This window comes from Haemaphysalis longicornis, unplaced genomic scaffold (assembly GCF_048455015.1).
Source record: "Haemaphysalis longicornis isolate Haplotype H1 unplaced genomic scaffold, Haemaphysalis longicornis Haplotype H1 scaffold_8, whole genome shotgun sequence".
NCBI classification, from domain to species: domain Eukaryota; kingdom Metazoa; phylum Arthropoda; class Arachnida; order Ixodida; family Ixodidae; genus Haemaphysalis; species Haemaphysalis longicornis.
Genome location: NW_027526445.1, coordinates 165,887,185 through 165,955,268, shown reverse-complemented (window position 1 = coordinate 165,955,268; position 68,084 = coordinate 165,887,185). Strand labels below are relative to the sequence as shown.

General features: G+C 47.7%; 2 protein-coding genes across 2 annotated transcripts in view; one reads left to right on the top strand and one right to left on the bottom strand.

The window, feature by feature from the left end:
• The first annotated feature begins 11,643 nt into the window (after nucleotides 1-11,643).
• LOC144150058 (DNA mismatch repair protein Msh3-like) lies at nucleotides 11,644-55,691 on the top strand. The gene is made up of 18 exons (XM_077681857.1): nucleotides 11,644-12,209; nucleotides 12,324-12,432; nucleotides 15,853-16,087; nucleotides 18,683-18,783; nucleotides 25,387-25,553; nucleotides 26,996-27,208; nucleotides 28,875-29,069; nucleotides 31,655-31,787; nucleotides 32,283-32,470; nucleotides 37,446-37,614; nucleotides 39,222-39,286; nucleotides 39,679-39,795; nucleotides 40,231-40,338; nucleotides 43,075-43,189; nucleotides 45,322-45,476; nucleotides 47,481-47,667; nucleotides 52,793-52,904; nucleotides 54,958-55,691. The coding sequence occupies exons 1-18, from the start codon at nucleotides 11,893-11,895 to the stop codon at nucleotides 55,152-55,154; spliced, it is 2,883 nt and encodes a 960-aa protein (XP_077537983.1). The 5' UTR covers nucleotides 11,644-11,892; the 3' UTR covers nucleotides 55,155-55,691.
• A 4,202-nt stretch (nucleotides 55,692-59,893) lies between these two features.
• LOC144149489 (uncharacterized) overlaps nucleotides 59,894-68,084 on the bottom strand; it is a 13,235-nt gene continuing 5,044 nt past the window's right edge. Inside the window, exons 2-4 of the mRNA XM_077681079.1 lie at nucleotides 66,755-66,937; nucleotides 61,109-61,280; nucleotides 59,894-60,123 (exon numbers count right to left, since the gene is read on the bottom strand). Of these exons, the coding sequence (XP_077537205.1) occupies nucleotides 60,078-60,123; nucleotides 61,109-61,280; nucleotides 66,755-66,937 (401 nt within the window). The 3' untranslated portion in view covers nucleotides 59,894-60,077. The remainder of the gene's footprint in view (nucleotides 60,124-61,108; nucleotides 61,281-66,754; nucleotides 66,938-68,084) is intronic.

The following is a 68,084-nucleotide window of genomic DNA, read 5'->3' as shown; positions in this document are numbered from 1 at the left end:
GTATTCTACAGAATACCGTGCTGTAGTGGCGCCATGCTGTAGGTTAGTTCACCTGGCCTCCCCAGGACAACCTACAGCGTTCCGCCTCGGTACCGTGACTCAGCAGGAATGCGGAGACACGCTACAGCCGTAACCCGCGCCCTGCTCGTCACCAGCTTCATGTGTTCCTTCAGCGATCGCTCTCTGTCACGGACACTTCGCCAGTCCCCGTCGTCCTCCAGAAACAGCAGAAACAACTATGCCGTGAGTTCCCGTTTCGGCAGTATGGTTTCAGCAACTTTATCTATGCCCCTACGGACACGGTACATCGGGGTGCTGGAAATGCGGATTTTGGCTTTAGATCAACCATCGCTCAAGAAGTGAAACGCGTGCAAACGCCCGTGATCGGCCAGGGGGACCCCGCGGAGAAAATCAACCGCCACCCGGTTAGCTTTCGGCCTGTGAGCAGCTTCAGCCAGCCATCACGGAGGCCGCTGCCCGGACACGTACCTGTCTTGCATCACCCCCAGAGTACGTCAATGCAGCTGCGGTACTCGAAGGTTCGATCAAACGCAACGTGAGTCTCATTCTGTCCGACTTTATACAACTGGGCAGGCGTCGACGTAGGGGCGTAATTGGGCTGCCTCGACAAGGAACGAGAACTTAACTCAAGGGTAAAGGTGGTCTGGAGCCAACTCCACGTCAGACGTATGCAATATCCCATAAGCAAGACCATTTTAAAAGCACAGCAGAGCTGAATTTGCGCAAGACTTTGCACCGGGGCCTCGATTCTCTGCGCATTCAAGACCACCAGCGGCCGGACAGCATCGCAGAGGTGTCAGCCTTGACCGTTTGCACCCATACACGCGATCAATGGCGTAGCAGGGAATATATTTCGGGGGGTGTTATAAAATGAAAAAAAAAATGAAAAGAAAGGGAGGCTGCACAGGACAGCCAAACAATATATGTCATTTTTCTGCGTGCATAAATTTCGGAGATGTTTGATTCCTCCCATCCCATACCCGCGTACTACCGCCGCGGCACACACACACACACACACACAAAAAGACACTGCCTCCGCCTCACCACTCCTTATGCCTCACCGAAGCCACGTCATGACAGAAGCTCGTATGACCGGCGAGCCTTTTCATGAACAGTGAACTTCGTGTGAACGGGGAACATCTGCTGAACTGCTATTTCCCCTACCTTTCTGCCCATTTCCTTTTCACCTCGCTCCCCCCAGGGCATCTGGCCTCCCTACCCCAATAACGTTATTCTCTCTCTCTTTCCCAAACTTACACCACAAACGCCTTTTTTCCACCCAATACCCAAGCTACTGCCCGGCTTGCAAGCCCCACCCCCACGCTCTACCATTCAGTATGGGAGTGCCCGTGACCACGAGACGGGCTCACTCTTTCGGGAGGCTCCTCTGTCCAGCCAACATCATCTCCAAAAGGTGGTCCAGCCCTGCCTCGCAAGACCAGCAGCAGCTGATCGAGCGGGCCCGCCGCATAGCATCCGCCATTGGAGTCTTGAGGACCCCACTTATACAGGCTGATCTTCCACCACCAAATGAGTGCAATAAATGTTTTCACTACCATCACCTCTCCGCATGCCACGCGTCAGATTCCTGGGTAATCGAAATTAATCCGTTGCTTTCCACTATAGCGCGGATCACAGCCCATGAATAGTTTCAGGTGTAAAACCCCAGTTTAAATATTTTGAATTTGAGATCTGCCCTGTGTTACGATTCAGCGCGCCGCTACCGTTCCCACGCGTGCTGCAAGTTGCGGAGTGCTCCGGTGCTGTATGAGAAAGCCTGCTCGGACAGGTTACAGCTTGCCGGTGAACGGCCGGCGCGCGGGCGCCTCGCTGTCGGTGACTCAAGCCGTTGAAGCTACAAAACACGAAGCCAACGAATCTTCATGCAGGGTCTTGTCCCGAAAAGCGGACGCCGCAGTCGAGACCTCCTCTTCCCCCTCTCTCAGACTCAACTAGCGGCGCTACTGCTGGCCCTTCACGAACTCGGGAAAGGGCGTTGTGTGTGTCTGTACTATTTTCGGGCCGTGCGCACAAAAGCACTGCGAAAGACGCGTAGCCGTTACGGCTATTGTGTATAAAACTCGGCCTCTCGGGGGATAGTTCGTATTGCTTTTGCAGCAGCCAATCCATGCTGCCGCCCTGTCGACTATCGCTGTAACCTTGCCCGGAAGGGTACTGTTCCTGTATTGCTTCGGCTTACCTTTCGCCATGCACTAAACCAGTTAAGTTTGCCTTCGGCTTCTTATCGTGATCACCAAGGCAGCAACTTTTACTGGCCGCTCTCCACCACGCTACCACGCATGACGGAGGTGACTGAGCCCGGTTAGGGGACGCCTTCCCGAATGTAACACCGGGGACTCGACACTTCTCCTCCCCCCCACATACGGTAGAAGAAAGCCCTCCCTGGAATCCATAAGCCACTAACCGCTAGAGTTGCGCCTGCAACGGATTTCCTTTCGTCTCCACCCAGTCGCCTGATTAGATGGGTAAGACGTATTTAGTCTTCACCTCCAAACCATAGAACTACTTGTGCCTGCGTTGTCCACCGTGGTGGTCATGTGATGGTAAGAACTGTGATGGGAATAAATTTACAAAAGCGAGTCTAAAGCTTTATCATTGCGGGAGTAGCGCGGAAAGAAAGAAAAGGTCCATTGGCCTGTACAGATGAGCCGTCCACGGATCCCGTTGAAATCAACTTCGCGAGTATGCATAGTTACAGAACAAACGTCTGCTGTTAGCTGAGTCTATTGAAGTATTGTGAGTACAGCTGGTTTAAAGCGAGCACGGTCTTGAATGACACCCAAATAATGCGAAGAGCATGTGAAACTTAACCTACAGTGATATAATTTTTCAATGCAATGGCATAGCTCCCGTAGGGGTTTCCGTCCGAAGAAAGTCTCCGGAATAAGATGCGCGCCGATCTGAAAAGACCTCTACTTTCTTTTATAAAGCCAGTGATTGAATAAAGCGTTTCATGATTAAAGGCTTCCCCAAGAACAGACCCATCATTGAGTTTCATATTAATGGACCCATTTGCGCATAACAATAAGCTGCAGCCTGCAGTATTAGACGGACAAAACAGGCGCGTTTCACGAAGGCATTATCCCATGGGGACATTGCAGCGAAGCTAGATTCCGCAGATCATCTCCGTGGGCGTAGACTAACCTCTCTGACATGTTAGCAAACTTTTGAAACGAGAACTTTATGTTGGCGAAACCTCTTCAGACTCCGACTCTCAAGCCCCAATGCCCACATCAAGGCTCCCAGCGGGAAACTAAAACTGGTTATGCTTTCACGAGCAGGCTTGTTCGTGCAATACCTTAGCGCATGAAGTAACGAACGCCATCGCCCACAGCTGCGGTATCTCAACGCAGTAAGTCCACCTGCAAGTAACTCAACCTACCCCCAGCGTCGTCATAGCCAGCGTAGCCGACTCAATGACGGCGCTCGCCCTGAAGAATTCATCAAAACACTCCAGGTCTCCATCGAGATACTGGAATTCTCCCCCTACATGAGGCCCCTGCCCAACACACTCGGAGGAGTTATACATGGCTTGGAACCCTCTATCACCCCCGACAACCTCATGGCCAACCTGGCCGCCAACCGACCCAAACTGGTTGGTACACGCACGCTTCATGGGGAGTATTAGGTTAGCACTCCTCACCTTCGCTAAATCCCATGTCCCGTTCTACACAAATGTGGGCAGCATCCTCTGCGACATACTCCCTACCGACGAACTGTACAAATTCCCAGACATGCGGTCACCATATCGACATCTGCCCTCAACCCGCCACAACCAATTGTTCATCCCCCGTGTACTCCAAAGTCCACCACCCGACCACGAATGCTACCCACCTATAACATGTGCAGCCTACATACCCCACCCCGGCGGGCAAGGACTGCTCTAAGCGCTACAAGCCCAACACAACCCGCAAGCCAACGAACAGGTTAGCTAGTCCACTGTCGTAGCAGGAACTCCCCTCACTCTACCGACCCCACACCACCCAACACCCCAGGCACCATGGCACCGTCCCCTCATCTTCTCTCATGGCGGTAGTCTTGGACTTGCAGTGGCAACTAAAAACACTCAACCCATGCCTAGGTTATCTCGAAAACAAAGTCCCTCCCCCACCTACCGAATTCCCACAACCACCAATCTGCTCCGTCCCCCTCTCCAAAATAGATGATGCGACCCAAGCCCGACTCACCGCAATCGTCCTCCCATATGTCAAAAGAAAGTGCAACGATCCCATCAGAATCTCTCCCAACTAATCAAGGATGCCACCAGCTCCGTCATCAAGTTGCAGTCGGACTATTAAAGAACACCTTAGCCCTCGCCCTCCCATCACAAATAAAAAAAAATTGGTCGCGTATCTGCTCCTTTCATTGAAAATGTCGTCAAAAGACGATAGTCTTTATCGACTTTTGCCAAGTAAATGCCTCCCTTCGCTTTCCCGCTCACCTCTCATGTTGTTCCTGTTGCGTCGCACTCCTCCCACGGTAAATACGCCAAAGGTTTGCTTAAATCATTTTAAATTTCCCGCGTTCCACTGCTCCAAACCGGGTATCTCGATGCCAACGCTGCCGTACGGCGAAGACGCGTGTGAATCGAGGCGCCCTACTTCAACGTTTATAGAACCGCGTTTCCCTAGTCCACGTGCGTTTTAAGCAGAACGTGGAACCTATCTAGTGGAACCTTTCGTAACTCTTGCCACTTGCTTTCTTCAAATGCCGCCAGAAGCTATATGTCGCGGGCGACAGCAGGCGACGGTGGAGTGATATTGTTTTAAGTGCGAATGCACTTCTTAAGCGACCCTGAACCTGCGTCCACCGGCGATGTCCGCATAGCATACCCACGTGGGGGATTGGCCAGGAATCTCCTCGTCTTCCTTGGCAACGGGGGGAGATGGGCGCGCGCTGCCTGGCCGCTGACATGGCACATACCCACGTGGGGGATTGGCCAGGAATCGGGCGTGAGAAGGGCTAATGCACCCGCTTAAAGGAGTACTGACACGAAATTTCAAAGCTGAGATCCGCTCTAGCAATCAAGTACAACGACAACACAAATAGGTGTCTGTGAATAAATGCATCTTTCTTTCTTTGTAGTTGTGTGTGTGTGTGTGTGTGTGTGTGTGTGTGATCTCTCTTTCGCGAACATTACCGAACCGCGCAAATTCAACTCGTGCATTCGCACTTTCACATTCTTCCCCTCGGGGAAATGCGGGGAATTTTCTTCAGTTGATGAAGTATTTAATCTCGCCAAAATCAAACATGCACGATTTTTTATAAAGGAACGCTGCAAATATCACTTCTGTATTAATTTGTTGTCTTATATATGCGTAATGTCTTGTTGTTCTTCAACAATATTGACAAGTATGAACATTACACCAGACTTAGACGTGCGTGACTATGTAAGACTATTGCTCAGGCATTGTTTTACTTTGGCCGGGTGGCTGAATCGAGTCACGGACAGACAGACGGACAGACAGACATACAGATAGTCGATTACAACTCAAGAACGGCACCACCTCATGTAGTGTATCACTCCGCCAAAGCGCCGGACCCGTGACGTCAGTGCGCGCGCGTTTTGAAAGGGGTTTGCTATGAATGCGTGATATCGTCTGCCTTGTCTCATGCAGTTTGTTTGTCACTGTCACTGGAGTCATTTATAAGCATATTAAGTCCAAAAAATCACGGGAACGGCTCACGCCATGTTCAGAATATTCCCAGTAACGCCCTACTTGCGCCGCGCGGAGAAACATCAGGCTACGGTGATAAGGCACAGCGGCAACTTCCGGTGCCGTTCTTAAGTTGTCACCGAGTATATCGTCTTTAAAAGCACGACTACCCCAAGATGCCTAGACAAAGCCAACCCAACCGTCATTCGCTAACAATGCACCAGTGGAACTGTCGATCATTCTGCGGCAAGAAGGCCACGATTGAACAATAGCTACACACTGATCTATTGGACATAAGGGCCCTGCAAGAAGCAGATATTCCCAACCCGAAACTGCGAGGTTATGACACCTTCACACAACCTAATCGCAGCCGGGTGGCCATTCTCGTAGCAACGAACCTTATCACCCAAGCCATAGATCTCGGACCCCCCACCCCCTATAGAAGCAGTGTTTATTGAAATCATTCCAAGACGGCCCAATCAACCAAGCCTCTTCATAATGAATGTTTATAGCCCACCTACCCAATTCCTCAAGGGCATCGACACCCTTCTTCATCGCGCCACCACCAGAGCGGGTGCTAACTCTTCAATGTCCCACATAGCGCATGGAGCTACCCCGATCCAACCGAAAAGGAGTGCTCTTCAACAGTCAACGCAACAGCACCTCTTGTACCTATGTATAGCGGCCCTATACTTCCCCCGGAAGAACCGGCAACAGTGTCACTCGAGAGACCATTCCGGACCCGACATTCCCAAAGAACACATCGACTATTGACTGGCAGGTGTTAAAGACGACGCTGGGTAGCGACCGCTCCATTGTCAACATACGAATGCAGTTCATCGTAAAGAAAAGCAAAATAGACTCGGCACAAATCACGGATTGCCAAGCGTTCCGCCAAGACAGAACTTCACCATGCCCAACAACCGACCTGGATTAGTGGACAAAGGCTCCGAGAACCTCCGAGGCCACCACGCAAAGGGCGGCATTAGCGACTGAGACCCCTGTAGTCTACCATCACTTCTACCACATTCGGACACCCCGAGGAAGCTTTACAAAAAGATGGAGACGTCAAAAACATAAAAAAATCCCGCCATCTCCACGAAGTGAATGATGATGACAGGGGCGAAGCTAAAATGCTTATCGGTAAAACAGTGAAACATTCGCCCACTCATCATACAAAGACTCGACACGTCAAGCTTTCCACCACTCCGTTGGCAAGCCGGTCGACGACGTCGATGTTTGTGGTGATTATGTAGGGCTTGCTTGGGACGATGAGAATCTCCATGGGTAAGTTGGCGAATTCGGTGTGTGACATTTTAGCCACCTTGGCCGTCGCCTTCTGCAGAGCGTCTTGTGTCGCGTACCCCCGGTACGTGTCTTCAGCTCGCAAGCGACGAAGGACCACCTCTTCTTCTTCCTCTCCCCCTTGTTGGGTAGCAACGAACGCATTGAACGTTTTGACCACTTCGGCCAATCTTTGGTTGGCCAATCCCTAGAGGGATCCTGCCACAATCATCATTAATGTGCCGGATACAGCAGCAACGAGGGACTGGACAGGGCCCGAGCAAAAGGAGCTTCGCCCCTAATAGGAAACTCAAACAACGGATTGCAGACCTCACCCAACAACCCATTCATATGCCCAACAACTGTCTGTACCGAGAACTGGCATATATTTTGTGATTAACTTGGTGGCACCTTATCTATCTATCTTATCTATCAGTGGCACCTTATCGATCGTCCTGAACACAAGACCTCGGCCGACTCATGTACAACCACTGCAGGGACTCCCCAGCAGCTCATAACCTCAATTCAGGACAAATTATTTGGCACAAACCCATTAACCCAAGCTCATCGACTATCAGGGAGACCCAAACCCCAAATTAGACGCACCCTCCACCATGCAGAAAGCTCTAGCAAGCCCTGACAAAAAGCACTCGGAATACCGTTGCGGGCTGCGATAAAATAGAATAAAACCTCTTGCGAAACTTGAACGACGACCAGCTAGATGTCCTTAGACTCCTTATATCTTGTTACAACACTCATTGGCAACAGCGCACAATATTTCAGCAATGGTGCCACGCGGGCATTATCTTCTTACCAAAACCGCACAAACCTGTCTCAATAGATAATTTGAGCCACATCTCCCTAAGCACGTGCGTCGAGAAACTATTCGAACGCCTGGTTACCCGAAGAGTCAGGGATTTCTCGAAGAAACAGACGCCCTCCCTGACACCATGATTTCGCCCGTACTTGTCAACTCCGTACATTCACCTCCTAATCAAAGAGGAATTCAGACCACCTTAGCCGCACCCGCCCCAGCGCCATCCTCACATTAAACGTGCAAGGGGCTTCGATAATGTCACGTACGTGCACACGAGGCGATTCTAGCCAGGGTCCAAGAGTCTAAGGGCGGGGAAACAACATACATTACGTCAGGGCATTCCTCTCACATAGCATCAATTTTCCAATGCTCGCCCACCTCAGAATAAGATGAAGATCGTTGTGGCACATAGCTGTGCTTCGATATGTATAGAGCCAAAATACACATCGGCCCGCATACATCCGACATTATAAAGGTACCGGACAAAGGCACCCCACAGGGATCCGTTATATCCCCCTTACTTTGCCTTGAGACATTGCCTTGTCTGGCGTACCTAGCGACCCAACCGGACCCAACCGGAGAGTTTGTCTAGCGACCCAACCGGACAAACTCTCGCCATATCCCCCGTATGCGCTACCTCAACCACGGGTTTATCCAGAATTTCGATTTTGGGGAGGTGTCAAAATCGTCCTGGGGAGTGTTGGGGGCCTGTTGGGTGGGGGGGAGGGGGGTGCATAAATCCCTTGGCGGGGAGCCTGTGGTTGTAAAATCTTTTTTTTTTTTTTGGGGGGGGGGGGGGATGTCCAAATCCTTCGGGGGTGGGGGGTGTTAGGGGTTGTTGGGGAGGGTGTGTATAAGTCCCTGACCTCAACCACGATGGCCGAAGCACTGCCGCCATCGCACTGGCCATTCATTACCCACGTACCTACCCCCACGTACCTACCCCCGAAATCCCTGTCATCACGGATTCACAATCAGCCTGCCGTCCCTACGCCCTGCCAACAAATTTCGCGCCTCGCCTTGACTGTACTAAGCAAGTGAACTGATCTCCCCACCGCCCTCATCATGTGGACCCCTACCCACGTGTTTCTTCCAGGGAACGAGTCGGCACACGCCGCAGCCTGCGAGCTCACCCACCGGGCCTTCCCAGCGGCCTTCCCAACCCCCCTTCCCCAGCTACTCCCTCTATACCTAACTTACGCAGAGATTTTCCGCCATTAGAGAGCTTCCCGTCAAACCCTCCCATCCCCACCCGTCCCTCAACACATCAGAGGCGCGCATACGGAAAATACTTCAAACACATACCTATTGCACTATACCTACCTTCACGACATCTCTCGCACAATATATCCACACTACTGCCCCCACTACCTGTCCAACACCATCACCCACCTCTCATGGCTATGCTATATATGCCCCATACACCCCAACCCAACCCCCATCATTCTGTGGACAGATGGGAGTGCTTGCTGTGCAGCGGCCGGCTTGAAGACCAGATACTACTGATCAACAGAGCAAAGTCCGCGGGTGGCAGCCGTTGGTCAACCGAAATAGGTGGACCACCAATCCCTCCTCTCTTACTTTTCTTTCCCTTAACCCCCTTTTCTATTTAATGAACGCTTTACAATGGAACGAAATGAACGGAACATTATAGGCATACGTGCGCTTAAAAATCTATACTTAACTGTTACTATAGCAGTGTTCTTGAATTTGAAAATAGATGTGTGCTTGATTTTTGCGATAGAAAATGAAAGAAATACTCGTTGAAAACAATATTTTATCGGAAAATACAAAAGGACTCACACCCGAGCCTACACCCCGTAACGACATTACAAGTCCCAGAGATACGAAAGGTTCCAATAGATGGTGTGGGAGCAGTAGGAAGCGGGAAAAATTCAATTGACTTTATCAAACGTGTTTATCGGGGAAGGAGCGAACTGGGATGGGAAGAGCGGGATAAGTGGGCGGGGGAAAGAAGAGACAAAATTGACGTGGCAGGAGCGGGATGTGGTGCCATTCGACAATGCAAGGTCTATCCTGGCTCGGGAGGTGGAGGCGTCACATCCAGATGCCCAAGTCGCCAGTGGCTAAACCCCACGGGTCCTGCTCGGACGCAGCAGCAAGGACGCCCCGTCACTCCTACTCCGCATGCGGCTCAATTGCTGCAATGTCGGAGCCTGCCGGCACAGCCAGGACCGCCGAACATCGCCCAATCGACTGCCGAGAGCCCGAGACACTCGAACACCTGCTGTGCTCCTCCTCCCAGCACGACGCCCCAAGGACTGCACTGCGGGCAGCACTCTGACGTCTCTGACTCTGGCGGGCAGCACTCTGAGTCCCAAGCCACACGCTGGAAGACTTCCTGTTCCCCATGGGCCCGGACGCCGTCCGACGGGACTTGGGAGGTCTTCCAGCACCTGCTCGACTTCCTCGTGAAGTCGGGTCTCACGCAGCGGATGTAGCCTCCGGGCTACAGACATGGCGAACAAGACGTGACCGTCCCCATCACTCTTCATTTTTTTGTCCTTTTCTCTCTTCTCTCCTTCCTATGCTGTCACCCAACCCACAACCCCTCATCCTTGTATGACGGTGAACTCCGCGCTGAGCTCAATCCAGTCCTTCTCTCTTCATTTCCTTCTCGACCGAAACACTGCCCCCCACCCCTTCCCCGGCAGAAGAGTGTTGCCTCTAGACGACATTTGCAGCGAAGTCATCAGATACGCTACGCGTGCCGTTCACTCAGAGAGAGAGAGAGAGAGAGAGAGAGAGAGAGAGAGAGAGAGAGAGAGAGAGAGAGAGAGAGAGAGAGAGAGAGAGAGAGAGAGAGAGAACACTTTATTTAACCAAGGGTTAGCGCAGCTTGGTGGCCGAAGACCGTAGAGCTTGAGCGACTGTGGCTGCCCGACCCGTGAGTGACTTCTGGAGATCCAGGCTTGAGCATCCCAGCGCTGCTTCCCACTGGTCGAGGGAGGTGATGAGAGGGAAGGGGTCGTACTTGCAGGCCCACATATGGTGATGTAATGTGGCCCGTTCTCCGCAGTGCTGGCAGAGTGTTGTGGGGTACAGTGAGGGGTGAATGTGATGAAGTACGGCTAAACAGGGAAGGGATTCAGTTTGAAGCTGACGCCAAAGGCGTTCCTCTTCCACTGATAGAAATGGGTGGGCGGGAGGGTATTTGCGGCGGGAGCGGCGGTAATGTTCCGTGATTTCTCTGTACGTGAGTAAAGTATCACGGGTTGATCTGGCTCCATGAGAGGCAGTGCTGACATCACAGGCCCGGGAGACGAGAGCTCGGGCTGCGGTGTGTGCCACTTCATTTCCTCCAATACCCGTGTGGGCAGGGAACCAGATCAATTCTACAGGATCAGGAGATGGTTTTTGATTAAGAATTTGGTGGGCCTGAGGTGAGATCTGGCCTCTGGCATAGTTTAGAACGGCCGTTTTCGAATCTGAGAATATGAATCGGGGTGTTGGCCTATGTGTGAGTGCAAGTGCTATCGCCGCCTCTTCCGCCACTTGAGGGTGACGGGTTCGGATGGTGAGGGTCGTGAGTGGGGGAGAATCGGGTGAGTTGATGACTGCCAGGACAAAAGCGTCCACATGACGATACTCCGCTCCATCAACATACAGTGTTCCTGGATCGGGGATGCACGGCACCGGTCACTCGAAAGCCACAACAGCTATAAAAAAATGTCTTATTTTTTTAATCACTTGATTTTTTGTGCTGTGGGGCTACTTGCACAAAAGATTCGAAATTTACAGCATACTAAACCGACCTCATCAGGATAAATCCATCGAACTGAGGCTGGCTAGTGTCGCAAACACTGGCACCGCAGTTTCGGTTTTGTTTTCGACTCTAATGGCGGCGCCCATGGTCGACAGAAAAAGCACCGCGCGGAATCACTACAGTGTGTATCGTTTACAATGCACCAACTAACCCTGTTAACGTCGTATTCTAAGCCAGTAGCAAGTCACAAATCGAAGAATAAACAAGGGCGCAAGTTGTAACATTACCTCAACGAACGCGTGACAACCGATCTGCGGTACAAATAAGGGCACCGCGCTCGTTTGACAGGTCTCTCCACCAAAGACATGGTTCCCCCAGCGCAACTTCGCGCCATCATCAGACGTCGGGCAGCGTCGAGCTCTCTAAAAGGCGACAGCGATGCCAAGGTTCGGAAGAAGGATCTCAAGCAGTCAACGATTGAAACCTCGTTATCGGCAGCGGGAGGCAGCTCGCGCAAGAGAAAAGGCCTGTCGAGCGGCGACTTCGCCAACATCAGAAACAGACTTTGCTCGAGATTCGGGGCCACGTCGCATCAGCAGAGCCCCGGAACAACTGACGGCAACGACGAGGCGCCAGCTGACAAATGTGACGACAATACTGCGCAAACGACTAAGCCATCGAGGTATGTTCTGGACTCTTCCGAGCTTTCGAGCAGAGCACTTGGCGCTTTAAATTGGTTGTTGGACAGCTGACCGTCTGGAAAACTTTATTCTTGGTAACTTGTTTTGTTTTCTAGCTACACTCCGCTGGAGAAACAAGTGGTGGCACTAAAGCAACGACATCCCAATACGGTGCTCCTGGTCGAGTGCGGCTATCGTTTTCGATTCTTCGGGGAAGATGCAGAGGTGATGTTTTGTTTTTTACGTTTATCAAATTGTTTTGTTTAGGTTTTAATTCCACAGTGTCTTTGGTTGACCAATACTGAGCTTGAAATATGCGTGTGCTTTGACTTGTCATGTGCCCTCGGCCTTCTGGTACTTTGGGTTCATCGTTGCTTTCATGGATAACCTATGCATTTGAACGTCTTGCTTGGTTAAATCTACCCTGTCCATTTGTTTTTTTTCATCCCTCCGGGCTGAAAAATTAGGGGAACAGAACAATTGCGATCAATTGAAAAAGTAACTGAATACAGCAGTTCTGAGAATGGTGGGAACAGTTAATGAAGCAACGAAGAGGCAAAGCAGTTCCAATCAGCATTGGTCTTCAGTGGGGGTAAGTCGTTATGAAGATTGGCCTGGAAGCTGGACATAGTCCTGATGACTGATACAGGGTGATGTGTAAAAAAGTGACGCAGAAACCGAGTTGCTGGAGGTTGGAGGCTCCGTGAAAGATGCAGAGAAGGAATATATGTTCAGTGAAACATCACATGACTTAAGTGTGAGTTTTATTAGGCTGGCATTGATTGTTTTCAAATATTTTTGACCGAGTCAGACGTGTGAAACTATAGGCACGTTGCACCGCACAGAGGCCGCTGTGAGCGTGGCACTTTTCCTACTAAAGTTGTCTGCACCGCACGCTAGGGCATCGATAAAGGAGCGGCGATTTCTCGAGCAGTTATCACCACGGAGTAGTTATCACCCACTGCCTGCACCATGCAGTGCCAACAATTTGTGCGGTTGACACTGATAAACGGTGTAAAAAAAGACGGCCTTGATTAATGCATTGGTTCCCCCTGCCATTTGTATCATCTGCAATCTGACTGGTCGGCTACAATAGCAGTGGCTTACGTATTTCCGTCTGCGCCACTTAAGCTATTCGTTCTTCTCGGCCTTGTTATAATGACGTTACCTTAGATGCCTTCTTTGTGTGGGCGCTGGTGTGTGACTCGTGATAATCCCGCCTGTTGGAGCCTGGGACAGAGCGCCGCCGGCACTTACGTAATATGAAGGCTATGAACCGAGCCTGTGGTATGCGTGGCATCTTTCACAGCCGAAATGACCCCCCCCGAACCACCAGGATATAGAAAACGGCGCTGCTGCTTGCGAAGGAAGCATCAGCGCAACGTGCCTATTTTGAATTGCTGTGAACCGACACAGGGGTTCTAGGTTGATGATGTGTGCTCAAGTTTAGGTCTTTCCAATATCTTGTGAAGAAGTAGCTGGTGAGGACAGAGTGAAAGCTTGCCTTTATTAGTTTAGAAAAGATTAACATTATGTGGCAAATGTCGCTGTACCGCAAAAAGTTTCGAGAGATCTCAGCACCACGGTATTTATGTGACATAGCTGGGATTTGAAGAGTGGCCGGTAAATATGGACGTAACCGGGAGTCAAAAAGTTTACCAGAGATTCTTATTGGCTTACTTTCAGCAGCAGTTGGCATGTTCGTCCGGGTATCATGCTGAAGAAAGATGTTATACAATGCTCCGTCTCATGGGGGTCAACCCTTATCACGTTGGTTTTTACCCAGTGATAATAACACGCAAGAAAAATGCTGTCATGTAAGCACTGATGAATATATCATGAGGACAGTGTAACTGGTGTACATATTGCATTACAAACCAATAAAATGAGTACTACATGTGCATGGAAGGTGGTAGATCATCGTGGTTGGGGGACATTGAAACGTGCCCTGGCCACGATTTAGCGCTCCTGATTAGCCATGAGGGAAAAAAATTGGCCAATTTCTTTGTATGAAGGGCAGCTCCTACTTCTTTTTGGTTGAAAACAAAAACAGAAGCAACTGACACATGCAGAATCACCCTGCTGGGCAGTTCAGATAAATCAGTGCTTAAAATGCATTCTTCTTTTCAAGGTGAGTAGTAACCTAATCTTGTGCTGCCACCGCCTTTTGGTCGGTGTATGGAGCGACTGCCGTAGCCAACTGGTGCTTTAGGGTTCTAGCCCAAGACCTGGACAAACTCCTGTCTCAAAGTGGTTGAATTGGTTTTTGCCTAGCTTTGTAGCTTAGGTTGGTGTTGATATTTCACTTTAGCATGCAGCAACACAGGCATGTGTTGTGTTAGCACAACTTCTTGCTAGTCTATTTGGCGATGACTGATAATTAACAAAACTTCGGCTGGGCTAGTGGCTCGCAACTGATGCTTCCTGCTGGTCTAGCTGGCAACGACTGATGTTTTTACAGTGCTCCTGCTGGGCTAGTTGGTAACAAGCTGTGCTGTAGCAAAACTTCTTGCGGAGCTAGTTAGCAATGACTGATAATTTAACATATCCTCTGATAGGCTAGTTGCTGACGACTGATGCTTTAACAGAACCCCCTACTGATCTAGTTGGCAACGACTGATGCCCTAGCAAAGCTTCTATTAGGTTAGTTAGTGGTAGCAACCGTTGTTTTAACACAACTCCTTTCTGAGTTAGTAACTTACCCGCCATGGTGGTGCAGTGGCTGGGTCATTCCCAAGCAACCACCGGACGTCCGTCGGCCATCCGCTGTACGTCAATTCCGGCTCTAGTGGACGTCCGTTTCAGGGCCGATGGACGTACCATGTACGTCCGTTCGATGTCCCGTTTTAACACTTCCGTATGTCCAGTCGGACGTCCAAAATCGGCTGTATTTTGGATGTTCAGTAAAAATTTCCAGAATCACATAACGACAAGCTAATGTTCTTACAACGAATAGTACAGTACACCGCGCAAGGCTAACGCACTACCGGGCAGACGGCATACATGAACACAGTGAACGTGCTTCACATGTTTCATTAACGGCTCTCAATTCTTATATATCCTTCCACAAAGAGATAATCGTTGGAGTTGGTGAAGTGCTTCAAAAAAATTAAAAAATTAGGCTTCATATTAGAAATGTGCAGATGAAACTTGCAACGTAGAAGCCAGGGTGTTGATGTACAAAATCTTTTTAATTGAAAAGCACAGTAGCTTTTTCGTTATTGCTTTTATATCCAATTTATGCCATTATTTGATGCTTTATAGTAACGTTTTACGTCCGTTGGCGGATGTCATTCGGACTTGTATGTCCGTTTCTGGATGTCCACTGTACGTCCAAACATGGACGTACAGTGGCCTTCTAAACTGGGCCTTGGATGTCTGGCTGTATTTCGAACAACCCACGGACGTCTGTGGTTGCTTGGGTTGGGCTATACTGCGCCCAAGAATGCAGCTTTCATCCCAGTCGCATTGGCTGTTTCTTTGGTGAAAGCTAAAAGCAAAAATGCCCGTGTGTTGAGATTTCACGTCACGTTAATGAACCCCAGGTGGTCGGATTCAATTCGGGGAAGCCTTCCACTACGGCACGTTCAACCCCACAATCAGTCGAGTTAGTAAAATCCACCTGTGTTGTATGTCTCGGCACAGTTGGCCTCCCGGGAGCTGTCGATTATGTGCACGCGCGACCACAACTTCATGACAGCGAGCGTGCCGGTGCATCGGCTGGGCTTCCATGTGGAGCGACTCGTGTCACGGGGTCACAAGGTCGGCATAGTCCGGCAGACGGAATCGGCCGCACTCAAGTCGGTCAGTGCTTCGAAGTCCACGGTCTTCACCAGGGAGTTGACGGCGCTGTTCACAAAGTCAACCCTGCTTGGGGAAGGTAGGCACGGTCAGAGCACTGCATAATGTCGTGTGACTGCGAAGTACACGCTTTGTTAAAACTTTCTAGGCCATGCCAAAACTTTCTGGCCCACGAAGAATTTAAAGCGAGAGCTTTAATGTTCAAGTGTGATAGAGTTATTTTATATATTCGACAAAAAAGTTTTTTTTCACTAGCTTTCTGGCATAAAGCATTTCAGTTTCACTCAAGAGGTAAGATTGTATTAATAATTGTTTGTGGCCTATTAACTTTTGGCATTGCCGAGAAACTTTCGACAAAGACTGTACCTATTGTTTCTTGGCACATTCTAATGTGTCACTGTGTTGGAATTTTACATGAACTCGACAAAAGTTGTGGGCAGTTCATGACTTTGAAAGGTGGCGTATTTTTACATGTATAACCCGCACCAAAAATGCGAAAATTTTAGTGGCAAAGCAGGAGTGCGGATAATACGCGGTGTTTTTCCTTTGGTGCAGGTTTGCAGCAATGCGCATTGTGCCGTGAAGCTCCTACGCAGCAACACTGACTAATCCTTCCATGGCAGCAATTGCGCAAAACATACAAGGAAGAAAAAACAAGGACGAGCACACTCTAACAACTGAATTTTATTAGTGACTTCTGACCTTCGCCTTGCAGTCACTCTATTCGACTTGCTAAATATACACTCTTTCTGTCTACATAGTATGTGATGTGCTGCTTGAGAAGTAGCTTTAGTGCAGCTTTTCCTGTATCAAGTGTGCTGGCAATACGTGAGGAATTTTTTTTTTCTTTTCCGGTGGGGCTGAAAGGGGGGGTGAAGATTATATACAGGGGTGGGTTATACGTGCAAAAATATGGTAACTTCACTTAAACAGACCTTTAGCGGTGGGATGATAGATACAATTGCTATGTGGCTTTAAATTCAATTCTGTGCACTCTTGGAATGATGCAAACATGTCCATTCTGTATGTGACCTATTTAGTTCCATTACTGATCTTTCACATATAATGGAGATCGTAGAACTGTTTCAGTAACAAGGCAGCTGAAAAGAAGCAGGCTTTGAAAAATTATACGTTGTTACATAAAATTCTTAAAAAATTTCAGTATCAGTGAGTACATATTCACAAAAAAAAACTGGTTGCTTAACATTAACACTTTGCTTTGGTTGGAATAATGCACTAGTTTGGCAGAATTAAATCAGCCTTGTGGGTTACGTGAGTTATGGACATCATTTGGGCAAGGCTGTAAGTCCTGAAAACTGCGTAACCCAGTAAACCTGCACGAATGTTATCAAACAAACAAAATGTACAAGAACCTAGCGGAGTTAGAATTCTAATGAATGCTTCAAATTTAAAATTCCCTGATAAGTTCTTTTTCTCATTCTAAAAGTGACCGTAAAGACCCAATTCAAGTTCGTTTTGATCAAGAGTTTGCTTTATCCAAAGAGCAATTATGCCAGTTTTAACACAGACTTTGAACAGTTAGTCTAGATCATGGTTTCTCAAAGTGGGTTCCGCGGAACCTAGGGGTTCCGCGAGCCACTGATAAGTTTCCCTGGTTCCGCAGTCGCAAAGTCTTATATGGTAAACTTGAGGTGCGATCGATCTAAGGAACCTCCATTACTCACGCCCGAGTGTCAGTAAGCACATCTCGGCGCATAACAGAAACGTGCGAGCTGCACAATAAATCTCGCCAGCAGCTTGTAGCCAGCCAGACTCCGAAAATGGGCCACGTGGTTAAACTATTGCACTTGAATCTCGGCCTTATATATTACCCCCATGCGCATTTCTCTTGTTTGGAGATAGGTGCCGCTAGCGTACGCATTCGCGTAAAGTCGACGGGAAAAAAAACAATACCCTTGCTTGCTTTTGAATTTATTGCACGTTAATGTAGCATGAACGGAATGAAAAATGGTGGGAGGGGGGGGGGGGCGGAGGGGGGGTGTTCCTTGGCACTTAACGGAACTTAGCAGGGTTCCCTGGGACCAACATGCTTGAGAACCCCTGGTCTAGATAATAAGGGAAAACGGGTGAATCAGTTCCAAATCACCACCCACTTCTTTGCCCAGCCGCTTCTTTGCTCAGCCCTATCACGTGCCAGGCAACATAAGTGTATTTCTTCCATTATGTCGCTGTTGATGTTGTGTAAACCTGAATATGAAAGTTTTCAATTTCTCTTATTTGCTTATTAAAACGTTATTCAGGGCTAGTATAAACTTCAGTGAGTTACCGGAGGCTAGTTGTTTAAATAAAGCAAGGTTTTATTTTGTTTTCATGTTTTCTTTAAGCATTGTATTGTGTCATTGCAATTTGTATGCTGTTCTTGACGGGGGATAGTTGCAGTAAACCGTCATTATAGCGAAGTGTCGTTACAGGAAATTGCCTTTGTTTTAAGCAATACTTTGTTAAAAGCGGGCATGATGTGCCCTAAACATTGCAGTAGGGACAATGAAACACTTTAAATTGTGAGGTTTTGAATAGAGCGATTTCATTATGACAAGGGTTTTCTGTGTGTCTTACATGGCATCAAATCCAAAGGAACCGTGGTTACGGTGTGACCGTAAAGAGATGGAATGATGCTAAGAAGCACCTTTGTGTAACTTTCTTCATCCAACAGAGCTTTCAACCGGAAGTCAAGGTCCCATGAAAGGCGGCTACCTGGTTTCCATCAGCGAGACTGAATGTGCAACACCTGACCACATACTGGTTGGAGTCGTGGTGAGTGACATTCCTTGGTGGCCAACATTTGGGAACCACATCAGAGCTGCTAAAGAGTGCAGTAACATACAAAAGGGCTTGACTGCATGACTGCTGTTTTATAAACAACCATATACCGGCTTGTCCCGTAGTCTTGTCATGCCCTACCACTCGGTTATGTTTACAAGCTTCTGCCACCTTTCCCAGGTCTAGATGTTCTCTTGGTGTTCAAAACCTTGAAGCTCTTTCATTTGCTGTTGTGCCAATAGTGAAAAAAGGGTTCAGGCAGCTCAGCTCACAGTGGGGGAGAGGCTTTAATAAAGAACATTTCTGGACCTCTTTTTGATCTTGCTATTTCCTGCCTCTTTGCCTGATCGCATCGCCTGTGTTTGTGTTTGAAGCATAGTTCTTTTTTTTTGCTTCAACTTTATAGCAAGTGCAAAAGAATGAGAAGACAAAGAAGGGATACACAGACAGAAAGGATGGTAGACAGTTGAGTGTAGCACCCATCTTGTCTTAGCGCCTCTTCTTTGTGTTGTCAGGTACTGTTATCTCCAACTAGCCCAAAACTTCTGGGTTTAGTAGTCTACATTTGTTCACTATTGCATCTCATGGGTTTGCAAAACAATGTCCACCAAACCTACCAGTGGAAAGGAACCATTTTGAAGGGCAATATCGAATGCAAAAGTTTAAATTAGTTCCAAGCAACGCACCAAAAAACTGCTTCCTAAGTGCACACACCAGTGTCCGTGGTAGTATATTAGAAAATATGAAGATTAGAGTTTCGTGACAGTTAAATTTCGCCTCTCCATCTTCTTGGCGAACTGATGGAGGCGAAATAGTGATGTTCTTTTGATGCGCGAGCCGAGAGGACGATCTCGACTCGCTCCGATGACCGACGACCGATGCTTGGAGCGGGTGAGGGATGAGGACTGCCTTCCTTGCTAGATATTAGGTTTATTTACATTATTTACAAAGACTCCAACTTTACATCACGTCAGGGTGACGGCTACATTGTCACTCTGACAGCAGCAGCCTGTTCGGCCGAGATCTATACTAAGCTAGATCCCCTCTCGACCGACCCCCGAGAAAACCCAACACTCTGGTTTTGATAACAAAAACCCCGCCTCCAAAAAAAAAAAAAGGGCGTACAAGAAAGAGAGAAAAACCCTCCAAACAATTAATACAAACCATTGATTGGCCACAGGAATCAGCCAATCACACACATGTCCCCACCTGCGGTCACGTGACCGAACCCTCTCTCTTATGCACTCAAAGTGCGTTTCCTACGCACGCTGTTGCACCCGGCCAGAAAATACAGGACATCTGCGGCCTTAAGTGAACCATCCATTACGTTCAGCGAGCGGCATCTGCACAAACAACAGCCAAGCCGAGGGCCCGGAGCGGTCCTCGCGCGGCTGACCTCCCTCCGCGCGACGCCTCCCACGACGTCGGGCGTCCGCGCTCGCGGCGTGACAATGAGGGTTGCTAATTCCCTCCCAGACTAAAGGGGCGCCGCCGGCCACCTGAACAGACCACGGGGAGAGACGCCGCCAGCCGAGGCGACCATCGTCGAGGCGAACGACCCGCCGACGAAGAGCGCCCGCCGCCGGAGTCGAAGATTTTTCAAACTTACATCGCGCGCGCTTTCCACACTAAGAGATACGATCATCTGGCCGCCCGTCAGCTTGTTATGCCGAATGACCCTGCCACCCTCGACGCGACAGAGGCACTCAGGCTAATCGCCCCCATCCTTTGACACACAAAAGGACGGGCACAACAGCTCTCCGCGGCTCCGAACTTGGCGTCCGCGCGGCTACATGAAAGGGGCACGGGAAAGTAGCCACCAGCGGAGGCGACGCCAATACATGGGCCACCGGCGGCCTTCATTAATTACATGCGGAGCCCGAACTTAACACCTCCGCACTAAGAATGTTGTCCGTACACTAGCTGTACGTACAACATCAACTCTCCTGCAGGTTATGTCTTACGGCAGAGTCAGAACTAAAAAAAACACACTCAAGCCGTTACGCAAGTACAATACAACGCGGGTACAATACAGTACAACAAAAAAAATTAACCCGCTACACACCTACACAAACAGCACAACGCGCCGGCCAACTGCACCAAAAACGGATACAACACGGCATACTCAGTGCCTTGGCCTAGCCATGGCTTGCGCAACATCAAACAATAAACGAAAGCGCTCAGCTACAAGGCCCGTTAGAACAAACTCGCGGCACCCTCTACCATTAAAGGCAACAAACCCCACGAAGGGTATACATGTTCAAACTTGACAACTGAATGAATGACATCATCCATTCTTAGACGTTAAGCGCATGCAGGAACATTCTTTCAATCTAAGGAAAGAAAAAAAAAAAAACACCCGAACAAACCCAAACGTACCAAACGAGGCTACTCCTGTACCAATAACAAAACGTTAAAAGAAAGTTCTCTTCACGCACTCGCGGACGCCGGTTCTTTCGGGATGCGACACAGATTGTTCGTCCCTGTTGCGGTTCACCTGCTGTCCACATTCGATGTACTGAAAGTTCATTTTTCAGTACTTCAAACACTAGTTCGCACACAAGCGCCACAAGTGGGCCCTACTTGCACATTCCATGGCCCACCATGACCACATGCCAACGAGCGCAAATAATTAGAGACACTCGCCTTTGTGCCCAGAGGTAAACTCCCTCGCGCGCTGTAACAGCGGCTCGGCTGTACCCCTCAAGGAGACAGTTAAAACCGCCAAGCTGAGCTACTCGTAAATCACGCGCCTTACGACAGCTGAACACAACCAACACATGCACAAAAAAAACTAAGAACAAGGGGGAGAACTACAGTACAGGGACAACTAAGAATAACGCTCGTCGGAGCGAACCCTACACATACCAAACCAGCAGAAAAAAAAAACGCAAAACGCTAACCACTAAGTGTGCAGCAAACAACACTGAACCGTCCCTGTCTCGCACTGCACACTATTCAGCGCTAACGCCCCTTTCCGCGGCGGCACACACCGACCGTCGCACGGAAGCTGATTCCGTGTTGTGCGCCACCAGCTGATCCTACACGAACCCTGGTTCGGCTCGCGGTGTCCTGTGCTCCCGGGAGAGAAGGAACACCCTACTCGGCGGTAGCGCGTACGACGATGTCGCACCTGCGCCGCCGCACCTGCCGCCGCCTTCCGCGTTCTCGGGCGTGTCGGAATCGACCTACGCTCAAGACGCCGCGGACCCCCTGCGCATTCATGCTTCGCGCACGGAAGCTTCACAATTAGGCGCGCCGATCCGCTGCCCTCACCTGACGGCTGTGCTACCTCTGCACCTCCCTGCGCGGCCACGGCAACATTGCCCGCCGCCACAGAAAGAATCGCTGCAGCTAAGACATTTGTCTCACGCGATTCCAGGATCTCATCTGCAACAGTGGGAACGCCAACGTGTTGCCCAACAACTGGGGTGGCTTCGGCCACCTCCACGAAATTTCCACTCTCCTTCTCCCGTGGCGCTCGAAGCGCCCACGAGGGAACAAACACCGTGAAAAGATTGGCGTCCTCTTCGAGTTCGCCGATCCTGCGGAGCTTCGCTTTCTCGTAAGCGATCTCCGCCCTCCCTTGGGCTAGTTGAGCACTGAGCTCCTCAGCCGTCCACACGGACGGGCTATCCGTGCCCCGGCTACCCGCTAGCCTAGCTTTTTCCAAAGCGTGCTGGGCATTTTTGAGAGCTAATTCAGCTCTCAACTCCTCAATCTCGAGCACAATGGCACTAACCTTTCGGTCGGTGCCGCGACATCCCGTTAGCATAGTGGCCATGGTGAACCCGGAGAAAACAAATCAGGGCCCACCTGTGCTCGCTCCGGGTTCGGTCGGGTCGCAGTGTCGCTGATGCAGCAGCTAGTGGACCCGATGCGCCGCTCTCGCCGCTGGGATGGGGCCGTGCTCCTTGGGCCAGAGCCCGCTGAGGTGTCGCCCCGTTGAACCGCGGCTTACGCCGCCCTGGGCCGAAGCCCCCGAGGCCTCCCGCTGAGGTGTCGCCTCGTTGAACCGCGGCTTACGCCGCCCTGGGCCAGAGCCCACGAGGCCTCCCGCTGAGGTGTCGCCCCGTTGAACCGCGGCTTACGCCGCCCTGGGCCGAAGCCCCCGAGGCCTCCCGCTGAGGTGTCGCCTCGTTGAACCGCGGCTTACGCCGCCCTGGGCCGAAGCCCCCGAGGCCTCCCGCTGAGGTGTCGCCCCGTTGAACCGCGGCTTACGCCGCCCTGGGCCAGAGCCCACGAGGCCTCCCGCTGAGGTGTCGCCCCGTTGAACCGCGGCCTACGCCGCCCTGGGCCGAAGCCCCCGAGGCCTCCCGCTGAGGTGTCGCCCCGTTGCCGTTGAATCGCGGCTGCTGCCGCACTGAGCCGGAACTCACGAGGCCTCCCGCTGAGGTGTCGCCCCGTCGATGCTTGGAGTCTGGCTCGTCGTTAGTCGGAGCCGAACCTTGCGTTGAAGGAGTCTCTCCGCAACGCCCCACCAGCTCCAGCCGATGGTCGTGGTCATCCTGCCGACTGCGCCAGTTAAATTTCGCCTCTCCATCTTCTTGGCGAACTGATGGAGGCGAAATAGTGATGTTCTTTTGATGCGCGAGCCGAGAGGACGATCTCGACTCGCTCCGATGACCGACGACCGATGCTTGGAGCGGGTGAGGGATGAGGACTGCCTTCCTTGCTAGATATTAGGTTTATTTACATTATTTACAAAGACTCCAACTTTACATCACGTCAGGGTGACGGCTACATTGTCACTCTGACAGCAGCAGCCTGTTCGGCCGAGATCTATACTAAGCTAGATCCCCTCTCGACCGACCCCCGAGAAAACCCAACACTCTGGTTTTGATAACAAAAACCCCGCCTCCAAAAAAAAAAAAGGGCGTACAAGAAAGAGAGAAAAACCCTCCAAACAATTAATACAAACCATTGATTGGCCACAGGAATCAGCCAATCACACACATGTCCCCACCTGCGGTCACGTGACCGAACCCTCTCTCTTATGCACTCAAAGTGCGTTTCCTACGCACGCTGTTGCACCCGGCCAGAAAATACAGGACATCTGCGGCCTTAAGTGAACCATCCATTACGTTCAGCGAGCGGCATCTGCACAAACAACAGCCAAGCCGAGGGCCCGGAGCGGTCCTCGCGCGGCTGACCTCCCTCCGCGCGACGCCTCCCACGACGTCGGGCGTCCGCGCTCGCGGCGTGACAATGAGGGTTGCTAATTCCCTCCCAGACTAAAGGGGCGCCGCCGGCCACCTGAACAGACCACGGGGAGAGACGCCGCCAGCCGAGGCGACCATCGTCGAGGCGAACGACCCGCCGACGAAGAGCGCCCGCCGCCGGAGTCGAAGATTTTTCAAACTTACACCGCGCGCGCTTTCCACACTAAGAGATACGATCATCTGGCCGCCCGTCAGCTTGTTATGCCGAATGACCCTGCCACCCTCGACGCGACAGAGGCACTCAGGCTAATCGCCCCCATCCTTTGACACACAAAAGGACGGGCACAACAGCTCTCCGCGGCTCCGAACTTGGCGTCCGCGCGGCTACATGAAAGGGGCACGGGAAAGTAGCCACCAGCGGAGGCGACGCCAATACATGGGCCACCGGCGGCCTTCATTAATTACATGCGGAGCCCGAACTTAACAGTGACTGAAACTCTATTGTCTATTTTTCCTCCGAAAATGGCTAATTGTCTGTAATTAATTATCTTGGGAACCACTTGACCAACTCAAAAAATAATTGTATATTTGATGGAAGAAAAGGCAGCGAGAGGCTGATAAATTTCACAAAGTTTGCTTAAAATTGACAAAAAAATTGTTTTAAGACCTGCGTTCCCCTAAAGGCCTGAAGTGGCCTATTGTGTGAAAAACCGGCCTGGTTGTCAGGTACAGCAAATGGCTGCTGCTGTAAGCAGTAAAACACATTTGAGTTTACATGGGAATCGAATCCAGAGTAGGGGCCAAGCGCGTTACCTCCATGCTAATTAAGCTTATTAACAACTGCAGAACAAGAGTTCATTTAGTGCGTCCCATGTGATGTGCGAACGGGATGGTGCGTGAATGAACAGGGGCATGTGGTGTTCAGTGTCACCAGTCCCCCGGTGGAAGTGATTCGCACCAAAAGACGAAGCAAAGAAAGTGAAGAAAGCGACGCAGACACGAGGTAGCAGTAAAGAGGTCTATGATAAAAGTTGCCAGGAAAAGCAATACTGCTTTCCCCTTCAAAGCACGTTAGCAGGCTTGAGTGCCCCAAGGTATTTTAGGGGCAAAGCCCCTTAGGGGCTGGGGCTGTTGGCGTCTCCTGTCGTCGTTGTCGTCTTCGTAATCATCGTTTCATGTAGCCACGGTACTAAAACACCAGGAAACTCGTTTACGCCTCGCGCTGGAGCGCTTCATGCTTCAAAGACACCAGACTTGTACAGCAAGGCGGTATACCTGTACCCCCAACGGTTTCATCTCCATGGGCAAAAACGCCAAGGCGCCAAGAATACACGTATACACAGCATGCTTCGCCCCTCACCAGGTTTCACGTTAGTGGAGATGGCCGGGGATTTTTTCGCTTGCTGCTATGCCTGATGGTTTCAAATGCTCGCAGGCTGCCCAGCCCACAACGGGAGAGGTGCTTTACGACACGTTCGAGGAGAACGCGACGTCGTGCGAGTTGGAGCAGAGGCTTGAGAGTCTCCAGCCGGTCGAGATCGTGCTTTCGGAGAAGTGCCACCCCTTCATATTGAAGACAGTGAACAACTTTGAGGCCACGAGGTAATCCACAATTGGGTTTGACGCTACGGCTCGCTTTGTTATGTAGCTGGGCACATTACATTTCATTGCACTGTTGCTAAGACATAAAAGAGACACTGACCAGTCCAAAAAGCTCCTTCTTGGTGTTTCGGCTTCCAGCACAGAAACCTTGTTCAGTATGAATAAATCACCAGAAGTAATTTAGTAGATTGGGTGCAGATTTTCGTCGTTCGCAGCGATTACTCAAGCCCATCTAAGCGAATCACTCCTGGGGATGTAGGCTTCCGTGCTGGAAGCCGAAACGTCAAGAACGAGTTCTTTGGACTGGTCGGCGTCCCTTTTTTGTTTTAAATGTACCCTCCCGGCAAGATGGGATTCTGTAACACTCTTGACTTCTGTATGAGACTTGCGGGCCATTGAGACACAGGTACAGCACAAGTGATGAATTTCGGTGGCTCACGTTAAAGAGGCCAAAGAAAAGGGGGGCTGGGAAGACGGGGGGGTGCATCTGGTGCGGCTTTGCCAAAGATTGTGTCGGAAAATCAAAGCGCTTGTTTATACCTTAGTACTTTTGCCTAGTACGTGTCCTGAAGTGCAATTTGTGTTGTACAGCCCGGAGTTTTTTTCCATCATGTGCATATATATGTTGTCGCTAAACGCCCTTGATTTGAAGATTCGCTTTATAGACTATTTTCACACTTTAAAATAAGGAGAACACATAACTCAGGATAGAAATTTCTGCCCATGTTATTAAAAAATGCTTCCTTCATGTTTTATAGAATACGAATAAACATTTCTTACTGTCGGTTTTTTAACTATATTTGGCATGCGGGTTTTATTTAGTGCATGAAAAAATAAAATGTAATTCGAGAATGCTCTTGGGAAAAAAATCGGTTCAACATGCACAATCGTAACTTCTTCCTTACTTTTTTTTTAACAGCGGAGATGTTTAGCAAATCGTAATTTTTCGTGCCCGCAGTTAAAAATACCAAGAAATTGCCGAGTGCATGCACGTGAGCGCGAGCTTCGCGGCGACTGCCCAGCAGTTAACCAAACAAATTCCAAGCGTTCGTGTGTGCATGCTTGCGACGACCGCCCAGCATCCCCGGCGCACATTTGTCTAGCCAAGTGTAGCCACTTAGGAAGAGATTGGCCAATATTGGCCAGAAAAAATCTCCAGTGTTCGGCATAATTGTGGCAACACTTGCTTGAAACGAGAAAGACACGCCATAGCGTACGCCCCTCTAAGGTGATGTCCAATATTTATCACTTCCAAAGAATGAAGGAAGCTCACACATATACAGCAACAATGATTGAGGCCATTCTGGCAACAAAGAATTAGCAAATCGGCTGCAATTGTGGACTTAAACTGTTGTGATGGTCCTGAAGGTTGCGTACAGCTTCGCTACCTTCAAGTCTTATGCGTTAGTGTGAACTTCCTTCTTTTCTTTTTTCTGCTGCAGTCACGATGGTGTGCGTTTGGAGCGGCTCCCGGCCGATTACTTCCGGCTGTCCCCCAGTCTGGACGCCCTGACGGCGTTCTACACTGGCAAGGACAAAAGTTCTCCGGGCTTCGCACAGCTGGCAGCCTTGCCTCCGGTCATTGTGTGCTGCCTGGGGTCCCTGCTGGAGTTCCTCAAGTCGTTCAAGCTGGAAGAAATCCTCCGAGACATTAGGTGGGTGCTTGCCGCCACTTCTGCTGCAGAGTTGATCGCTTGAGCTGACTAGGGCATTCTGATGTGTGTCTGCAGCTGTGTAAACATGGGTATTTATAGTAGCGCTCTGCAAATATTTTGAAAGTTTCAAATGTTGCTATGAAAAGTATGATATTTGATTTGTGATTGAATCAAGTAGCTGTATTCAAAAACTTCAAATATTTTAGCTTGATTTCAAAGTTCGAATAGGCTAATATACACTGAGTGACATTCAGTTAGAACTTGTTGTTACGTATTCAGATACTTAGTATTCCCCTCTGTGTTAAGGACGGAAAATAGCACTGCACTAAAAATACACTGTAAAGGGCACATTTCAATGTGCTTGTTGCAAGGAACTAGGCATCAGCTATGTCGCACTTTGTGGTCCCATGACCGAGTATAGTGCTGTTGCATTGATTCATGTCTTTCGTTTGTTGGCTTTGTTATCAGGAAAATACTGTAGCCAAGCATTGTGTCAAATGCTGCAGCAAAGGGTGACCCTTAAACAGAACTTCAATGTGGCAAGCCAGATGTGTGCTTTAATGCAGCAAGTTTTTGTCAGGTACCACATGTTAGTTGCCAAGCATTATCGCAACTGTCTGCTCACATTTTTTTTTCTCCAAGTACCGTATCTTCGCGCGTATATCCCACCCCTGGATATAATCCGTACCCCCACTTTCATCCTGCCGGAAAAGAAAAAAAAATCCTCGCGTATTGCACACACATTTGATACCGGAAAGGCTGCACCAAAGCTACTGCTCAAGCAACACATCACATATTATGTAGAAAGAAAAGGCATATATTTAGCAAGTAGAATGCGCTGACTGCAAGGCCAAAGTCACAATACACTAATAAAATTCAGTTGTTAAAATGCACTCGTCCTTGTTTTTTCTTCCTTGTCCTTGTATGTTTTGCGCAATCACTGCCAAGGAAGGCATATTCAGTGCTACTGCGTAGGAGCTTCACGGCACAACGCGCATTGCTGTGAAGATGCACTAAAGGAAAAACCCCACATATTATCTGCACCCCTACTTTGCCACTGAAATTTTTGCATTTTTGGTGCGCGTTATAGCAAAAATACGGTATTAATTTGGCATAGTCGAAACAGCTCTAAGCTTTGTGCTGTTCGTGTCTTGCAATTCTTGCATTGTTAACAAACTAACATAATTTTCCCTCCAAGCCACTCAGTGGGGTGACTTTTCCACGATAGGTGACTGTGTCATTGCAGCTTTTCTGCCTGCTGTGAATTGCTGGAAACTGCGAGATGTCAGCTACTGCTGTCATTTGAATCTTAAGGCCCCATCTTGTTGCTCATTATCGTCATCAGATTCAATTAACTTAACTGAAGACCATCTCAGTCTGTTCTTTTCTTCCATCCTAGTGCACTGTGTGGGCAGAAGGAACTGCTTTTTATTGATTGATTGATGGATGGATGGATGGATGGATGGATGGATGGATGGATTGATTGATTGATTGATTGATTGATTGATTGATTGATTGATTGATTGATTGATTGATTGATTCATTCATTCATTCATTCATTCTCACAGTGCCACGAAGGCATTACGGGGGGGTACAAACCAAATAAAAAAGTATGGAAATATAGCAGGTATTTTAATTGTCACCTCGTGTGTTGTCTCCTCCGCAGCCAGTTCACCGCCATGTCCAGCGGCTGCCGCAAGATGGACTTCACGGCAGCCACCCTCCGGAGGCTGGACATCTTCCGGAACTCCATGGACGGAACGGTCAAGGGGAGCCTGCTTGGGCTTCTGGACCGCACGCTGACCCCTTTCGGACGTCGCCTGCTTTTCTCCTGGATAGGGCAGCCTCTGTCTGACTTGGAGTAAGTTGTCCGGTAGAGCCATGGGTGTTCTAAAGGCCAACTGCACTCAAAAATAGTCTGCCTAAAAAGAAAGCAAGATACAAAATACAACAGCTGAAATATGCACGTGGACGCCGCAAGTGGTCAGCGAAAATTGGCGATTTTTAAATTGAAATCAAGGAGAGCGCGGCCATTGCGATGACATTGCAGCCAGCAAGCGAGCGGCCAGACGGTCAGCAGCTCGAGAGCAAACCTGCGCGCAAGCTCAATGCACACATGGGGCAGCAAATGGGTGAGGCGTTCGCAGCAGAGCTCGACCGGTTCTCCAGCTGCATGGCTGGCCAGAGGAAGAAGCCCCCATCGGCTGGAGCATCACAGGCGCGTCATGGCTGTTTACGTGATCTGTCGGCAGGTGCAGTGTGGTTTACGGCGGAGCTTTTTTACACGCTTCTGACTGATTAACGACGCATTTCACGTGGCTACCACTGGTGTCTCAGCTGATTTGGTGGTACTTACTACACATTACAAATAAATTTCGTCGACGTGAAATTTGAGTGCAGTTGGCCTTTACGTGTTTTATATTGGCACAGTAGAACCTTGCTATAACGAACACTGGTATAGCGAATTATCGGCTATAGCGAGCTAGATGCGAAGTTTGATTGGTCTCACTTCATTTCAGTGACACTTATTCTTTTTAAGACGAAATCGTAACAGCGAGAGCCGCATGATATTCGCTATGACGAAGAAATATTTGGTTCGCGCGAGGCTAAGGATGCAGGCCTGGTTTATCAAGCGAACTTTGTTCTGTTGTGATTTCACGCTCTCTTCTTCCGATCCATTCAGTTCGAAATGCCACAAGGAGACTGTCAAGAGTTACCTCGCTTTTAGTGGGTTCGAAGCCTCAAATATTGAGTTTCTGTATCTAGAATTCTTGCGCAAGGTAGATTTCTGATTTGTTATAGCCAATGTTTACCTCTACTGTTACGACGAATGTTGGATGTAACGAACTAATTTACCGCCCTGATACTGCTTCATTATAATGAGGTTCAACTGTAATGCAAAAGCATTAAATGGTCTGCAAGTGAAAACACTGGCGTCAGCGCAGGCGTTGGCATTCGGGACAGAAGAACAGCTCCTTGGGAAGCATTCCATAGCACAGGGCGTTCCGTAGCGCGAGCTTACACTTGGCAGCAGCAAAGAGGCAGCGGTCCACGCCAGCCCACCGCAGAAGAAGGGAGCAGATGAGCTGTGAAATTAACCATCGTCGTCAACTGCGGCAGCAACGAACAACGGTGCAACGCGTAGGAAACAGATCAAAGCCATTCGAAAGCTTTAAGGTGGATTGCAAAGCAAAGCGTCTGAAGCATCTAAATTACGCAGGTGCGAAGCGGAAGCGAAGCGTCTGAGGCGTTCAATTTGACATTCGTGCCTTTGCATTCATTGCCCATGAGAAGTGCTTAGTTGTCCCCAAACTTTTCGCACTTATGATAAGGCACTACGAAAATGTCTACCACGAGAGTTTCCCCCACACCTGCAAAAGATAACCCACCCTGGCAGCATTTTCATCTATTTTGTTTTTAAACGCGTAAGCATTTCTATGTGCACGCATGTGCATGTGTCTGGGACGCTCGATGTGTCAGACTTTCGGTACATACGAAAATACTGTTAATAAAAGCTAATAGTGCCTTCATCCTTTGATGTCGGATTCGTTATTATCGCCCTAGAAAAATGTGTTCTCAGCAATGGTTTTGTGAACAGTAGTGAAGCTGAATTTAAAGGAGCTTGCTTGGTGTGTAGTGCTTAGTAGGATACATGGGGTCTTACAGAGAATTTGATAACGTGCTGTAAAGCCTGCCTACTTTGGTATCAGACTGCTTATATGGCACCTAAATGTATTCCTTTACGGAAATGCATATGTGTGTAGCAGTGAAGCTGGCTTTAAGGGCCTTGGTTTGTAGCAGTGCAGCTCAGCATTCATTCAACCGTTCCCACTTGGGCATTTAAGTGAATTTTTTGCTCTTTTCTGTGCGCATCATTTAAACATTCCATAGTTAGATACCAAACAATAGTCCCTACCCTATTGTTGTGTCGTTGGCTCTCAGTTTTTTTTAGATATTACTTACAGTAATATCATTAAAGATGTGAAGTTTTTGTATGACTGTTTTGTGCAGTTTTGTATATTGAGCGTGCCATGTGTGTCATTGAGATGTGCAATGAGAGCGAATGAATAGCCAGGCGAGCCTGCAGGTTTGTGCAGAGGGATAGTTTTAAGGACGTGCTTCTAATTAACAGTGGTACACCAGACAGTGTGATGATGATTGCTGTCAGCATCACTAGGAGCCGCAAAATTGGTCCTATCCCCTTTCTGGTACCTTAAAGCACTGTTGTAAGGGTGCATGAGGGCTGATATGGGATTGAATGCTCTGGTGGGCATTCAATCACACAGACACACACACACACACACACACACATGCACACACATGCACACACATGTACAGACAGAGAGCATGAACCCTTCGCATACAAAGATCTTTCTATTCATTTCCAAGTCGTTCCGTCAAACTTTTGGGGCTAGAAACGATTGAGCGAAATTCCTGCTCCTGCAGGTTGATCAGAGAGCGCCAGGATGCCATCTCCGACATTCTCTCCCTGGGGGCCAAAAGCCTTCCCGAACTGCGCAAGTTCCTGTCCAGGATACCCGACGTTCAGCGAGGTCTCTGTGCCGTCCTACACAAGAAGGCGAGTGAACTTAATTCAGGAATTGGAATCAGGGAATTAGAGCAGTGGGAGGCAACCTTGAATTCGAGATCAGAAGACGAGGGGAACTAATTTGTGGGTCGTGCATGTGAGACGTCTAGGGGCAGAGTATTCGAGGGTAGTGTTTAAGTGACCGTTGGAGTGTGTCTTTCTGTTTGCCAGAAGAGCCAGCGGTCGTCCGAATGATAAAATCATCAGTGTGAAATGCGCTGCATAGTCAGGGTATAGACAAGTCAAGAGGCCGGTATGGGAAAAGCAGTGTCGAAGAGGAGGGTTGAGACATCCGGGCCTTGAGGTGTGCCTTTGAGTGGTATGGGGAAAGTGTGTGATCATAGGGGTAAGTTGTTAAGTTGTATTTTGAGGTATGCTATGGGTTTCTTTTTTAATTCTATAAGTTTTAAGGTCTTGCATTTTTAATTTAATAGATTTTAATTAATTTCCAATTCCAAGATTTTTTTTATTCTTTGCCCTCTTCAGCTGAAGCCGTCCGATCTGCTGGAAATACTCAGCGCACTGTCCAAGGCCCAGGAGATGTTTGAGGCACTCAGCAGAGACATGTCTCTCGGAATCACGAGCACAGCCCTCAAGGACTGCTTTGCCAATGTAGCGACTCTCCTGAAGGATGTTGAGGGCCATCTGGAGTGCATCAACAGGGATTCAGCCAGGTTTGTGGATGTACTTCCCATTGCTTGTATGGGCCCTTACGTGCGGAGACAAGCAAACTTTCTTTTTTATGGCACTCCTTTTTTTTTACGAGGATTCCCAATGTTGCAGAACTGAAGTCAGCAAACCGGGAGTGTGCTTTAGTAAACTTATTGTAAATGCTCGCTATAATCTTGGGAATGTAACATTTTTGACATTGAATTTTGAAGGCTAGTGATTTATAGAGGCCATGCCGACAGAACACAAGTTTGGTTCATTCGAAAGATTGCCTCGTTAGAATCATACTGACCTCACTTTTAATGTAAACTTCACTCAACTGAGCTGCATAATTAAGAAAAAAGAGAATGGCCATGCGACCCACTGGCTAATTTCCTGCTACAGAACCTATGATGTCATACGCGCCACCTCTGCAATTGGCTGAGGTTGGCAAAAGCAAACGCAAGTTAGTAGGGCTTATAAGCCTGCTGAACAAGCTATTTGCGCTTACATTTAGGGCACATTCTTTTTATAGCAGTACGAATGTGGGGTAAACAGTGGAAGTTACGAAAGTACACGTAAACATAGAAGTACCGATGCGTACAGCTGTCGGTACTGTTCGCACTATGCTCTTTTAGCTGCACAGCACTGCGGTGCATTGGGGTTGTCTCAGACGACACCAGCCGATTGGTGTGAGTGACGGTGTCTCAGGTGATCATATTTGTCGAGCGAACACCATGTTTCATGAAACAATTATTTTCTACCTGAACAAAAACAAGCCAGGCACAAATAAGATCAAAAACAAAGGCAGAAAACGGCCCACCGCAGTATGATGGCACCATCTACCGTATTCACTCACGTAATGAACGCACTCGCATAATTAACGCAGTCGTCAAAATTAGGTTTCTTTTTTTCCCCGCATGATACACGCACCCCCAACTTTGCTTCTGTTTTACGCGAAAAAAGTGCGTTCATTACGCGAGTAAATACGGTAGGTTGACTAACGGTAAACAAGGCTCCCCAGCACATATGAAATCATTGCAGACGTCACGAAAACACAAGATTTGGTGGGAGAATCAAAATTTTAATTTAAATCAGTTAATTTCTCAGTGAATAAAGCATTGTTTGCTTCCGGACAAGCGCTGGGTGCACCACAAAACACGAAATCTTTCGAATAAACCAAACTTGTATTTCGTCTGCATAGCCTCTTAAGGACGACAGCATTGTCAGATGTGTGCGCCTACAAGTGTTCTGAGGCTTTGTGTCTTCAAAGATGCCTCTCATTTCACTTGCCTGCGCCACAAGATTTTGCACCCGCCACCATTGCTTCAGCTTTGATTTTGGTCGTAGTATGTTTTTGTGGCTATTGAAGAGTAGAGCCAGAAGTTCTGAAAGTGTGAATGCACAAGGTATTGCCACGTTTTGCTGCTAGCAATAGACCTTATGCAAAAGTGCCGCCATCTCCCGGAAGAAAAACGCAACGAGCACGCAACGCCATGTTGGGGGCTGGCGGTCGCGGGATTGCTTGGTACAAAGCGTGTGAGGGGCTTTCTTGGCTTGGCGATTCTTTTATATTCAGATTTAAGCGCAGCAGAATGAGTGACGAGTGATCTGTGGACCTTTCTCTGTTGCCCACATTTGCGGGCAACTTCGTAAATACGCATTATGCATCGAAAAAGAAGTCAGGGAGGCACTGGCAGGGAAGCTGCTGAAAGCTGTCACGTTCCTTTTCCTTTTTTTTTGGCTTTGACAAGGCAAACATTCAAAGTACATCCGTGTTAGTTCGCATCCTGCGGGTTTCTCAGGAGGTAATTCCTGAAACGCTTCGAAACTTGCGGGCTGTCCTAAGGTTGAAATGATAGCTGGCCGTAATGTGTAGCGCGTAACGTGTGTGGTGTGTAATGCGTTAAACATTACCAATAAATTGCCGAGCGCTGGTGAGCGCGTGCTTCGCAGCGACCGCTGAACGTCCTTTGCTCGCACCATGGACAACAAAGCTGGGTGCACACTATCGTTTAGAAAATTTCGCTCGAAAAATTTGATCTTGGGAAAATAGGCTACGGTCGAACAGCAGGCGACGAGCGATAAATGACCGATACACGAAATTCCTACGTACGTGACTTGCTCTACTCATGGCGCTATGTTAAGGTTGCAACTCACGCGGATCCTTTATTTCCTGTAACGTTTGGCAAACGAAAGAATGCGTCGTACTTCCATAAAAGCCTACCGAACGTCCAGAATAAAAAAATTTACACCACCTTCCCGCGAGGGGAACCATGGGTAGATGCGATGCATCGTGGGGTTGCTGTTGCGTTTCTGTTATGTTGTTTCTATTTAGTGTGTCAATTTGTTGTTGTTTCCATTATATTACGTATGGTTGCGCCGACCATCGCGATAGCAGGCCTGTTAGTCTCCATTCAAATCATCAGTGGTCATTGGATGTCATCGGAGCGGCGGGACAACTGAGCGGAGTGGCGCAGTTACCGCGTTTATATGTACCGCGCGTTAACGGTGAGGGGAATGAGAGAGAGCAGCGCATGCGCATGTGTTGGATGTTTAACCAAGCACTAACGCGCGCTGACGCACAGCTGGCACGGCGACGGGAGCGAGCACTAACACGCAGATGGCGCTGCGGTGAGAGCGGCGTTAGAACGCAGCTGGCGCGGCGAGGAGAATGGGGGAGGGATGCGGACTACGGACGACGGAAGACACCGGAGGGACAAGGCGAGTTAAAGAGATGCGTCGCATCTAAAAGAAAATGCGGGCGCGCAAAGTACGAACGGCAGACTCAAAGGTACCCGCACAATAAAGTACAAGCTGACCGATGATGCAGTGCGCCTTAACTACCGGCAGGGAGGAGGGCTCCGCGGCAAATACAGGGCTAGAAAATAGCTCATTTTGGGACCTTTCTAGTCCTGCACATATTATTTGTTTCGTGGCTATGCATGCGATCTAGCTATAATTTTACTGCGCGAAGGGAAGTTGACACCCGCAAGCGACTTCACGCAGCGCTCGAGTCATGTTTCCGTTGAGAAATAAAAAAAAAAAGTGTGCGCTATTTCCGTGGTCGTCCTTGTATCGTCTTTGTGCACAGCATGTTACACGGCAGTATTTGGGCATCTTGGACAACGATAAATGCTGACGTGCGCGTCTCTAAGTCCGGGCTATCATGTACGCAGCGGCATCCGGAGATCCGGGAATCCCCCAACATGGTGGAAGCGCACGCGATACCCACAAAAGGGCGCAAGTTCTTGCTTAAGGTCTATACCTTCGAGGGGCAGCGTAAAGAGTGCAAAATGATTGGAGCAGGCAACCAAGCTGGTCAATGGCTGACTGCTCGTTTTCCAAGTTGGAAGTTATGCAGCAGTTGCTACACCTTCTCTGGTTGTGGCACGACAGTTTAACTCACAATTTGGCATGTGTTCCTTTAAATACTTAAGGACAAAATGAAAAAGGGGGAGATAACTGCACGGCTAAGCTCATTTATTTCAGAACAAACGAAGCATTATTTGTTTTCAAGGGCCACAAGATCCATGGAAAGGCAAAAAGCTATTGAGCAGGGGTGTGTGAATAGTGATTTTGGCTTTTGAAGCAATTAACAATTTTGTTCAAATAATCACAAATTGAAGCAAGTATTTAGTAATTTACAAAAAAAAAACATTTACAATTTCTCAAGCATGCTTCAGAGTAACTAGCGCTGTAGAAAAATAAAAGGCTGATTTAAGAGCATTTGCGAAATTTTTTTCTGGCGTAAAACATACACAAGGAAGCTATCCTGCTGCTTTTAGCTTTGTTGATGGTACATATTAAAATTTACATGAAACAACTTTCATCTCATGTGGGGACGCCAACCATGAATATGCTAGTTACAGGCAGTGTATTTGTGCAAGTGTAATATGGCTATATTTTTTGATAAGCTACATGAGTAATACAATTCCTTTGTGAAAAAAGAAATGCAAATAACAGTTTCATGAACTTTCATGTCAGCTCTAGGAAAAAAAACTCAGCATATGGGGTAGTGGAAGGCATGAAAAATTAGCCTGATTTGTAAACCCTCTCAAGCATTGTTACCACCCCAGCTTTCCAACTCTGGGCTCATGGGACCCTTTCCCTGTACTAGCAATGCATGAGTTTTACTGTCAAAAAACTTGTGCCCACACTAGGAATGCACAAAAATTTTTAATTAATAATTATGGGTAGTGCATTTCATGCCTGGTGCAGGTTCGTGATATTACTAACTAACTGGGGCAAACTAGCTTCACCAGTGTTCAGTGTCAGTGCCCTTTCTGCTAAGAAAGCCTTATCGTGCTTTCTCAGACTATGAAGCTAGACAAGATTACCATCTTTCTGATGTTCTGTATGGAAAAGAAAAGGACATATAGATAAGAAGGTTAACTTTGCTCATTATTTGATTAGAAAACTGAGGTCTATGTCGCTGCACATATGGGCTTTCGTATTGAGAGGGTAATAACCTGGGCATCTTTGATGTGGCTACATTACCACGATGGGAAAAGAGGACTTAGAGGGCGCAGTTGGCGCAATGCAGAGAGATAAGAGGCACTACCCAAAAGCACTTTCTTGTTGCCGTTTCACTGCACGTCACTGGCGCATTGTGGGAAAGGCCACTGCCATTGGCGGAGAAAGTCGGTGCGTGCTTGTGACTGTCGATCGTAAGCGCTCAAAAGCACTAAAAGTGCAATACATCCATGCCCAACTAGTTCTAACCCATTGCAGAGATATATTATGCTTGTGTTTTAGTTGGGCGATTCTTTGTTATTTTGTTATTTGTTATTTTCGAATAGTTCTATTTGATTGAAAGCTGAACCGAATATTGTGTTATTCATGTCGATGTTTGAAAGTTTTGAGTATTTGCTCACTCTGACTAATCGATCTTGAGAGTCCCGACAAGGTCTAGTTGGTTGAGTGTACAATTGAGTAAGCGATTTCTTGAAAAAATACTGGAGCTTGACGGATCCTGTGAATCGTGTTGTGTCTCTGCAGGTCCGATGACATGGCTACCCTTTTCAGGGACTTTTCCGACTACCCCGACCTGCGCCAGTGCCACGAGAGGGTCTTGGACATTGAGCAGAAGCTTCTCTTGTACCGGAGAGAGATTGCCGGGAAGCTCGGACTGGCTTCGTTCGATTACAAGACCGTCAGCGGACTGCCGGTAACTGTTTCCTGTGCACTTTCTGTGTATGCGATGCTTTTGCAGGGAAATGGAGTTTTAATTGTGGGTGGCGGAGTTACAAATGATTGAGATGAAGCACTCTTTCAATAAATTACCGTAAAGTTTCAAGAGAACGCCCACCCAAAGTACAGAGATATGAAGTGAAAAATACGGGATGGGTGATCTTTCGGGTCAGGTGCAAAAAACTAGAAAAGAAAAAAGTGGCCGCACCACCAACCAAAACTGCGGAGGTATCAAGAAAAAAACACTAGATGGGCGAACATTCGGCTCAAGTGTGGAAAGGACAAATAAGTGATTGTATCAATACATCAATAGATGATTCGCATTTATTTTGTTCACTCATCAGTGCTAAAGGCATCGATTTTAAGGGGTGGGAAATCTTTGGGGTCTTTTAGTAAATTGAATATTTCACCCCTGAAAGGGGGTGGGTGTTGGCTCGTAACTTTACGGTAGTTGATAAACACTTCTGTGAGTGCTGGTGGCCAATTCTATGCCCCATTGCTTCCGAGACAGGCATAGTGAGCTACTGGCCACGACTGTTCAATTGTCTGGTCACACGTACACACAAAGAGTCTGGCAGGTTATATTATCACAGGACCCATAGGGTAAATATATCGCTCATCATTCTCAGCCATGGTTCGTGTCAGTTCGGTCCCGCCAGCACTTTTAACAATACCGTAGTTCACCTTTGCTCTGAGAACAAAATTAGTTCACAGTGGTTGACGACCATGTTTTTGCTGACTTAGCTTTACCATGTCACTTATGTATCCTCGATACCATTAGCGTCTTGCTCGTTTTTGCTGATAGTGACAGTGCAGATAAGGAGAGGGAGAGCGAGAGTAAACTTTGTTATGAGCATCGCAATGTGGGGTGGGGTCGTCAGTCCGGGACTCCATTGGAGACTCCTGGTGCAACGGCCCTTTCCACAAGCCAAAGCTGGGAATCAGGACCAGTGCTGGGTAGTTGTTTTTTGTTCTTTTGCCATTGGGCTCAGCTAACAGGGGCACTTACACGTGCAACTCTGCACAGTGTTCTAAACTGAAATGCGGGTTCCAATGATGTTCTTAGAGGCAAATATTATATAAAGAAGTTTGTTTTGTTGAGGCATTTATTAGAGGTTGAAAAAAGTGTTATAAACTGAGATGCAGTTGATTAGTAGCTGTGCTAATCTGTGTCGGTCCCATTGACGTTTTAGTAGGAATATGATAGGATAACTTGTGTATTTATTTCAAATATCTATCCAAGAGAGGTTGTAAAAAATGTTATAAACTGAAATGTGAGTCAATTTGCTGTAGTTAAAGCAATGCATTCCTATCAGTTTTATTGCTGTTTTAGTCAAGGATATGGAAATATGCTTGTTTAGCTGAAGCATCTGTTCAGGAGAGTTGAACTATGCTGTGAGCAGGAGTGGCCTCGTTGAAGTGACAGTACTTCATTTAACTCTCACACCCAAAAAACAGTTTTGTGCCTGCTTCAGGTGTAGGTTGACATTATTCAGCAGTGACAAAATAGCAATAAGTGATGTGGCAGTTGTGAACTGCACTGTGCCATCTCTACTAACTCCTTGATTCTACACCCTGTTCCAGTACCTCGTTGAAGTTCCCGCCCAAAGGGCTTCCACGATGCCCCGGGACTGGCTCAAGATAAGTTCGTAAGTGTCTTTGTGCCTGCTATACTGCTTTAAAGTGAAAGCCTCAAGTGCTCCATTCTGTCAAAAAGTGGCGTTGTTGTCTAGTACAGAAAGTGGCTACCACTGTGAACAGTAAAAAACCCCAAAACGTCCGAGTTTGTGTCAAAGTGCATTGTGTTTACTCCTACATTGCATTTGCCCCTCTCTGCTTTTGGCGAGTAACGAAGCCTTCGATAAGCATCACCAGGGGTCTCTGTAAGGCTTTTTTCATTCAGAGCCTATAAGCAGAGTCGGTAGACTTACGTGCCTCGAGGGATTTTTGTCATCAGAGTTGGTGAAGCGCAGCAGACAGCTTTCTGTTCCTACCCTGTGTGCTTAGTGAATGCGGCACTTCTTTTCTCCTTTTCTTCCAGCACAAAAGCAGTGACCAGGTTTCGACCGCCCACGGTTGAGTCTCTCTACAAGGAGCTCTGCATCGCCAAGGAATTTGTGCTCGCCGAAAGTCGCAAGTCGTGGCTTTCGTTTCTGGAGTGAGCATCTTCTTAAATATTGTGCACGCCACAAAAATACCAGCGGTCGTAAAATCTTGATCCAGCTTTCTTTCTTGTTCATGAATACCAACCAGTGCCAAACGATTGAGGTATGTAGTACTGCTTCGGCTAGTTGTGAGGATTTTTTCACTAACAGAAATAACACGATCAAAACATGTTTTTGCACATTCGGGGTTCTATTGTCTGCACATGCCATCATTAGCAGCATGCAGGTTGCTCTATCCAAGATAGTAGCCGATGTGTTTGTAACTGCTGGGAGTGTGTCCTTTATAGGAACGCAGCCTGAACTGAGTTCTGTGCATCGGCGAAATTTGGTGTGTTCCACCGTGTTTGCTGTTACAATAGCTCACGACGCTACGTAGCAGAAAGTCATAGCAGCCAACAGTGCACGCAAGTATGGTTCTTTGCACGCAGGAAGCTGAGCACGCGGTACACCGACTACCAGCGAGCGGTGAAGAGCATTGCCGTGGTCGACTGCCTCCTGTCACTGGCCGAGACTGCTTCCCAGGCTGGGTACTGCAGGTCAGTTCGTGTTGCGCTTCCGCTGTGTTTTGGGTGTCTTAGCTTAATCATCGCAGTGTCTATACCCCTAACACACGGGTGCTTAAAATGAAAAGTCATTCACCTTAATGTCATTTCAAATGCCCAAGTAGCCGGGGCATTAATCTAACTGTTGTGACAAAACTTTAACACGCAAGCTACATTTTGATGCATCAACTAGAAAAATTTTTAGCGGGCCACTATTATTCATCCTAGAAGTTGCACGCGGGGCTCACAGGCGCATTTCCTGCAAGCCTTGACGAGGACATATCTCTTGATTGCACCACCAATATAATCTTCTGTAGCGCTCATGTGCCTGGCCACCTTGCTTTTGCCTTCGAGTGTACTTTAAAACTCTTTTTCGGGAATGATGAGCCGATGACACAATCTGTGATAGTCTTGCCAAACTTTACTGGCTAGCGCCACGTATAACTCTAACCATTCAGTCCTTATTGGAGAAGGCAGAGGAATGCGTAGAACAGTTGCTTGTTGGAATTCCTGACTGGTTGAGTGGCCTGTGCTTTCAGCTGGTCTGCACACAGCTTGTAAAGTGAACAGCAGCAGTTGTTGGGGGGAAAAAAGAGAACATTTAAAATTTGCGCAGAAATTCTTACACCCGGGCCCAGTGTGCACATGTTGTTCAAATATCTGCTCACGCTGTATAATTTTTTGCATTGAAGTCTTGCTGGAATGGATTACATTATTCTCTGTCATTGTTGCCGAGTTAGGAGGGTACACATGATTTCTGGTATTGATAGACCGTCACTTGATGTGAATCACGGCAACGCAACCTACCAAGCTTTGTCTCTCTATTTGTTTCTTTTGATGGCCACAATTAACACAAAAAAACCCTGCAAAAGTTACACTAAAAGCTTTGCAGTAGAACTTAGCTGATGTGTGCTCCTGCATGTGATAACACCATTGCTATACTCGGTGACAACTTAAAAGAACGGCACCGGAAGTTGCCGCTGTGCCTTATCACCGTAGCCGGATGTTTCTCCATGCGGCACAAGTAGGGCGTTACTGGGAATATTTTGAACATACTGTGAGCCGTTCCCGTGATTTTTTGGACTTAATATGCCTATAAACGACTCCAGTGACGACAAACAAACTGCGTGAGACAAGGCAGACGATATCACGCATTCATAGCAAACCCCTTTCGAAACGCGCGCGCACTGGCGTCACGGGTCCGGCGCTTTGGCGGAGTGATACACTACATGAGGTGGTGCGGTTCTTGAGTTGTAACCGAGTATAGAGTCAGGTTCTCTTAAAGGAGTACTGACACGACATTTTCGTGTTACACTTTTTTGCTGCTACGGGTGCCTACCAGCCCACTAATCATAGAATGGCACATTAGACGGTCGATTGCAGCCTAAAATCATTTATGGCGTAGTTTATTCGTGTCAGTTTCAGTTTCGACAAAACGAACGCTGACCGGCCGCCATGACAGGAGGGCACCTGTGACGTCACCATTCTTGTCGCACCGCTGCCAATCTGGACGCACGCACGAGCGAGCGCACACGCGTGCCCAGACCAGCGAAGGTTTTCACCATTCCCACGTGCACGGGCAGCACGACGTCAGTCCCAAAACCATGACATGTACACAAGGAATACCAGCACGCGCCCCAACCGCAGCCAGTGCGTCGGCTGTGTCACGGGAGCCCCGACATCGGTAGTTTGGGGCAAGGAGCAGCTGATGTCATGTTGGCCCACTCTGGGCTTTCTCGTGCGGGCAGAGGGTAAAAGGGGTTTAAAATATGTTGTAGTGAATGGTTACTGTTGAAACTTGCTGGGAGGTATCTCCATAAGTGTGAAACTTGTCAATCTTCAGGAGGGTTGCAAGCTGGGCTAGTTGGAAAGACATTCTTGAATAAAACCAGCGCGAACTCAGACGTAGACGAAGGAAGTGTACCACAAGGTACACTTCCTTCATGTGTACCAGTGTTGTACCAGTGTTGTATCAAGTGTACCAGTGTACTTGTACCAGTGCTGGTACAAGTGTACCAGCGGCTGTCCTTGTGGTACACTTCCTTCGTCTTCGTCTGAGTTGGCGCTGGTTTTATCCAAGATTGTCAGTCTTGCTGCTTTTTCCCTACTAATTTCAAATATGCCATTATTTTTTAGTCAGTCAATTAGTTCCCGAGGTAATTAGAGATAGTTAGCCATTTTTGGAGGAACAATAGACAAAACACTGTTAGTCATAGCATTGTAATCTTTACATTTTCCAATAGTACTATGAATGCTGGTGAATGCAATAATCAAAGCAGTTTCTTGATGCACTGCTTGGGACTCATTTACCAGCTCATTAAACTTTGGTGTTTGAAATTGGCATTCAAAATGCCACTGAATTAATTCCGAGCGGTGCATCAAAAAACTGGTGCATCAAAAAAATTCAGGAGTGTTCATAGTATCGAAAAATGTAAAGGGCCACGACTAACACCGTTTTGCCAATCGTTCCTCCAGAAATTACTAATTATCTCTAATTACCTTGGGAACTAATTGACTGACTCAAAAATTAGTGGCATATTTGAAACCAGTGGGAAAAAAAGCAGCAAGACTGGCAAGTTACACAGAGTTCACTTCAAACTTCAAGGAAGCTGTTTTAAGAGCTGTGTCCCCCTTAAATGGGGATGGGGGCTTCATTGTTAAATCTCGTTGTGTACCATCACCACCACACTGCTGCCTCTGACCTTGCAGAACTGCGGTTGACATTTGCAGGCCTCAAATGCTTCCCCAGGACCCGGCAACGATACGAATCGTCAAGGGCAGGCATCCAGTGCTAGAGATGAACTGCCTGCAGGAGCAATACGTTGGCAACGACACTGACCTGAATGTAAGTGACTTCTCTCATTTGCTCGGTGAATCGGGTGCTTTGCCCAGTTGAGGGTATGGTCAGTCCGGACAATACCGTCGTGATCAATCGCTCGAGTGGCGAAAAAACAAGCAGCAGCATCATATCATAGTTGCATTATGCAAGAGACTACGAGAGGAAGAGGGCAGTGCTATCTTTATCTCAAAAGTTGTGAAATCGGCCACTGTGAAGCTTTAAAATGATACGTGTTCACATGATGCGTGTTCAAAACCATTTGTGGGAGCGGGGGGCTTCTGGAGAGCAATCTACCATTTCTACCGCTCGAAAAGTCTGCCCCCGTTTCAACCTTTACAAAGTGAAGGAGTTTCACAAGTGATGGAGTGCTCACAACAGTACATCCATTTTTTTTTGCTATGCTCCCCACTATGTGAAGCTCTGTTCATTTCGAAGTCCGGTGGCTTGGGTTTGATGTCTCTAAATGTGAAACCGTTAAATTTTCGACAGAAACAATCCGAGGGTATTTCTTTTGGGCCCCACTTCTGTGTTTCATGAAGAACGCAGAGTAGAGTTTGGGCTCTCCCTGTGTCACCGAAAAGACAGATATATAGGGCTTATGACTTATAGGGCTGAAAATTGGCCCCTTTGTAATTGCCTTAAAGGAAAACTTAGGTCCGGCCAATGAGCAATAGAAAGTCGGATGATGGGAGTAGTGCTTAGGGATAGGAAACGAGTGTCCTTTATCAGAGAACAAACTTCAGTGGAAGGTGTCGTAGCTCAACTTCATTGAAAGAAACGGGCTTGGGCTGAGCAAGGGACAACCCGGAGATCCATCAGGGTAATAGAGTGGATACCAAGCAACCAGATCGGGAGTAAGAAAGAAATCATGCACCCCTCCGTCTAACGACGATGATGGTTGAATGCGAAGAAGCGTTCTTGTGATGGATTTCTTGGGTTGGGCAATCCCACACTGCGAGTATGTAGTTGCTCTGGTGGTACTTACCACTTTTCTGCGTAGGCCTAACGTTTGGGCTTGGAGTGTACGGCGCGAATCGGTGCTCGCTGCTTGGCGTTCGCTTCGACTGTGTCGAAATGGAGGAATCGGATAGACGCAGATAGATGAATAACGCGAGGGACCCAGGTTCGATTCCGGCCACAGGAAGCGTTTTTTTGTCTTTCACTTCACCTGCGATCATTCATCATCATTGTCAGAGGAAGTTGGCTTTCCTGCAAGGTGTATTGGTGTACAATGCCATCAGTGAGTACTATAAAGCTTCGCTTTAAAACCGTTTAATTGATGGAGGCATGAAATCAGAAAATTCGGAGGCAAAGATTGGACTAGGGCATCACAAGATAGGAATGGCTGGAGGAACAGAGGGGAAGCCTTTGTCCAGCAGTGGGCACAAGCAAGCTGATGATGATGATGGTGATGGTGGTCATAATAGTTTGATAATATATACTGGAGGGAAATCTGTCGCTGCAATCATATGGCATCGTAGGCACCACCATAAGAGCTAGCATCGGTCCTTACCTACTTGGCTCGGTCAGCCACATGGTTTATTTCTGCTCCTGTAGCCGAAATCAACAAAACATGGTAACACCATTTTGTTGTTTGTCTTGCGTGAAGCTGCTAAATAATCCCTGACAAATCAACCTTTTGGAACTGCTATTTTATATTATAAAACAACTTTAAATAATTGTTTGTGATAACGTTTTGTTGCGGCCGCTGGCAACTTTTTAGGTTGTTGACGAGCCATGCTAAAGACAAGGGGAACATTGCTACCCGGTACATGAAGGGAATGCTTGTTGAAGCATGGCTCGTTTAGGCAGCGGCGCCAAATTTCCCTTTAATATATATTAGTATGATTTTGCTTGATTATGGGGTTTCATGTGCCGACGCTACACGGGTGATGAGGCGCGCCGTAGGGGGGGGGCTCCGGATTAATTTTGACCACCTGGGTATCTGTAATTTGAACATACAGGTGTTTTCGCCTTTCGCCCTCACCAGAAAAGCGGCCGCCACAATATTACTGTGGCACCGTATGAATGGTGGGGGTGGTGGTGGTGATTACGATGGTTACGTTGATCATGCAGTGATGATGATGGTGGTGGTGATTATGGTGGTCATGCGGTGATGATGATGATTGGCTGTGCAGGAGGCGAAGCGGTGTGCCATCATCACGGGCCCCAACATGGGCGGCAAGAGCTCGTACATGCGGCAGGTGGCCCTGATTGTCATCATGGCCCACCTGGGCTCCTACGTGCCGGCGGAAGAGGCCGCCATCAGCCTCATCAGCGGCATCTACGTCAGGTCGGGTGTTTGCTCCCCGCGTGAGGTTTCGTTGCGGATTGGAGAGGGGGGGAACCATGAGACTCTTTTCTGGAGCATGTGGGAAGGCAGATTTTTTCCCCTGAGTATGCATATTCTGACAAGCTGCGATTAACAAATTTCTCTAAAAAAGAAAGAAAAGGAAAGTAAACAGCATTTTTATATACCATATTTATTCAAATATAAGACGAGGTATGTTTCAAAATCCGTTGTTTCAAAGTCATGCCCTGCCTTATACTAAAAGCTCAGTGTATACTTTATTTTTCGACTCTCCGAACTGCACCCTCGCCTTAAAATCGTGACCGCCTTACAATCGAATAAATACGGTATATGTTCATGTCATTTTTTGGAAGGGGTTCTTGGTGTGCAGGACAATGGGAGCAAGGCATGAAAAAAAGTCCTGGGCCATATCCACTAGCGCCAAACCTGGGGAAGCATGCGGTGTATAAGTGTATTCTTGGTGCCTTGGCATTTTTGCCAACAAAGATGAAACTGTTCAGGGGTGGAGGTATACAGCCTTGCTGTAAAAGTCTCTTGTCTTTTAAGAACGAAGCTCTGCAGCATGAGGCGTAAACGAGTGTCCCAGTGTTTTTTTATTAAGCGTTACGTTCTAGTGCGGGGCACAAACGAGTTTCCCGGTGTTTTAGTACCGTGACTCCATGAGATGGCGATTACGATGACGACGACAGGAGACAGCAACAGCCCCAGCCCCTAAGGGGCTTCACCCCTAAAATAAACCTTCGCAGGTGTGCCCTTATGGCATGATGATGTCACACCGTTTTGCACTTGCTCGTGGGCACTTGCTCATAATGACACGTCAAATTTGTTTTTTGTTTTTTTTAAATCGCTTGCACTGCACATTGCACTGCATGCATGTGCAAGTTCCACAAAGAATGTTTCATGCCTAATATAAACATATATAAAAAGAGTTGAGACTGAAATTGGCACTAGTGCGCGATAATGAACGTGCGCAGTCGGGATACGTGAGTGCTGCAGTGTCAACTCTCTCATGTCGAAAAAGTTTTATCTTTGTGTCTGGGAATGTGAAGCTAGGAAAGTTCGTCGTTTTTTCTGTGTCCTGTATAGAAGGAAAAGAGAATGTTGCAGGTGTAAAAAAAGATTAGCTTTGCACCTGGTTAGATCAGGAAAGCAAGAACATGGAGACTTTGTCCTTACACAGTAGAGCTTTCCTATCTAGAGAGCGTTAACCATGCTATTATAGGGTGTTGTAACCATGTTATCAGGATGCAGAAAGAAAGCACAAAAATGTAGTTGGCCCACTGTGAAGGGCACTTCAAAAGCACCATCTTTTCACACTTTTGCACTATCTTTTGCACTTCTTGCACTTTTACATCATCTTTTGCACTTTCGCACCACCTTTTTTGCTCTTCTTGCACTTCAAAAGCACTATCTTTTGCACTTTTGCACCAGGGTGTTGTGGCAAAGCCTGTCAACACTAACAGAGAAGGCCGGTGCATACTTGTTTTTTTTTGTTTTTGGGGGGGGGGGGGGGGGTCAATCACAGGTGGTCAAAGTGAGGTATATCCAGTGACAAACTAGTTCCAACTCGTTGTAAAGAATACATTTTGCAAGTGCGTTTAGCTTTACAGTTCTTGTTTTCAAGAAGGTGTAATTTCCCGTATCCTAATTGATTGAAACAACTGCCCCTTGGGGGTTTTTGAATTTCAAAACTTTTTTTTTAACCATGTTTTTTTTTTAGCCGTGCTTTTTAAGCTTTTTAACCGTGGTAGCCGATCAAAATATTGTGCTATTCGCTTCGACGTTTGAAATTTTTGTATATTTGCGCACACCTAATCAGCACACTCTGTGCACAAGGTGGTGGTTTCACAAAACAATGCCCAGCGAAGCCTTAATTAAAGTGTAACCTTCATTCTGTGCCACTGATTGGAGCACAACTGTTTCAAGAAAAGATGGCGAAGCTGAAACGCGTATAATTGGAGCGCAACGCTGTTCCACGATGGACAGGATGGGTGCGGAGGACGACATAGTCCGTTGGCGGAGCACGTTCCTGAGCGAGATGCAGGAGACTTCGGAGATCCTGGACAAGTGCACCCACCACTCACTGGTCATCCTGGACGAACTGGGGCGGGGCACGGCCACGCACGACGGCACCGCCATTGCCTGGGCCACTCTGCGCCACATCATCGAGGAGGCAAGTGGGCTCCATTCCATTCACACCGAAGCCTTGAGATGGTAGTTGCTTTATTTCATCTTTTGAGAGATACAAGTCAACGTTGGGTCCGCCCAAGCCGTGCAAGGCTTGTCGGGCCGCACCCAACAATCAGCAGGTTCATCATTGTCATCAGCAGCCTACTTAGGTCCACTGCAGGGTGAAGGCCCCTCCCATTGACCTCCAGCCATTTCTGCCCTGCACTGCCCGAGTCCATTCTTTGCCCCCGAATTTCTCTATTTCATCCCTCCATCGGGTTAATCGCCTTCCCCTTCTTCTAGACCCATCTCTTGGTATCCATCTGTTACCCTAACTGTCCACCGATTCCGTTTGTCTTACTACATGGCCAGCCCATAGAGTTTCTTACAATATAACTAGAGGGGAAACTGGCGCTGCGATCGTACGCATCAATGGGCGTGATGGGTAGTTGTGGATTCGTATTGGCGCTTGATGGCTCGTGGAACTTACTATGGATTGCAGGCAGTTTCGTTTTCGTTTTGGATTTGCATGAACGCATTTGTTTAGGCGGGGTGTTGGGAGGAGTGATCAAAATAGGTTTCTCCTTGAACTGCATGCCTCGCGTGCACTGACGCCGCCCTGAGTGGAATGTTTTACAACCAGAGTTGTGAATTGGGTGGGTTATCAATGCATTGCCGCACAGCTAGCATGAAAACACAAATGACGGCGCTCTGTGCGCGAAGTTGTCTGCTAATTAGGAGTTGCGGCGCTGCTCATTCGGCAGAGCAATGTATTGTCAAAGCTGACGACGGTTGCGAATCGCTTGGAACAGCCACACGTTTCGTGCGAACGCCGGCTCCTACGGCGTAGAACTGTAGAACAGCAGCACCTGCGGCTGATAGGAACGCAGCTTGATGGATGTCACTAATTCACGCAAGAATAACTTCTCCAAAGGTAATCGGTTTCTTTTTTTTTACGAGCACAAAACTTCTCTTACTATTACAAACCACCAGCGCCGAAACTTTTACAAGTAGTTTTTAAAGTCCGCGTCCTGCTGTAGTTGGCGGAAAATGGCAAACCTGCTCCACAAACCTTCTCGACTCCGCGTCTGCTTTTTATTTAAACGTGCCGTTTTATTTCGTACAAAACCGGTTTTTCGTCAGTAACTTTATTGTTCGCCATGTAATTTGTAAACGGAAAACCGGGCAATAAGAACTTTTTTGTCGAAAAACACAATTTGCGCAGCCATAAGCCCGTTTTGATCCTACGCAATCCGGTTCCAAAACTACCCATCATTCCCATTGAAGCGTAAGCGCCGCTGCCATGTTTGCGTTGACACTAGCGCCAGTTTCCCCTCTAGTTATTTGTATGAAACTCTATGGGCCAGCCCAAGTCCATTTCTTTTTCTATATTTCAACTATGATATCGACTCTAGTTTGCTCCCTGATTCAGGAAGCTCGTTTCCTGTCCCTTAGTGTTATTCGTAACATTATTCGTTCCATGACCCTCTGAGTCGACCTAAGTTTGCTTTTTAGTTGTTTAGTAAAGCGCCAAGTTTCAGCTCCGTAAGTCATAACTGGCAGTATGCACTGGTTGTGGATTTTTCTTTTGAGTGATAGAGGTAGCTTACTTTTCATTATTTGGGAGTGCTTGCTGAGTGCTTCCCAACCCAGACCTATTTTGCACGGGATTCCTGTCTCGTGGTTAGGGTCAGCACTAACCATCTCTCCAAGGTAGTTATATTCTGTTACTTCCTCTAGCGTTTCGTTTCCTAAGCTGAAGAGGGTGTTTTTGACATGCTTATTTATTAATGCTTTAGATTTATTCATATTTATTTTTAGTCCTGCGGCTGTGCTTTCTGATTGTAGTTCCTCAAGCATTGTTTGCACGAGTTCTGCAGTCTCACTCAGCAAGACCACGTCGTTTGCAAACCCCAAATGGCTCAAGTATTCCTTGTTTGCCCTTAATCCTATGTTTTCCCAGTCAAGCTTCCTGAATACCCCCTCCAGACATGCTGTGAACAGAAGACATCTCATCTGATAACAAGTTGAAAATTTTTGGGGTGTAATGAAATCTAACGAAGCCACCAAGACGCGTGTCATTTTTGCAGTACAACAAATGAGGGTTGTGTCTGAATGCTCACATGTGGGGACAAAAAAGAGCTGCTCCGGGAGTCTTTCAACACAGCGATCCGAAAAAAGCGGGCACGAAATCTAAGCAGAGTGAAATAAGTGAAGGAGTGCACGTTAACGGGGCATCCATACATTGCAGGCAACGCTGAGAACAGTGTTTCTTAATATGCAGTTCACTTTGGAATGCCAGGTTGTAAAACAAAGACGTCCCATATATCAGAATGCTGGACGCAAGTGAGTGCACAATAACTCGGAGTATTGGGACTGGCATGAAGGAGCGTACATTATACAAAACCCACGATACTCCTCTAAGCTTACTACAAATGCAAGTTTCATCAATGTTCCAAGTCATGTCTGTATCAAAATATATCCCTAGATATTTGGCACTTGTCGAAAAAGCAACTGGAATACAGTGTTGTCTGACCATTCATGCCACCAAATATAATGGGCTGTAAAATTGGTTCCAAGCGATGCATAAAAACAAACCACTTGCTATAATTCATTCATAAGGGTTCATAGTATCAGAAGATATGAAGATTACGGTTTTATGACCAGCACTCTTTTGCCTATTGTTCCTCCAAAAATGGCGATTATCTCTAATTATCATAGAACTACCTAAAAAATAATGGCATATTTGAAATCAGTGGGAAAAAAAGCAGCAAGATGAACAAGTCTCACAGAGTTTACTTGAAAATTGAAGGAAATAAGGGACTCTGCAACGCTTCCGATAAATGGTTTCACTTTTTTCTTGGCATCTGGAAGACTGCGAAGGCTATAGTTATCGCCAGCCCAGAGTAGCACTGCTTGATTTGCTTGTCCAAGCAGATACGCCTTCTGCTTCTGTTCTGCTTCCGTGGCTTTTTTTTTTAAAGTGGCTATCGAATGCGTTCATTGCTGCAACTGAAGGAGAGGCAGCCAATAGCCGCTACACCGCTGTAATGACATAATTCGAGCGCTCGAAGAAAGCCAAGATGGCGAAAAAGCCTTTTGAGCAAGTTTCTAAGTTTTCTAATGGGCAAAAAGCAGCAATTTTCGACTGAGGTACTTTGTGACCTTCTATTCTAAGTACTGTATGTGTTGGGTGACTACATTCTGCAAGCATTTAAGATTTCGAAAAAAGAAAAAAGTGTTGCAGGGCCCCTTTAAGACCCATGTCCTCCCTTGAGAGCGGGGTTGGGAAAACAAAAAAACGAGACAACACTTCATGTGGTGTCTGTTTCTTATCGCCACAAACTGCAGCCCCCCGGTTTGAAATAAGCGCCGCCACGTAGGAACTTGGCATGACGGCACACGGAAGGGACAGTTGAGGAAGGAAAAAATAAGGAAGCTGCTTGGTCACATTGTTAGTGCTTCCGCATTTATTCAAATATAAGGCAAGGTTTTTTTTTTTTTTCAAAGAACCATGTCCTCAAAGTTTACCCACGTCCTTCATTTGAAGTAGAAGCTTCAATGCTCGCTTCGGTGTACAGAAAATAGAGCGAAAACAGCGTGCTATCGTTTTGCATCGAAGTGCAATTATACAACGATGGGGAACCTTTGGAGCATGACAGCAGCGAGGAAAGCAACCAGGCAACCAGGCGTCAGCTTCGGTCGCGAAGTGGTGCGGGGCGCTCGAGCCACCGCTTCTAACCGCTATTTAAAATGCCGCTCAAAGCCCACACGAAATTTCTTGTGCGGTAAATGAGCTAATAATGCGGGCGAAAACGGTGCTATAAACATCATCCACACCGCTAGCGAAAACGCCCATGAAATATCTGCGGGGGTGCTAAGCCCCCCCCCCGCAGACCCAGCGGACCCTCCGGCGGACCCAGCCAGCTGTCTCAAGCACTTCGAAACTGCCGCCCTGAGGCGCACGCCTTCCCATTGGCGCAAATCCTCAGGCTCCTCCCACTGCCACGTGCATTGCCACGTGCATTGCGCGTCATTTTCTGACTGAGGCACAGGCGACCGCGAGTGCGGAATCGCCGATGCGGGCGTGAAAATATAGCGCCCGCAACGCCGACGCGCACGAATCGCGTGCACAAACGCTCCTGTAGTGAGCTTGGGCACCGTGAGTGAAGAGACGGAAGTCCAGAAATTACCGCTCGGCGACATGGAGGTTAAAAAAAGCAGAAAAACGTCACGGATTTCTCCACGCTAAATTAAAAAAAGAAATAAACGAAAATACAAATTTCGGATAATACGAACATTTTTCACGGTCCCGCGAGATTCGTATCATCGAGATTGAACTGTGGAACTTTTTTATGAAGGTCCCGCCTCAGTGACAGGAAGCTCAGTGACACCTGACAGCTATTCGAATTCGCTTCGAAAGTATTCGACCCCAAGGACTATTCGCTTTGAATTCGATTCGACCTAATATATTACTATTCGCACAAGCCTAATCAGAAGGTATTAGCTAGTGATTTTTGGATTGTTGTAAGAATTACTCTGCACTTATGCAGTTAGCTTTTGCACTTCTTTCAAGGTGGCCATTGAAATAAAATTTCTCACTGGTTTCTTCCCTTATATTAGTCGGCAAACGTTTTCGTCTTGGGTCTATCTACTCCCTCTTGCCTTATAATTGAGCAAATATGGTACTTTGTGCCTTGTAATTAATGTTAGTACAGATTGCCTTTCTTGCTCTCGTCCAATTTGCTTTTGGGATTCTTCAACATCGTATCAGACTTCGTTTTGCAGCCAGCTTAGCATTCGCGTTAGCCTCCTACCTGTGAAGCGAGTGCATAGTTTCTGATTTCTCCTTACGGGAGCATAATCGACTGGAGTGCTTTGTGGTTTGTAGAGGCCTGTGTTTTGTGTAGATGGAGGCGGGAGAACCAGGAGTGGAGGGGGAAGAAATAATGGAAGTGGAAAGACAGAAAAAACGAGTGAGCAGAAGACCGCCGAACAAAAGCCAAAGAGTATTGGGGAACATAATCTTTCAGTCAATACAAAAAGTTGTTCAGCCGTTAGTCTCCCTCAGATATTGGTGGATCTTTCTCTTGCTCAGTGCTAGCCTCTGTTTCGTTGTCTCCATGCAGAAGCGCTGCCTGTGCCTGTTCGTGACGCATTACCCGCCAGTTACACGAATGGAGTCCCTCTATCCGGATAACGTTATCAACTGCCACACGGCTTTCGATGTGGACGATGAGGGTGAGTTGGTGCAGACCAGTGTCCCTGTTCTGAGTGCAGCTTGCTCAGAGGCATTGACAATATTAACGCGTGACCGCTACGGCAATTCATTTTGACGCTTTTGCGACTTTCGGAGCTGAACTTGAAGGCAATGTAAAACCGTAAAACCCATCCATAACAACACCAGTAATAACGAAATTGCTGTAAACCATGTTGCGTTTGTTTTCACTTTGTTGCCTAGCTGCCCACGGCTGTCTTATCTTGATCTAAAAATGGGGTGTCCACTGGTTCTTTCTGGCATATAAGCCACACCCAGCTACCTTGTTTGATAGAGAAAGTGTATAATGTTGTCACCACTCACCTCGGTTGGTCTGGTTTGATCAACATCATTTTCAGTATGATTGGGTACTTCTAGAATGAACTGCGTTCCAAGATAAGCACACTTACACCTGACGCTACAGCATTTGGAACTCGCGGCTGTGGACGTCATTTTGTTGACTGCCTCACCGATATTTGCTCTTTAGATAGCTCAGTGGGGAGAACAAACTTGCTTCAATAAACTTTATTAAACAATATATCGGATATCACAGTAATCCCGCTTGGCCCAATCAATTTCATGTGTGCTGTTGTGAAATAAACTGCTCATTCAGATGTTCATCTTCACAGCGCAAAAGTAATGCTACAAAAGAGGTAAAAACCCGACAAGTGCTAAAAAAGCACTTGTCTTGTTTTTTTGTCCCCTTTGTTTCATTACTTTTGCGCTGTGGAGATGGAGCTGTACCGAGTCCCGACTAGTCTGATATTTTGAGTTGAGCATTGAAAAGGCATAAATGGTATAAAAATCCCAGACATGTCTGTCTGGTGTCCTCTGGCTCACCTGAAACATACCTGACTGCTCGATCACACTGTACAATCAAATGCATTTGAAGTACACGTGTGTGAAGCAAACAAAAATCAGCACAAACTTCCTATGGACTTTCCGTCATGAGGCAGTGAATACTGTAAGAAGCTTGTGTTTCTTTTCTGCATAACCTAGTTACTAAAAATATTGGTAGAAATTATATTCTTCCACTGTTTCAAGGTACCACACTTTCTGTAAGTCGCAGCTTTTCTCCAAAATCGCATGCGATGGTCACAGTTTTTGACAAAAGCGCTGTTTATGTGGGGGGTTAAACTTAAGAAAGATGTGACCTAGCTACAGAATTTTTCAAGAAAAGTTGCCATTGTGTGGCTGTGCAACTTAAACACAGGCATGTATACACTGGAAAATGTGGTAGTCGTAGGTGGGTTCAGCTCTGGCTATTTTTGTCTCATAGAGCCAACGTGATGCACACAAAGGACGCAAAGATACTTGTAAATCTGGACGTGCTCAAGGCTAGGCATGAGGAAGTTTGTATAGATGACTTTTTTTTCCCTGCAAAGCTGATTTAGGAACTCCAAATGAAATAGAATTTGAATTTAACATGTAAAGTGTGTTTCTTTTCTCTCATGATTGCCATAAAATCGCTTTGTTTTGGCTTATCATAGTTCTTCTTTGACAAAATACTAAGATTGGTTTCACACTGTTACTATTGATGGTGAGAATGTGCATCATAAACAGCATCACATTTATGAGGTGCTTCTTGTATGAGGTTTCGGAGTGGCGAAATCCTTCAGGTGTAACCCAGTGGACAGCAACTTTCAGTGACGGGTTCATTAAAGATTTTATTCGTTCATCATTCAGTACACAGAAAAGTTTCAGTGCCTTTTGCAGGGCACATCGAAGGCAAGAGCTAGCTCTAGGCAGGGTATTATGCTTATGGAAGAATTCTTCAAGGTTCCTGAAAGGTTTATAAGCCGTTACTGTATAGCTGCAGGGGATTGATCCTATACCTATTGATCCTATAGTCATATGAAGGCATAATGAATGGCTAACTTCCTTCTAATTTCTCATGAACTTTGCAGAAGTGATAACTGACTTACTAGAAGATGTCCATGCATGCTTAACTTGAACACCCAGTGATGTGATATCCCTTATTTATTCAGAAACTTCTACAGCAGCTCTTTTAAATATATATATATATTTCTGTTTCAGAAACGGTGACATTTCTGTACACCCTTCAACCTGGAGCAGCGGAGAAAAGCTACGGACTCAACGTTGCCAGACTGGCAAAGGTTCCAGAACACGTCATCAGCCGGGCTCGGGAAAAAGCGCACGAACTGCAAAGGATGACACAAGCCAGAGAGAAGCTGCAACTCGAAGCCAGCCGCAAGCCTGTAGCCGCTCCCTGAATTTCAGGCCACTCAGGAAGTTGCTGTACATATGAACTTTCTTGTGTTCTCGCGCATGTTTGTTGTATTTGTTTAGAAATGCATCTGGTTGTTGTTTATGTAAAAACATTTTGGTGTCTAGGAATGAAGCTTTCTGCGATCTTTTGTGACGTAAGGGATGAACTGTTTGCCACTCACACCAGTTGGGTGTTATCTTATAAAGGCTTGCGGGGAACAGCCTCCTTGTACTTTATAGGATAAAAAGCAGGATACCAACTACTATTATGAGAATGTCTGCAAAATCCTGTGATTGTCTCTCAGCAGGTTTTTAAAGCTGTTTTGAGATAATGCGGACTTCACAAGGGACACATTTGTGACATTTCGTTTTTTGCCAGCAAAAATCGTTGAAAGTCAAGAGTACAAGTTGAAAGCTTACAATTCTGCTTTGTGAAGAAGGATGCTGGAATTGCAAGCTTTACAAGAATGACTGCTGTATCTCCTCAATGTGTGAAAGATTTCTACGCGCGACATTAAAGCTTGACTCTGTTCACTGATTTATGTCACGTCCCAAGTTTTCCTTAGCAGCGCCTTGCGTGCAAAGCACTGCTGAAGGCTTTGATGCGCCTGGTTTATGCAGAGGAAATGGGCATTTATGCTTGGGAAAGAAAGATATTTTACTATGGCTTTAGCTATTGAAATGAACCAGAAGTAAAAAGAAAGTAGAATTGAATTTACTAAGCCTGTTCCAATCAAAACTGCTAGATTTCGCATTCAATTTTCAAACCTTGAGTCCACAGAGTGAATGTAACGCAGTATAAGTCATGTCGTGAAGAACAGAAGCTGCGTTAGAACAGCGGTACTTTTTGGCTAGCCACGACGTTTTATGCTGTGTTGCGGACATACATTTATTGGTTTTAAGAAGATGATGACGGTCTGGTAGCATGGCCTTTTGCAGAGTACAAATACCAACACAAAAAAAACAAGTGGTCAGTGTTTTGTTGGTTGAACAAAATAAGGAAGCAAAAACATACTTTGTTAAAATTTAAAAGGTTCCTCCAAAGCAACGAACAAGCAATTCATCAGCAGAAGAAGCTGTCGTAAAAAGCGCTATGGCCACTATTTTCACGCGCTCAGAACATTGTTCTTTGTTGAGGCTATCTTCAGTGCCATCGCCTACTCTGCCCGGAAGAAAGTGGAAAATAAATACAGTCGACTCCTGTTACCTTATGAATGATGCACGAAAGTTGTAGATGAGTGTGCTTTTGTTGATTGCCACTTCAACAGCTACATCAGGAGTTGTCACAAATTCTACGGCAGTCTGTCCAGGCTACCTAAACAGCTAGCAGTCCATCAACACGTCTGCGTCCATCCGCCCTTCCTCCCGCCCATCCATACGTCCGTCAATCTGTAACTAGAATAGGCCGGGAACGTTACGCATGAGCATACTGGTTCGGGGTTTACCAAGTCCCTGGTGACGGGTGGGAAAATGATTGGTGATAAAAAATGGCCGCATATCCGCTCCTTTCGTTGCAAATGTCGACGAAAGACAATAGTCGACTGGCACCCCTGCCCAGTAAATGTCTCCCTCCTCTTACCTGTTCACCTCTTATGCTGTTCCTCTCCCGTCTCATTCCTCCCGAGATAACATACTAGAGGTTTGCTCAAGAAAATTTAAATTTAACCTCATTCTACTGCTCTAGTCCGGGTGCCTCGATGCCAGAACTGCTGTACGGCGGAGACACGGGGGAATGGAGGCATCCTAGTACAATGTTTATAGAACCACGTTGCCCCGCTCCACGCACATTCCAAGCAGAACGTGGAACCTATCTAGTGGAACCTTTCGCTACTGTTGCCGTTTGATTTCTTTAAATTCCGCCAGGAGCAGGCGACGATTTCCTGCATTTGATATTGCAAATACCAAGCATCCACAAATTTCTTAATAAATGAACACTGAAAATATCACTTTTGAATTGATTTTCTACCTCACATTTGCGTAATGTCTTATTCTTGTTGAACAGTGTTGACAAGTGTGAACATTGCCACCAGACTTAGACGTATAGATTTTGCTGTGGGTATGTAAGACTATTGCGTAGATTCAGTTTTGCTGTGGGCGGGTGGCTGAATCCAGTCACAGACAGACAGACATACAGGCAACCCAAAATTTCTGTGTTTAAGTAGCCCAAGAAAGACTTGTCGTCTTTAAAGGGTTGTTTATGGGGAGGATGGGAAGTGGGGTTTTCAGTGAGGTAAATAGAGGCGGCGGAGGGAGACTAGGATGGCAACGGAGGAGGAGCATGTAGTGTGTCGGGTCTCCACTAGATGGCGCCACGGCGACCATCATCATCAGTGGACTCTAGGTGCTCTAATGGGTTATGTTCCTGCTGGTAGCGTCGTGTCTGTACGTGTCTCTCAGGGCCGCGTGCTCTGCTGGGGCGGTCCCTCGGCGTACCCGCTCGGCCACCCTCAACAGAGCATGGCAGAAAGGACTTGCTGAGAGGAGTACTCGAAAGGGAAGGGTGATGTGAAAGAAGAACAGGGCAATAGGAGGGCAGAAGCGTGAAGAGGGGCGGAACTTAAAAGTCTTCTTTAGATTGTGAGGGAAGAGGAGGAGGAAGTAACTTTGGTGGGACCAGAGGAAATGACTATACTCGGTTACAACTCAAGAACGGAAGCACCCTCATGTAGTGTATCACTCCGCAAAAGCGCCGGACCCGTGACGTCGGTGCGCGCGCGTTTTGAAAGGGTTTGCTATGAATGCGTGATATCGTCTGCCTTGTCTCACGCAGTTTGTTTGTCGTCACTGGAGTCATGTATAAGCATATAAAGTCCAAAAAATCACGGGAACGGCTCACGTCATGTCCAAAATATTCCCAGTAACGCCCTACTTGCGCCGCGCGGAGAAACATCCGGCTACGGTGATAAGGCACAGCGGCAACTTCCGGTGCCGTTCTTAAGTTGTCACCGAGTATGGTTGGGGCTGGTGTGCTTCGGGCGACGGCCAGGATGCTTTGGTTCCTAGCGGCATCTGCGGTCTTCAAGACGGCCCCGTACTGCTGGATGTCAGGGTCCTCATTAAGCCACACGGTCTAGCTCCCACTGATTTTTGCTGCCTCCAGCTTCCGATGGTGGGGACAAGAAAAAAAAGCAATGAACTTTGAAGCTTGATCTCACTGAAACAAAAACGTCCAAAATCGAAATGCAATGACTGCAAAACGAAAAACACTTCTGCTAAAATCAATGACTGAAATGAAACGCAACACCATCGATCGACCAAAATGAAACGCTTTCATGTTGCGGGGATTTACCCGAGCGCAAATGTTTGATATACGCTATCGTAAACCATTTTTCTGTTACGGGAGTGTTTATGTTTTTCAATGCCCGCCCGTTCTGTCGCAGAGCGAACCACGCGTGGCCTACCCATACCGCGCTAGAAGGTGAACTGCCCGGTGGAAGCGAGTGACCACACCTGTGATGTGGCGTGATCCGAGCCAAGGCGCTTATTGCCACCCACTGCGATGTGATATAGTGCGACAGTTTCGAGTGCCCGCCCGCGCCAGCTTGTAGATTTACGTGCTTTTCGGGCGCAGCTCTCGCTTGCACCCGAAAAGCACGTAAATCTACTAGCTCTTACAGGGGCACAGTCAATACGTTATCCGTGGCCGATCCAGTGGGTCTGCGCCCACTTCAAAGGCATACATCACTGTCGTCTGTAGAGCACCTAAATAAAGATGGCTTTGCAGCGAGGCGTTTCGGCGTACACCACCATCGACGGTGCAGATCAGCCAATACAAGTTTTGCTTGAATAATTGGGGGGCACTTTTGTCCGCGTACAGGCTTTGAATGCAATAGCTTTACAGAAATGGCCATCCGTGAATCGGCAGTGATCCCTTGGCAGCAGCTGTCATTTTCCCTGACAAACTATCTTCAGTGCCGGTACAGGTGCCGCCAGAAGTAAATGGAACGTACACAAGAGCTGCGGCCAAACCGTATCGGAGCGCCCGGTAGATGCACCGGCGGGAAACGTAAGGACGAGTACAGGCCCGCGCACCTGCCGACGGCGATAGTCCATCTCAAACCAATTTTTACCTAGCTTTGAGCGTTGTTCGCAGCGTACTGGTCTCAATGAGGGCGCTGGTAGCAGAGACGCATCTGACAGTGTCTCCGGCACACCTCCAGGAGAAGTGGCGCGCCATCACGGGAATCTACAGTGATATTTTTTCTTTCAAATTTTTTTAGGTGTGTATGCTGTCAGTGCCATCAGTGAGACCAGTATGCTGCGAACAGCGCTCAAAGCCAGGTAAAAATAATTGGTTTGAGAGGTATAGATGGGCCGGCAAGTAGCAAAGATTTTTTTATGGTGGGCCCTGTCTGATGCCGATGCACCCTCCAGCATCTCAAGCTCAAGCTTTCATCACCACGCGTCACCACTTCCTCCTTCTATGCTAGAGAGAGAGAGAAGTGGTTCGATTTTGATTTGAAACGGGAAAAGAACTGACTGGGGATATTACTGTACTTCTCAGGGAGTTCACCTGCATTCAACCCATTCCGGGGATGGGAACAGAGTAGGGTATATACTTTACTTTTCTCATTACTTTTACCGTTTGCATTACTTTTCTGAGCTCTATCCGATTTGATAGATAGAAGAGGTGAGGGCACAAGTTACATTCCTGAATGGCCTGCCATGTCTCCTGAGCGTGGGCAAATTCCCTGCACATGACATTAAAAACTTAGTTTCTTCTCTAACTTCTCTCGCGTCGCACGTTTTCTTTAGCAGTGCCTTATATGCGCAAAGCACGACTTTGACACGACTGGTTTAGGCAGAGAATATAAGCCTTTGTGTTTGGAAAAGATGCATTTTATAAGCAGGCGTGTGGCAGGAGTCGGTCAGCTTGGCGTTGTCTCGAACTGTCGGTCCAGGGTGTTCCCAGTGCCTGTCTGCCGCTACTAGACTACTGGTGAGGGAAGGAGGATATCTGGGGTTCTGTGGTCACTGCAAAGAATCAAAAGGGGAAGGAAAGCAAAGGGAGGGGTGTTTGCAAAGCCTGCTCCAATAAAAAAAATGTCAAATTTACATACTGAGTGCACATGCGGATTGATGTATTGGAGGCCGATTGCTGGACTTCCATCATGTCTGTGTAGTTCTTTTTTTTCCTTATTCGTGCCAGGATAGCTCGCACGGTACCTTGGCACGGACATGACCCGTTAGTACAACCAACAAGAGGCCGGGCTACAGCCCACTGCGTTCTGCCTGTGGCAGGCCTCCTAGAGTCGACTCGCGATAATTCGAACTCGAAGGGACCCGAGGATTTTCTTGGAATTAATTATCAGAAGTTCTAGTCCACTTATAACAATATCCAAGTGCCAAGGAAATGCCATCGTTATAACTTATAAACAATAATTGTTATATAAGCGGGTTGCGAAATAAAAAGATGGAACAGAGCTCAAAACATTTTATCCGCATGCCAGCAAGGTCGCGCTACCACTAATTTGCGGAAAAGAAGCCACAGTCGGCCACATTTGTTTGCCGCGTGTGAAGCTAGCACAAATCTTTTCCAAGAGCATCTATAGGTGTTTAACCTAGCTGAGGTAAATGTCCCCTTCGGAAACAAAGTCCCCGAGGGACTGTGTCACGCGCGCCTCCTACGAAGACACTACCTGAGTAGGCTGCGCAACCGCGTCATTAGAGTCGTCACTGTTGCACTTTTGGTGCACAATATAACCGGATTAAATCGTTATATCTGATATCGTGGCACTGGAGCATTGTAATAAGCGGTTTATTTTACCATAGAAAGAATACAAAAGTCGACGGTGCCATAGCTGTTCATCGTTATATCCGATATATTGTTATAAACGGTATGGCAACGTCTCGTGCCACGCGTGTGGCACGAGCCACGCCCTTTCAGATAACGCAATACAGGTGGCACGCGGCTAGCTGACCGAGCCAAGCCAATCCGAGTACAATGCACGTGACTTACCGAAAGCACGTGTTCACGCACTGTCTGGAGCCGGTGAAGCCAACGGGCTTGGGGCAGATGGTGGCCCGGTCCACGCACTTTCCCTCGAAGAACACCACCCGGTTGTAGTGCAGAGAGAGGGTGCACGATTTCTCGTTTTGCGAATAGCACGTGGGTGGGGCGCTGTCGAACGCTGCATCATCGTCATCATCACCACCATCGTCGTTATAAGAATCTGTCGGTCATCCACAAACTTTCGAGCGGCTATAGCATTACTGCTATAGTTAGAAAGGCCAGCAACAGGACTGCAACTTCGCAATGGCATGCACCGCTCATCATCATCATCAACTTCGTCATAACAATCTGCCATCAGTAATCCCACTAAGTGTCAAACCTAACAGTTTCAGCTCTCAGTCTCTCGACTACAACCGCACAATGCCCGGCCGTCATCCCCACCACCATTATAATCTGCCGTAGATTTCCGAGCCAGAGAGTGAGTGGTCGAGTCTGTCAGTGGCTAGACTAGGGCTCTGTGATGTCGTCAACTTCCCCGGTCATCATAATCATCATCACGATTGTGATAATGTGGCAGTCCTCCGACAGACTTTCAAGCGATTAAACCTGCTAGTCATGTGTCAGCGGCTACATTGGGACTGTTTCATGCCACAAATCGCCCTGCTCATCATCATCATCATCATTCTATTTAACCAGTCGTCGCAAATTCCACCGACTTCGAACCGCTTCAACATATATATTTAAGCAGGCCAGCAACAATATTGGGACTGATCAATGGCATGTACTGCTCTGGTAATCATCACCATCATCTGCTGGTCGCCAGCCTGACCGTAATTGATTGGGAGAGGTCAGCGACAGAAACAGAGAGAGCCAATTGATCCAAATTCAGCCCTCTGAGATTTGCAAATGGCGTCTTGTTCAGTAAATCAAGAGGTGACTTGCAAAAACTGCTCCGGGAACTGCTTCCAGAGCTCAATCATAATTAACAAAGATAAATATTAAGAAATGTGAAGTAACGTTAAAAGAAATGCAGAAAGGATTCTCTTTAGAGTACGTAACAAAATGCTTGAAGAAGCAATGCCGATTGAAACCGCGAGAAGAAAGGCAGAAGCAGAATTACAGTAAACCCTCGGTATAGGTGGTATTTGTTGAAAAGTTAAGCTGTCAATTTCTTTGCTTGGTAACACTGGAAATGGCCATAAACATGGCCGATGCGCCACGTACATGGCGCTATAGTGCCTAGACGGCACTATAATGACGCTATGGTGGCTAGAATAATGGCGCGGCTTGGGCCACTGCGCCCGCACGCCGAAGAAAAGAAAGAAAAAAAAAAACACCGCCGTGCGTCGTCTGCTCCATTTCCACCCGATTCTCAACGCCGATGTCAACAGAGATGTTATTAATCGCACTCACAATGAACTCGAGGCAATACTTTGCGTTCGGTACGTGAAGTAGAGTTTGTAACGTGCAACACAGTCATGTGCTTAGCACGGACAAGTACCGCCATCCCGCGGAGCCCGACGTAACGAGTGACGGCGCACCACGGCCTCCGCGATCGGCTGCCGGCGGCGCGCCGTTGCTCCGGCCGTCCCAATCGCACGGAGAGAGCGTAATTCAGAAGAGGCCGTTTCGCCGTTGTCCGCCGCACCGCGGCGCGCGGAGCCGATGGTTGAAACGAAAGCCGGGCATGCTGCAACGCGTCTAGAAATTGCGTTTCGTTAACTTTCGCGCTTCGTATCGCAATAAAAAAAAAACAGCTTATGTTATGGGTGCAAAGCGACTCATAGAACCTGATAATAATGAATTTATTTTACCTACGATTGCAGCTATGCGACTTCTTTAACATGTGCCGCATGACGCCTTCGACACACGGACAATATTCCCTACTACCAATGGAAAATTTCTGGTGCTTAAATACCGTTCGGTTCGCTAACAGGTGATTATTTTTCAGGTATTTCTTATCCAAGCTTACGTACTTTCTATAATCTGCATGGTCAATGCAGTTTAGTAGAGCGCGGGGCGCGATCGCGTCATACGCACGACGGATGGCTGTGCTCTTATCTGGCCTTCGAATTAATGTCTGTTGGGTGGAAGCACCCATCATATTTTTAGGATTAACACGTTTAAAGAGTACTACGTTGACCGATAGCCTCAAAGATAAGGCAATCTGTTCTACACATGTGCGTTAAGCAAGTTACAGTTCCAATTTCAGTCGCAACAAATAAAACAACTTGAAGTGAGATGCACCCCGATTTCATTGTATTCTTAAACGTATTTCGGTGACCACAGGCAAGCCCAATTTTCCCTATTTTGGACCCAAGACTAAAGACATTTAAATGTTCAATTACTGACATCGAAGCCCATCCATGTGTAAAGCAACGATGGCAGGTTTCATGTTTGCTTTGGTCATGTACACACTGCAGCTGTTTTCAAGGGCCCGTTCTTCCACACGAAAATATGCGAGACTTGCCCGTATGAAAAAAAAAAGTGGCGACAACAGTGTTTGCAAACTCATTTTAGTGTGACAGCGCACAACCTGCATAAAACTCCTCGTAAGATTTTCTGCGTTTTAGGCGGCAACCGAATGCTTGTAATGCTGCTTTCTTTAGATAGTGACAGTGTGTCTTTCGGTTACAGAAAACTGCATAAAGAAGGAATAACATCATCGTAAACGGCGGCTAATTGTTAGCTGAGTTGCACGCCGCAAAAAGCGCATATAAATTGAAATCTTGTAAATTCAAAAAAACGCATGTGTGTAAGAATATTATCAATTGGCTGCATAACAGGTGTTCCTTGGACGAGGTATCAAGCAAAAATATACAAATGTTCAACTTCTAAAAATAACTGGCAAAATCAAACGGCGCCAATATAAAAATGCAAACATTGCGCTCGATTGTTGCCCATAACCCACCCTATGCGCAAATAAAAATATAACTGCTGTTCCAACAAGCAAGCACCCGATCATTCTGTAGCCGAGAAGTTTTCGCACCCAAATATCCGCGCATCTGAATGTCCGCACGGAAATGTCCTGCACCGATCAAGCGCAGCAATCACAGCGCGATTAACTTTTCAGTGCTGCTCCTCGAAGCTTCTGAGACAAGCGAACTTCATGACCCGGTAGTTCGGTTTGTCAGCTCAACAAAAATAAAACTGCAACACAGTTACGCGAATTCCGACCGTGAAAACACGCAGCAACTCAGGCCCCACAAAGCCTACCAGTGGAGTCGGTGCAAGCTGCCGAACCATCGGCTAACACCGCCACCTCGCGGCGCGTTGCGGAGTTAGACAAATTACATGTTTTTGCTGGGGGACGCGCCGAATGGGACGGCCGGAGCAACGGCGCGCCGCCGGCAGCCGATCGCGGAGGCCGTGGGCGCACTCACACGGTTGCAGCTTCATGCGCGCCTCGCCAGTGAATACAAGCAATATCGAAGCCATCAGGACATGAAACTCACTTCGTTATAACGGGTACTTCGTTGAAAGCGAGGATGACTTGCACTCTTTGCACTTCAGTTGTGACCGCGAAAAACTTCGAGTAACACGAGAATTCGAATAAAGCGGCTTCGTCGTAACCCGTGTGAATGCGTGCTGGGGTAAGTCCGGCCAGCTCTCCCAGATAACCTCTGTTGTTGTTACGAGGAAGAAGTGGGGTTGGGCTGGAGATGCAAATGAGGAACTGACGACCAAAAAGGAGCGGCTACCGAGAGATAGGACTAGAAGTAGGACGATACGGATAAATTGAAGGAGGGGTGAACTAAGAAAGTTCTGTGAGGCCTAGGTCGGTAGACCTTTCGCTTCCGTTGCTACGGCGCCGTTGGCAGTGGCCCCTTGGGAGCGTGAAAAAGCTAAACCCAGTTCCAATCAGAGCGAAACCTGGTGAAACAGCTCAGCTAGCTGTGGGTTGTCTTTACGAATATTCAGTTTAGCTTCGCATTTTTGTTACAGCGGTCTTAGCCGATATTCATCATGTAATTTTTTTTTCTAAATAGTTCCGGTAAATGAGTTACCGTTCACCGAAACTCTCGCGCATGCAAGGTCGACTTCCGCCATTACCAGTATCTCCTGCTCACAGTCCGTAAGGACTGAAAAGGTAGCTCTAAAAAAAACACACACAGAAACATCCCCCTCGCGAGGGGCACGATCAAATGCAGAGCATTTCCGGGGGCGCACGACGTTAAGTAGTTTGCTTTACGTTAATGTTGTTGCACTTGTGGCAACTGCTGACGAGAGAGCGCTCGTCAGCACTAATTTGAATGAGTCAAGGATATAAAGCGCATCCGTAGCGTCCCATTCTGTGTCGGCTTTGTGGCGCAGTGGGTAGAGCACCATGTACATTGCGTTCCGCCCGCAGGGTCGAGGGATCGAAACCTGGCGCCGGATAGTATTTTTTTATATAGTAGGGAGGGGTGCGGTGCGGACTACGGACGTCAACGCGGGTGATATCGTGAGTTACTGAAATGCTCTGCATTTAAAACAACAGTTGCAGCCGTTTTCTGTAACATGCTCCCTCCGTTGATGGCCATGTACTGACTGCCAACAGTAATTCTGTAACGTTTATAACTTCACCGTGAACTATCTCATCATGAAAAGTAAATGTAACTCGTCGTCATGTTAGAGCCGTCTTAGCGGCTGTCACATATTTTGCTTTTTCGGGATACTTCCGATAGCACAAGAGTTAGAGCCGTTTTCTGTGTACCATACACCCTCCGCAGGTGACTATGCTTCACCGCGCAACAGGCAATGTGAGAAAGCACGCTTACAAAGACCAAGCTTCACCTCTAAACACAAATTCATTGCTGGGGAGACATTTTTGGCGGCATATACTATGGCGTCATATCAGAGTGTGAACGCTTAGATCCTTCTCTTATTTTTTAATGAAATTTTATATACTGGGAACCGATTTCTGCCATCTGGATTCCAGCTGGGAGAGTGACAGCTGACGACGGCGACGGAGGACAAGGCGTGTCACTGACTATCTCCACACTTTTAACACGAAAGTGTTTTATTCCGGGATACACAAATATTTGAGTGACGTCATATCCGTCACGGAAGTGATGCCAGTACAACGAAGCCAGCGGCCTGTAAAGGGTGCACTCCTGCACACAGGGTCTTCTTGCGGGGAAGCAACCTTTAGAACCAAACAGTATATTATACTTTGGATTGTTCGTTTTCGGGCTTCATATTCTAACACAAAAGTGTTTTATGGCGTGATGCACCAAGCTTTCACTGACGTCACATCCGTCACGGAAATGACGCCAGTACACCTTTGCCGAAGCGACCTGCAAGCAGGACGTCGCTCGCCAAGCACACGCACGACAGCCGCCGACCCTCAAATCATTCCCAGCAGCAGATTTCACTTCACATTTCACTTTCGTGATTTACCGATTCCTATGACAGAGGAATCAACCGCAGTTTTTTTTTTGTTTTGTTTTCAATGTGCCGGTGCTCCTAAGATTCGTTTTCCCTCCTCAGTAACAGGTCCGCCTGCGGTCAGGAAAACTTGGAAAGGCCGCAGGACCGGTTTTAGAGGGTGAACGTGCGCGAAAACGCGCCGTTCTCCGCTCGCGCGTGTTTCGCCCTTTACCTCGGCTCTGTGACTGCGGAACCGCGCAGCAGAGCGCGCTGACGGGTGGACAGGCTTGGGTTTCGCACCTTCGCAGCGGGCGGAGCGACACTCGGCCAAGGTGTTGAAGGCAGGCGAGGAGAGGCACTTCCCGGGGCCGACGCTCAAGCAAGCGCCGTCGTAAAAGTAGCGGGAGGTCTTGGTGTCCGCGGCCGGCACGCACAGTCGCAACTTTATGGGCTGCGAGCACGCCTGGCTAGGCACCGCTCCGCCTGCGGGGAAAGGATACGGATATGGATACTGATACGGATTTAAGACTTTTCCCTTTGAAACGGGCGAACTACCTCACTAGACAATGCTGTGAGTGTCCTAGCCTTATAGTTTACCAACGCGCAGTGCGGGTGGCCAGCACTGTTGAAACATGCCAGGGGTGAGACAGCTGCGCATATTGTGCCGTTTTGGTACAAAGTTGTTTTCCTGCGCCAGACTGCTCCAAAAGCTTGAAAATTGCAAAAAATTGTGCCAAACGGCTCCAAAAGCATTCTGGGCCTCCAAGATTCGTCCGATTCTCGGATTCTCGATTCTCGGATCGTCCGCGGACTGCCCGAGACGCGATCCGGTGCTCGATCTTCCCATGCATTCCTACGGGACCTCTGTTGCGAACGCAGTCATCGGTGCAATGGTCTAATTAGTGTCGCATCATGGCGGCGATGGGAGCAGTCTGCGTTGATTCACGGCTGGAACCGACTTTAGCGCGGGAGGAGGAGAGTCGTGTCTGGCCGTGGTTGATTTTTACCCAACCGGCCAAACCGCTTCCGCTCACTGACTAGCCAGAGTCAGTGTTAACTACTAATAATGAATGTGGCTAGTCGGTGAGCGGAAGCGGTTTGGCCGGTTAGGTAAAAATCAAGACAATGGTCTTATTAGTGTCGCACCATGGCGGCGATGGGAGCAGTCTGCGTTGATTCACGGCTGGAACCGACTTTAGCGCGGGAGGAGGAGAGTCGTGTCTGGCCGTGGTTGATTTTTACCCAACCGGCCAAACCGCTTCCGCTCACTGACTAGCCAGAGTCAGTGTTAACTATTAATAATGAATGTGGCTAGTCGGTGAGCGGAAGCGGTTTGGCCGGTTGGGTAAAAATCAAGACTATGGTCTTTTAGTGTCGCACCATGGCGGCGATGGGAGCAGTCTGCGTTGATTCACGGCTGGAACCGACTTTAGCGCGGGAGGAGGAGAGTCGTGTCTGGCCGTGGTTGATTTTTACCCAACCGGCCAAACCGCTTCCGCTCACTGACTAGCCAGAGTCAGTGTTAACTATTAATAATGAATGTGGCTAGTCGGTGAGCGGAAGCGGTTTGGCCGGTTGGGTAAAAATCAAGACAATGGTCTTATTAGTGTCGCACCATGGCGGCGATGGG

Excerpts from the sequence above, each read along its gene's own strand:
- LOC144150058 (XM_077681857.1), top strand. The coding sequence starts at position 11,893 with ATGGTTCCCCCAGCGCAACTTCGCGCCATCATCAGACGTCGGGCAGCG. Across the intron at positions 29,070-31,654 it reads CAGCCTCTGTCTGACTTGGA|GTTGATCAGAGAGCGCCAGG; the intron begins GTAAGTTGTCCG and ends CTGCTCCTGCAG. Across the intron at positions 43,190-45,321 it reads GCAACGACACTGACCTGAAT|GAGGCGAAGCGGTGTGCCAT; the intron begins GTAAGTGACTTC and ends TTGGCTGTGCAG.